We start from the raw sequence: 72,089 nt of genomic DNA, 5'->3' as shown, positions 1-72,089 counted from the left end.
CCCCCACCCCCGCTCATGCCCCGTGTATCCCTTCTTCCTCCCCACCCCCCATTCATGCCCCGTGTCTCCCTCCTGTACCCCCCCACCCCCCGCTCATGGCCCATGTCTCCCTTCTTCCCCCCACCCCCGCTCATGCCCCGTGTCTCCTTTCTCCCCCCCGCTCATGCCCCACGTCTTCCTTCTTCCCTCCACCCCCTGCTCATGCCCAGTGTCTCCCTTCTTCCCCCCAGCCCCTGTTCATGCCCCGTGTCTCCCTTCTTCCCCTGCACCCCCTGCTCATGCCCCATGTCTCCCTTCTTTCCCCCACCACTCGCTCATGCCCCGTGTCTCCCTTCTTCCCACCCCACTCCTCGCTCATCCCCCGTGTCTCCCTTCTTCCCCCCACCCCCTGCTCATGCCCCGTGTCTCCCTTCTTCCCCCCACCCCCTGCTCCTGCCCCCTGTCTCCCTTCTTCCCCCGCACCCTCTGCTCATGCCCCATGTCTCCCTTCTTTCCCCACCCCTCGCTCATGCCCCGTGTCTCCCTTCTTCCCACCCCACTCCTCGCTCATGCCCCATGTCTCCCTTCTTCCCCCCACCCCCTGCTCATGCCCCGTGTCTCCCTTCTTCCCCCGCACCCCCTGCTCATTTCCCATGTCTCCCTTCTTTCCCCCACCCCCGGCTCATGCCCCGTGTCTGCCCCGTTGGAACAGGGCAGACACGGGACATGAGCGGGGGTGGGGGCCCCAACTTGCCCTACCCCCTCTCATGCCCCGTGTCTCTCCAGTTCACCCCCACCCCTGCTCATGCTCCGTGTCTGTTTCCCTCCTTTTCCCCCGCTCATGGCCCATGTCTCCCCTGTTCATCCCCACCCCCCGCTCATGCCCGTGTCTCCCTTCTTCCCCCACCCCCGCTTATGCCCCGTGACTCCCTTCTTTTCCGTTCATGCCCCGTGTCTCCCTTCTTTCCCCCCACCCCCCGCTCATGCCCCGTTTCTCCCTTCTTCCCCCCCACCCTTTGCTCATGCCCCGTGTTTCACTTCTTACCCCCACCCCTCGCTCATGCCCCGTGTCTCCCTTCTTTCCCCCCCACCCGTCACTCATGCCCCGTGTCTCCCATCTTTACCACCCACCCCCCGCTCATGCCCCTTGTCTCCCTGCACCCCCCCGCTCATGCCCAGTGTCTCCCTACGTTCCCCCCACCCCTCACTCATGCATTGTGTCTGCCTTGTTCCCACCACCCCCGCTCATGCCCCGTGTCTCCCTTCTTCCTCCCCCACCCCCTGCTCATGCCCCGTATCTCCCTCCTGTACCCCCCCACCACCCGCTCATGCCCCGTGTCTCCCTTCTTCCTCCCCACCCCCCGCTCATGCCCCGTGTCTCCCTTCTCCCCCCGCTCATGCCCCATGTCTTCCTTCTTCCCCCCCACCCCCTGCTCATGCCCCGTGTCTCCCTTCTTCCCCCCCACCCCTGCTCATGCCCCGTGTCTCCCTTCTTCCCCCCCACCCCCTGCTCATGCCCCGTGTCTCCCTTCTTCCCCCCAACCCCCTGCTCATGCCCCGTGTCTCCCTTCTCCCCCCCACCCCCTGCTCATGCCCCGTGTCTCCCTTCTTCCCCCACCCCCTGCACATGCCCCATGTCTCCCCTCTTTCCCCCACCACCCGCTCATGCCCCGTGTCTCACTTCTTCCACCCCACCCCCCGCTCATGCCCCGTGTCTCCCTTCTCCCCCCGCTCATGCCCCATGTCTTCCTTCTTCCCCCCCACCCCCTGCTCATGCCCCGTGTCTCCCTTCTTCCCCCCCACCCCCTGCTCATGCCCCGTGTCTCCCTTCTTCCCCCCCACCCCTGCTCATGCCCCGTGTCTCCCTTCTCCCCCCCACCCCCTGCTCATGCCCCATGTCTCCCTTCCTTCCCCCACCCCTCGCTCATGCCCCGTGTCTCCCTTCTTCCCACCCCACTCCTCGCTCATGCCCCGTGTCTCCCTTCTTCCCCCCCACCCCCTGCTCATGCCCCGTGTCTCCCTTCTTCCCCCGCACCCCCTGCTCATTCCCCATGTCTCCCTTCTTTCCCCCACCCCCGGCTCATGCCCCGTGTCTGCCCCGTTGGAACAGGGTAGACACGGGACATGAGCGGGGGTGGGGGCCCCAACTTGCCCTACGCCCTCTCATGCCCCGTGTCTCTCCTGTTCACCCCCACCCCTGCTCATGCTCCGTGTCTGTTTCCCTCCTTTTCCCCCCGCTCATGGCCCATGTCTCCCCTTTTCATCCCCACCCCCCGCTCATGCCCGTGTCTCCCTTCTTCCCCCACCCCCGCTCATGCCCCGTGACTCCCTTCTTTCCCGTTCATGCCCCGTGTCTCCCTTCTTTCCCCCCACCCCTAGCTCATGCCCTGTTTCTCCCTTCTTCCCCCCTACCCTTTGCTCATGCCCCGTGTCTCACTTCTTCCCCCCACCCCTCGCTCATGCCACGTGTCTTCCTTCTTATCCCCCACCCACCCGTTCATGCCCGTGTCTCCCTTCTTTCCCCCCCACCCCTCACTCATGCCCCGTGTCTCCCATCTTTACCACCCACCCCCCGCTCATGCCCCGTGTCTCCCTTTTTCCCACCCACCCCCCGCTCATGCCCCGTGTCTCCCTTCTTTCCACCCCCTGCTCATGCCCCGTGTCTCCCTTCTTCCCACCCACCCCCTGCTCATGCCCCGTGTCTCCCTTCTTTCCCCCACCCCCGGCTCATGCCCCGTGTCTGCCCTGTTGGAACAGGGCAGACACGGGACATGAGCGGGGGTGGGGGCCCCACCTTGCCCTACCCCCGCTCATGCCCCGTGTCTCTCCTGTTCACCCCACCCCCGCTCATGCTCCGTGTCTGTTTCCCTCCTTTTCCTCCCGCTCATGGCCCGTGTCTCCCCTGTTCATCCCCACCCCATGCTCATGCCCTGTGTCTCCCTTCTTCCCCCACCCCCCGCTCATGCCCCGTGTCTCCCTTCTTTCCCGTTCATGCCCCGTGACTCCCTTCTTTACACCCCCTGCTCATGCCCCGTGTCTCCCTCCCTTCTTCCCCCCACCCCCTGCTCATGCCCCGTGACTCCCTTCTTTCCCGTTCATGCCCCGTGACTCCCTTCTTTACACCCCCTGCTCATGCCCCGTGTCTCCCTCCCTTCTTCCCCCCACCCCCTGCTCATGCCCCGTGTCTCACTTCTTTCCCCCTACCCCGCTCATGCCCTGTGTCTCCCTTCTCCCCCCACCCCTCCGCTGATGCCCTGTGTCTCCCTTTTTCCCCCCCACCCCCCGCTCATGCCCCGTGTCTCCCTTCTTTCCACCCCCTGCTCATGCCCCGTGTCTCCCTTCTTCCCACCCACCCCCTGCTCATGCCCCGTGTCTCCCTTCTTTCCCCCCAACCCCCGCTCATGCCCAGTGTCTCCCTACGTTCCACCCACCCCTCGCTCATGCCCTGTGTCTCCCTTGTTCCCCCCCACCCCCGCTCATGCCCCGTGTATCCCTTCTTCCTCCCCACCCCCCATTCATGCCCCGTGTCTCCCTCCTGTACCCCCCCACCCCCCGCTCATGGCCCATGTCTCCCTTCTTCCCCCCACCCCCGCTCATGCCCCGTGTCTCCTTTCTCCCCCCCGCTCATGCCCCACGTCTTCCTTCTTCCCTCCACCCCCTGCTCATGCCCAGTGTCTCCCTTCTTCCCCCCAGCCCCTGCTCATGCCCCGTGTCTCCCTTCTTCCCCTGCACCCCCTGCTCATGCCCCATGTCTCCCTTCTTTCCCCCACCACTCGCTCATGCCCCGTGTCTCCCTTCTTCCCACCCCACTCCTCGCTCATCCCCCGTGTCTCCCTTCTTCCCCCCACCCCCTGCTCATGCCCCGTGTCTCCCTTCTTCCCCCCACCCCCTGCTCCTGCCCCCTGTCTCCCTTCTTCCCCCGCACCCTCTGCTCATGCCCCATGTCTCCCTTCTTTCCCCACCCCTCGCTCATGCCCCGTGTCTCCCTTCTTCCCACCCCACTCCTCGCTCATGCCCCATGTCTCCCTTCTTCCCCCCACCCCCTGCTCATGCCCCGTGTCTCCCTTCTTCCCCCGCACCCCCTGCTCATTTCCCATGTCTCCCTTCTTTCCCCCACCCCCGGCTCATGCCCCGTGTCTGCCCCGTTGGAACAGGGCAGACACGGGACATGAGCGGGGGTGGGGGCCCCAACTTGCCCTACCCCCTCTCATGCCCCGTGTCTCTCCAGTTCACCCCCACCCCTGCGCTCATGCTCCGTGTCTGTTTCCCTCCTTTTCCCCCGCTCATGGCCCATGTCTCCCCTGTTCATCCCCACCCCCCGCTCATGCCCGTGTCTCCCTTCTTCCCCCACCCCCGCTTATGCCCCGTGACTCCCTTCTTTTCCGTTCATGCCCCGTGTCTCCCTTCTTTCCCCCCACCCCCCGCTCATGCCCCGTTTCTCCCTTCTTCCCCCCCACCCTTTGCTCATGCCCCGTGTTTCACTTCTTACCCCCACCCCTCGCTCATGCCCCGTGTCTCCCTTCTTTCCCCCCCACCCGTCACTCATGCCCCGTGTCTCCCATCTTTACCACCCACCCCCCGCTCATGCCCCTTGTCTCCCTGCACCCCCCCGCTCATGCCCAGTGTCTCCCTACGTTCCCCCCACCCCTCACTCATGCATTGTGTCTGCCTTGTTCCCACCACCCCCGCTCATGCCCCGTGTCTCCCTTCTTCCTCCCCCACCCCCTGCTCATGCCCCGTATCTCCCTCCTGTACCCCCCCACCACCCGCTCATGCCCCGTGTCTCCCTTCTTCCTCCCCACCCCCCGCTCATGCCCCGTGTCTCCCTTCTCCCCCCGCTCATGCCCCATGTCTTCCTTCTTCCCCCCCACCCCCTGCTCATGCCCCGTGTCTCCCTTCTTCCCCCCCACCCCTGCTCATGCCCCGTGTCTCCCTTCTTCCCCCCCACCCCCTGCTCATGCCCCGTGTCTCCCTTCTTCCCCCCAACCCCCTGCTCATGCCCCGTGTCTCCCTTCTCCCCCCCACCCCCTGCTCATGCCCCGTGTCTCCCTTCTTCCCCCACCCCCTGCACATGCCCCATGTCTCCCCTCTTTCCCCCACCACCCGCTCATGCCCCGTGTCTCACTTCTTCCACCCCACCCCCCGCTCATGCCCCGTGTCTCCCTTCTCCCCCCGCTCATGCCCCATGTCTTCCTTCTTCCCCCCCACCCCCTGCTCATGCCCCGTGTCTCCCTTCTTCCCCCCCACCCCCTGCTCATGCCCCGTGTCTCCCTTCTTCCCCCCCACCCCTGCTCATGCCCCGTGTCTCCCTTCTCCCCCCCACCCCCTGCTCATGCCCCATGTCTCCCTTCCTTCCCCCACCCCTCGCTCATGCCCCGTGTCTCCCTTCTTCCCACCCCACTCCTCGCTCATGCCCCGTGTCTCCCTTCTTCCCCCCCACCCCCTGCTCATGCCCCGTGTCTCCCTTCTTCCCCCGCACCCCCTGCTCATTCCCCATGTCTCCCTTCTTTCCCCCACCCCCGGCTCATGCCCCGTGTCTGCCCCGTTGGAACAGGGTAGACACGGGACATGAGCGGGGGTGGGGGCCCCAACTTGCCCTACGCCCTCTCATGCCCCGTGTCTCTCCTGTTCACCCCCACCCCTGCTCATGCTCCGTGTCTGTTTCCCTCCTTTTCCCCCCGCTCATGGCCCATGTCTCCCCTTTTCATCCCCACCCCCCGCTCATGCCCGTGTCTCCCTTCTTCCCCCACCCCCGCTCATGCCCCGTGACTCCCTTCTTTCCCGTTCATGCCCCGTGTCTCCCTTCTTTCCCCCCACCCCTAGCTCATGCCCTGTTTCTCCCTTCTTCCCCCCTACCCTTTGCTCATGCCCCGTGTCTCACTTCTTCCCCCCACCCCTCGCTCATGCCACGTGTCTTCCTTCTTATCCCCCACCCACCCGTTCATGCCCGTGTCTCCCTTCTTTCCCCCCCACCCCTCACTCATGCCCCGTGTCTCCCATCTTTACCACCCACCCCCCGCTCATGCCCCGTGTCTCCCTGCACCCCCCCACCCCCCTGCTCATGCCCAGTGTCTCCCTACGTTCCCCCCACCCCTCACTCATGCCCTGTGTCTCCCTTGTTCCCACCACCCCCGCTCATGCCCCGTGTCTCCCTTCTTCCTCCCCCACCCCTTGCTCATGCCCCGTGTCTCCCTCCTGTACCCCCCACCACCCGCTCATGCCCCGTGTCTCCCTTCTTCCTCCCCACACTCTGCTCATGCCCTGTGTCTCCCTTCTCCCCCCGCTCATGCCCCATGTCTTCCTTCTTCCCCCCACCCCCTGCTCATGCCCCGTGTCTCCCTTCTTCCCCCCCACCCCCTGCTCATGCCCCGTGTCTCCCTTCCTCCCCCCACCCCCTGCTCATGCCCCATGTCTCCCTTCTTTCCCCCACCCCTCGCTCATGCCCCGTGTCTCCCTTCTTCCCTCCCACTCCCCGCTCATGCCCCGTGTCTCCCTTCTTCCCACCCCACCCCCGCTCATGCCCCGTGTCTCCCTTTTATCCCCCCTGCTCATGGCCCTTGTCTCCCTTCTTTCCCGCCCACCGACTGCTCATGCCCCGTGTCTCCCTTCTTTCCCCCACCCCCTGCTCATGCCCCGTGTCTCCCTTCTTGCCCCTACCCCCTGCTCATGCCCCGTGTCTGCCCTTCTTCCCCTCCACCCCCTGCCCCATGTCTCCCTTGTTTCCCCCACCCCTCGCTCATGCCCCGTGTCTCCCTTCTTCCCACCCCACTCCCCGCTCATGCCCGTGTCTCCCTTCTTCCCACACCACCCCCCGCTCATGCCCCGTGTCTCCCTTCTATCCCCCCCGCTCATGCCCCGTGTCTCCCTTCTTTCCCCCCCCGCTCATGCCCTGTGTCTCCCTTCTTTCCCCCCCACACCTCGCTCATTCCCAGTGTCTCCGTTCTTTCCCCCTCCACCCCCGCTCTTGCCCCGTGTCTTCCTTCTTCCTACCACACCCCCCTGCTCATGGCCCTTGTCTCCCTTCTTTCCCGCCCACCGACTGCTCATGCCCCGTGTCTCCCTTCTTTCCCCCACCACCTGCTCATGCCCCGTGTCTCCCTTCTTGCCCCTACCCCCTGCTCATGCCCCGTGTCTGCCCTTCTTCCCCTCCACCCCCTGCCCCATGTCTCCCTTGTTTCCCCCACCCCTCGCTCATGCCCCGTGTCTCCCTTCTTCCCACCCCACTCCCCGCTCATGCCCGTGTCTCCCTTCTTCCCACACCACCCCCCGCTCATGCCCCGTGTCTCCCTTCTATCCCCCCCGCTCATGCCCCGTGTCTCCCTTCTTTCCCCCCCCGCTCATGCCCTGTGTCTCCCTTCTTTCCCCCCCACACCTCGCTCATTCCCAGTGTCTCCGTTCTTTCCCCCTCCACCCCCGCTCTTGCCCCGTGTCTTCCTTCTTCCTACCACACCCCCCGCTCATGCCCCGTGTCTCCCTTCTTCTCCCCCACCCCCCGCTCATGCCCCGTGTCTCTCTTCTTTCCCCCCAACCCCCGCTCATGCCCCGTGTCTGCCCTGTTGGAACAGGGCAGACACGGGACATGAGCGGGGGTGGGGGCCCCACCTTGCCCTACCCCAGCTCATGCCCCGTGTCTCTCCTGTTCACCCCCACTCCCGCTCATGCTCCGTGTCTGTTTCCCTCCTTTTCCTCCCGCTCATGGCCCGTGTCTCTCCTGTTCATCCCCACCCCCTGCTCATGCCCTGTGTCTCCCTTCTTCCCCAACCCCCCGCTCATGCCCCGTGTCTCCCTTCTTTCCCGTTCATGCCCCGTGTCTCCCGTCTTTACACCCCCTGCTCATGCCCCGTGTCTCCCTCCCTTCTTCCCCCCACCCCCTGCTCATGCCCCGTGTCTCCCTTCTTTCCTCTCCCCGCTCATGCCCCGTGTCTCCCTTCTTTCCCCCTACCCCCGCTCATGCCCCGTGTCTCCCTTCTCCCCCCACCCCTCCGCTGATGCCCTGTGTCTCCCTTCTTCCCTCCACCCCCCGCTCATGCCCCGTGTCTCCCTTCTTTCCACCCCCTGCTCATGCCCCGTGTCTCCCTTCTTCCCACCCACCCCCCGCTCATGCCCCGTGTCTCCCTTCTTTCCCCCCAACCCCCGCTCATGCCCCGTGTCTCCCTTGTTCCGCTCCACCCCCGCTCATGCCCCGTGTCTCCCTTCTTCCTCCCCCACCCCCCGCTCATGCCCCGTGTCTCCCTCCTGTACCCCCCACCCCCGCTCATGCCCCGTGTCTCCCTTATTCCCCCCACCCCCGCTCATGCCCCGTGTCTCCCTTCTCCCCCCGTTCATGCCCCACGACTTCCTTCTTCCCCCACCCCCTGCTCATGCCCCGTGTCTCCCCTCTTCCCCCCACCCCCTGCTCATGCCCCGTGTCTCCCTTCTTTCCCCGCACCCCCTGCTCATGCCCCATGTCTCCCTTCTTTCCCCCACCCCTCGCTCATGCCCCGTGTCTCCCTTCTTCCCACCCCACTCCTCGCTCATGCCCCGTGTCTCCCTTCTTCCCCCCCACCCCCTGCTCATGCCCCGTGTCTCCCTTCTTCCCCCGCACCCCCTGCTCATGCCCCATGTCTCCCTTCTTTCCCCCACCCCTGGCTCATGCCCTGTGTCTGCCCTGTTGGAACAGGGCAGACAGGGGACATGAGCGGGGGTCGGGGCCCCAACTTGCCCTACGCCCTCTCATGCCCCGTGTCTCTCCTGTTCAACCCCACCCCTGCTCATGCTCCGTGTCTGTTTCCCTCCTTTTCCCCCCGCTCATGGCCCGTGTCTCCCCTGTTCATCCCCACCCCCCGCTCATGCCCCGTGTCTCCCTTCTTCCCCCACCTCCCGCTCATGCCCTGTTAGGAAGAATTCTCTGTTTAGGCTGAATTTCCTAACCTAGTGAGTCCCCCAGCAGCTTTGCTGGATTTTTGGGGTTTATTTTTTTCTCCTGCCAAGAGTGAGACTCTTTTACCCTCACTCTTGGACATGACTTGAGAGTGTTTCTGTGACTTGCTATGTGCTTATGGGCTAGGAGGTAATTTTCCCCATAGGCCATCATTGGTTTTTGAATGTGTGTTACACAGCACCCTCAGTGCAGTAGCACAGGGGTGTCCTAGAGACCCCCAAACATAGACTCCACACCCTGGGACTGACTACTGTCTCCCTGGGTCTGTAAAGTTACCATTGACTTTACTAGTCTTAATTTAGGAACTTAACCAGTATAAACCATCTTACTGTGGAAGCACTGGTAGGGGCAATTAGATTGCCCCTGGGTCTGTTGTCGAGGGGGTACTGTCCCGTCCCCCCTCGCCGAGTTCTGGCTGGTGGCAGTGGATACCACGGAAATATTCCACCAGAATATTTCCCAATGGGATTTCCCATTGTTTTTAATGCACCACTTTTTGGTGCAATGTTAAAGATACCGCCGGGTTATTTATTTAATATAAATTCACCGGTTGGGATTTTTTGCCAGAACTCGCCGCCAAAATAGCGTCTAGGTTCACTTCAGTAACCCTGAACCCGAGTCGAGCCTTTGTTCCACTTTTGGCGGGCTTCTGCACAGAAGCCCTCCAAAGTGGTGCCATTCTGTCTGGGTACCACAGGGAGTGTGGGAGGGGGTTTAGGCACCCTGGACTGAGTTGCCTTGCCAACTCATGTCGCACTCTAGTGTGATTGGCCCAAGTGGTGAGCCACCCCGCTCACCACTTAGCATGTTTGAGTGACAGCTAGGCTGTATGAATGGGGGTTTGCTGCATAAAAGCAGGGTTTTTGGGACTGGTTCTTCAGAAGTCGCCACAGGACCTAAGAAGCCGAAGAGGGAGAAGCCGAGCCGACCTGCCAAGACGACACCACCGGTGAAGCCCTGCAGAACCGTCTCACCACTTTTCCCGACGACAGAGGAGATCTCCCGCCGGAGAGTCTTCTTCCCTTAACTGGTGGGGACAACCAGTTGCTGCCTTCTTTTCGCCGTCCCGAAGCATCTCGTGGCTGCCTTGCCTGTGCCAAGCACCCTGGCAACCGGGATACCACTTTTTACCTCAACCGCGAAAGAGGGGTAAAAATCCTTTGTGACCGGAAAACTCCACGGCTGGTCTCTTCCCTGGTAGTGCAACGATCTGCAGCTTTCCTCCACATCGGGATCACCTCTTCCCCTGGACGACGCCGCGACTTACACCCACTACCAGGAACAACTACCACCGCTGGAGGATCCTTTCCACTTTTAAAGGTACTGTGTTCCGCCCGGCCTCCCTTGCCACCGATTGTACGGGGTAGATTTAGCCCTCGGCTCTCGAACTTGGGTAGGTCTGGGACACCTTAACTAAACTTTTCAGAACCGTAGTAAAACCTTTTTCTCTCACCTGCAAAGACTGATGACATTGTGTGATCTTGGGCACATTTTTCGCCTGGCTCCCTCTAAAGCGGGCCCAAACTAATTCTCCTTGTTCCACCATTGACTGTCTTTGCTAACCTTATGTGAAAAGTGTTTTACCTTACTGCTCTCTTTATTTCTGCCTTTTCCCTCCCTTTTGGTAATACTTGTTGGAGTGTCATCTAACGTTAAGCGCTCACCTCTGTTTGGAAATAAGTGGGGTTAACTTAGAATTGTCCAACAAATGATTAGGGATGTACATATGAGTAATAGTAACTGTGTTTGACTTTCTTATCTTTTCTATCGTGCTAGTGTAATTTATGAGTGTACCTTTAATAAATAAGTCTATACTTTTACACCTAGCTCTGGTCAGTATTTGCTTCTGCTACTGTGCCTCTGTACCTATTATGTATCCTCTGTATACTGCCTAACTCTTCTTGAGGGAAGTCTGACTGCTCAGCCACAGCTACCACAGTGAATCTGTGTGGTACAGACTGCTACCAAGTGGGTTTACTGCCAACACCTGTAGACTTAAATCTTTTGCAGTGGTCCCAGAGGGAACTGCACAGGTTTCTGCCTAACATGCCCCGTGACTCCCTTCTTTCCCGTTCATGCCCTGTGTCTCCCTTCTTTCCACCCCCTGCTCATGCCCCGTGTCTCCCTACCTTCTTCCCCCCACCCCCTGCTCATGCTCCGTGTCTCCCTTCTTTCCACTCCCCACTCATGCCCCGTGTCTCCCTTCTTTCCCCCTAACCCCCGATCATGCCAAGTGTCTCCCTTCTCCCCCCCACCCCTCCGCTGATGCCCTGTGTCTCCCTTCTTCCCCCCACCCCCCGCTCATGCCCCGTGTCTCCCTTCTTTCCACCCCCTGCTCATGCCCCGTCTCTCCCTTCTTGCCACCCACCCCCCGCTCATGCCCCGTGTCTCCCTTCTTTCCCCCCAACACCCGCTCATGCCCAGTGTCTCCCTACGTTCCCCCCACCCCTCGCTCATTCCCTGTGTCTACCTTGTTCCCCCCCACCCCCGCTCATGCCCCGTGTCTCCCTTCTTCCTCCCCCAACCCCCGCTCATGCCCCGTGCCTCCCTCCTGTACCCCGCCACCCCCGCTCATGCCCCATGTCTCCCTTCTTCCCCCCCACCCCCCGCTTGTGCCCCGAGTCTCCCTTCTCCCCCCCGCTCATGCCCCACGTCTTCCTTCTTCCCCCCACCCCCTGCTCATGCCCCGTGTCTCCCTTCTTCCCCCCACCCCCTGCTCATGCCCTGTGTCTCCCTTCTTCCCCCCCACCCCCTTCTCATGCCCCATGTCTCCCTTCTTTCCCCCACCCCTCGCTCATGCCCCGTGTCTCCCTTCTTCCCACCCCACTCCCCGCTCATGCCCCGTGTCTCCCTTCTTCCCACCCCACCCCCCGCTCATGCCCCGTGTCTACCTTCTACCCCCCCGCTCATGCCCCTTGTCTCCCTTCTTTCCCCCCACCCCCTGTTCATGCCCCGTGTATCCCTTCTTCCCCCCACCCCCTGCTCATGCCCCGTGTCTCCCTTCTTCCCCCCACCCCCTGCTCATGCCCCGTGTCTCCCTTCTCCCCCCCCACCCCCTGCCCCTTGTCTCCCTTGTTTCCCCCACCCCTCGCTCATGCCCCGTGTCTCCCTTCTTCCTACCCCACTCCCTGCTCATGCCCAATGTCTCCCTTCTTCCCACACCACCCCCCGCTCATGCCCCGTGTCTCCCTTCTTTCCCTCGCGCTCATGCCTCGTGTCTCCCTTCTTTCCCCTCCACCCCCCGCTCATGCCCTGTGTCTCCCTTCTTTCCCCCCACGCCTCGCTCATTCCCCGTGTCTCCCTTCTTTCCCCCTCCACCCCCGCTCTTGCCCCGTGTCTTCCTTTTCCCCCCACCCCCCGCTCATGCCCCGTGTCTCCCTTCTTCCCCCTCACCCCCTGCTCATGCCCCGTGTCTCTCTTCTTCCCCCCACCCCCTGCTCATGCCCCGTGTCTCTCTTCTTCCCCCCCACCACCTGCTCATGCCCCGTGTCTCCCTTCTTCCCCCAAACCCCCTGCTCATGCCCCGTGTCTCCCTTCTTCCCCCCCACCCCCTGCTCATGCCCTGTGTCTCCCTTCTCCCCCCGCTCATGCCCCACGTCTTCCTTCTTCCCCCCACCCCCTGCTCATGCCCCGTGTCTCCCTTCTTCCCCCCACCCCCTGCTCATGCCCCGTGTCTCCCTTCTTCCCCCGCACCCCCTGCTCATGCCCCATGTCTCCCTTCTTCCCCCACCCCTCTCTCATGCCCCGTGTCTCCCTTCTTTCCCCCCACGCCTCGCTCATTCCCCGTGTCTCCCTTCTTTCCCCCTCCACCCCCGATCTTGCCCCGTGTCTTCCTTTTCCACCCCACCCCCTGCTCATGCCCCGTGTCCCCCTTCTTCCCCCCCACCCCCCGCTCATGCCCCGTGTCTCTCTTCTTCCCCCCCACCCCCCGCTCATGGCCCGTGTCTCCCTTCTTCCCCCCCACCACCGCTCATGCCCTGTGTCTCCCTTCTCCCCCCCGCTCATGCCCCACGTCTTCCTTCTTACTCCCACCTTCTACTTATGCCCCGTGTCTCCCTTCTTCCCCCCACCCCCTGCTCATGCCCCATGTCTCCCTTCTTCCCCCGCACCCCCTGCTCATGCCCCATGTCTCCCTTCTTCCCCCACCCCTCGCTCATGCCCCGTGTCTCCCTTCTTCCCACCCCACTCCTCGCTCATGCCCCGTGTCTCCCTTTTCCCCCCAACCCCTGCTCATGCCCTGTGTCTGCCTTCTTCCCCCGCACCCCCCGCTCATGCCCCATGTCTCCCTTCTTCCCCCCCCCGTTCATGCCCCGTGTCTCCCTTCTTCCCCCCACCCCCTGCTCATGCCCCGTGTCTCCCTTCTTCCCCCCACTCCCTGCTCATGCCCCGTGTCTCCCTTCTTCCCCCCCACCCCCTGCCCCATGTCTCCCTTGTTTCCCCCACCCCTCGCTCATGCCCCGTGTCTCCCTTCTTCCTACCCCACTCCCCGCTCATGCCCCGTGTCTCCCTTCTTCCCACACCACCCCCCGCTCATGCCCTGTGTCTCCCTTCTTTCCCCCCCACCCCCCGCTCATGCCCTGTGTCTCCCTTCTTTCCCCCCCACGCCTCGCTCATTCCCCGTGTCTCCCTTCTTTCCCCCTCCACCCCCGCTCTTGCCCCGTGTCTTCCTTTTCCCCCCCACCCCCCGCTCATGCCCCATGTCTCCCTTCTTACCCCCCACCCCCCGCTCATGCCCGTGTCTCTCTTCTTCCCCCCCACCTCCCGCTCATGCCCCGTGTCTCCCTTCTTCCCCCCACCCCCGCTCATGCCCTGTGTCTCCCTTCTCCCCTCCGCTCATGCCCCACGTCTTCCTTCTTCCCCCCACCCCCTGCTCATGCCCCGTGTCTCCCTTCTTCCCCCAACCCCCTGCTCATGCCCCGTGTCTCCCTTCTTCCCCCGCAACCCCTGCTCATGCCCCATGTCTCCCTTCTTCCCCCACCCCTCGCTCATGCCCCGTGTCTCCCTTCTTCCCCCCCACGCCTCGCTCATTCCCCGTGTCTCCCTTCTTTCCCCCTCCACCCCCGCTCTTGCCCCGTGTCTTCCTTTTCCCCCCCACCCCCCACTCATGCCCCGTGTCCCCCTTCTCCCCCCCCACCCCCCGCTCATGCCCGGTGTCTCTCTTCTTCCCCCCCACCCCCCGCTCATGCCCCGTGTCTCCCTTCTTCCCCCCCACCCCCGCTCATGCCCTGTGTCTCCCTTCTCCCCCCCGCTCATGCCCCACGTCTTCCTTCTTCCCCCCACCTTCTGCTCATGCCCCGTGTCTCCCTTCTTCCCCCCACCCCCTGCTCATGCCCCGTGTCTCCCTTCTTCCCCCGCACCCCCTGCTCATGCCCCATGTCTCCCTTCTTCCCCCACCCCTCGCTCATGCCCCGTGTCTCCCTTCTTCCCACCCCACTCCTCGCTCATGCCCCGTGTCTCCCTTTTCACCCCAACCCCTGCTCATGCCCCGTGTCTCCCTTCTTCCCCCGCACCCTCCGCTCATGCCCCATGTCTCCCTTCTTCCCCCCCACCCCCCGCTCATGCCCCGTGTCTCCCTTCTTCCCCCCACCCCCGCTCATGCCCCGTGTCGCCCTGTTGGAACATGTTGTATGTTTCCCTCCTTTCCCCCCGCTCATGGCCCGTGTCTCCCCTGTTGATCCCCACCCCCCGCTCATGCCCCGTGTCTCCCTTCTTCCCCCACCCCCTGCTCATGCCCTGTGTCTCCCTTCTTTCCCGTTCATGCCCCATGTCTCCCTTCTTTCCACCCCCTGCTCATGCCCCGTGACTCCCTAACTTCTTCCCCCCACCCCCTGCTCATGCCCCGTGTCTCCCTTCTTTCCACTCCCCGCTCATGCCCCGTGTCTCCCTTCTTTCCCCCTACCCCCGCTCATGCCCCATGTCTCCCTTCTCTCCCCCACCCCTCCGCTGATGCCCTGTGTCTCCCTTCTTCCCCCCCCACTCCCCGCTCATGCCCCGTGTCTCCCTTCTTTCCACCCTCTGCTCATGCCTCGTGTCTCCCTTCTTCCCACCCACCCCCCGTTCATGCCCCGTGTCTCCCTTCTTTCCCCCAACCCCCGCTCATGCCCAGTGTCTCCCTACGTTCCCCCCACCCCTCGCTCATGCCCCGTGTCTCCCTCCTGTACCTCCCACCCCCCGCTCATGCCCCGTGTCTCCCTTCTCCCCCCCACCCCCCACTCATGCCCCGTGTCTCCCTTCTCCCCCCCGCTCATGCCTCACATCTTCCTTCTTCCCCCACCCCCTGCTCATGCCCCGTGTCTCCCTTCTTTCCACTCCCCGCTCATGCCCCGTGTCTCCCTTCTTTCCCCCTACCCCCCGCTCATGCCCCGTGTCTCCCTTCTCCCCCCACCCCTCCGCTGATGCCCTGTGTCTCCCTTCTTCCCCCCCACCCCCCGCTCATGCCCCGTGTCTCCCTTCTTTCCACCCCCTGCTCATGACTCGTGTCTCCCTTATTCCCACCCACCCCCCGCTCATGCCCCGTGTTTCCCTTCTTTCCCCCAACCCCGCTCATGCCCAGTGTCTTCCTACGTTCCCCCCACCCCTCGCTCATGCCCCGTGTCTCCCTTGTTCCCCCCACCCCCACTCATGCCCCGTGTCTCCCTTCTTCCTCCCCCACCCCCGCTCATGCCCCGTGTCTCCCTCCTGTACCTCCCCACCCCCCGCTCATGCCCCGTGTCTCCCTTCTCCCCCCCACCCCCCACTCATGCCCCGTCTCCCTTCTCCCCCCGCTCATGCCCCACATCTTCCTTCTTCCGCCCACCCCCTGCTCATGCCCCGTGTCTTCCTTCTTCCCCCCCGCTCATGCCCCGTGTCTCCCTCGTGTTACCCCCACACCCGCTCTTGCCCTGTTTCTCCCTCGTGTTACCCCCCACTCATGCCCCGTGTCTCTCTCCTGGTCTTCCCGACCCCCCCGCCGATGCTCTGTTGTGTTCTCTTTATACACCCCGCCTTCCCTTTCCCTGGTGTCCATCTTGGTAAAAGATTTTCCTTCCTACACCGGGACGCCTGCCTGTGGCGTCCCGGTTTTGGAAGAAAAATCTTTTTTTAACCACCCCGGGTTCCCACTTTGAGAACCTAGGATGCTAGTGGTCTTCCTCCATTGAAAAGGACGTTATGGTTAAGTTGCACTAATAAAAACCTATGAAATGCAGTAATAAAAACTTTGTTAAAGGGACATTATGGTTAAGTTGCGCTACTACAAACCTATGAAATTCAGTAAAAAAACTTTGTTAAAGGGACATTATGGTTAAGTTGCGCTATTAAAAACCTATAAAATTCAGTGAAAAAAAGTTGTTAAAGGGATGTTATGTTTAAGTTGCGCTACTAAAAAGCTCCGAAATTCAGTGAAAAAATTGTTCAATTCACTAATTAGGGTATGATATGTATTGCAATGATCCTTGACACTTTTTTCGCAACATTATAATAAGAATCATACATACACATGTGATGTCATCAGTGATGTCATCAATGAAATTTGCGATGTCATCTTTGATGTCGTGGGTGTTAGTCTTAGCAGTGCACGGTGGTGGAGCGAGTTATGGTTGCTTAGCTTACCATAACTGGCGAATTTCAAGGGTTTTTCGGTTTTACTTGGAACCATAACGTTCCTTTAACAATGTTTTTTCACTGAATTTCATAGTTTTTAGTAGCACAACTTAACCATAACGTCCCTTTAACAAAGTTTTGCTCTCTTTCAAATCTGTGCCTTCTGCTATGTATATGTTTCATATGATGTGAGTTGACCCTAAGGGAATTACTGTAAGAACATACTTGAAGGATAAGTCTACAAATGTAGTACCTTTTCAATTTTTAGTTCTTGACTGTTACCGAACAAAACCATGCGGATAGATATTTTTTATTTTTTTTATTTTTTATTTTGATACAGCTGAATAAATAAACTTTTCAAAATTATCAAAGAAATATACATTTCCAATTTCATTCAAAACAATTAATGACGAACAAAAAATTAACAATGATAAAAGGTTACAATAGAGAGCATGGCAAATAAAACATAATTTGAGCGCTTAATATGGAGATTTAAAACTTAAAATCTAATGCATTTCAATTGTTTTCTCGAGTGCACAAAAATCACTTTGAGTATATACAAATGATATTCATAGTTTAAATTAAGTTTGTACAGAAATTTCACCAGGTAAAATGGCTTCCAAAAAGTGCACCAAGGCCTTCATGACCGAAAATCTTGTGCTATTAACTAAAATGCTCCATATCTCATTTTCATCCAGTTGCTCATGCAGATTCAACAGATTGGTGAAATGTTTAGCCCGCATGTCCTTCAACGTAGGGCAAGATATTATCACAGGGGGGTTTCCCTCACAATATGGGATTCACAAAACCGAAAAAAATTTCAATCAGCAGAAATCCTACACCTCACCAACACTTCCCTAGTCGTCCATAAGTTAATTCTCAAGCACAGAAATGTATTCCGCACATTCGCGGAGGGGCATTTCAAAAGATAACCTGCCACTTGACCCAGGCGCTTAATTCCAAAATGATTATTATTGAAATCTTTATATTTGGTACAGAGATCATAATTTTAAATCCAATCCCATAGATAATACTTTGTTTTAGCACGGGCTGGATTTTCAATTAGGAGCTGTAATGGGATATCGGCAGCTACCAAAGTATCCAGTACTAGATTTCGCCATTTTAAAGGAAAAGCGAGAGTAGAAGAGGACAAGTAGTGGGCAACCGTACTTAGTATATTATTGTTAGCCATGCCAAGCAAACATTTACGAAAGAAGGAGCACATTCTCCATTTGACCCTGCTAAATAGTGAATTCAGACCCAATTCAAAACGTAGTATAGGCATGGGTGAGCAATTTGGTAAATGTAAAACCCTTTTTCAAAACGCTGCCTCCAATTTATTCCATGTTTCATCATTTGAATACAACTTTGATTCAATACCATAAAGAAGAATAGGAATGACTTTTTGCTCATAGAACATTAAGAGATGCTTTAAAGTAAATTTCCCGTACTTATAGAGAAGTATTTTGGCTTGTGAAATCAAAGTCAGAAGTTTGGACTGTAAGGTAATCGAATATTTGCTATCGCCAACACTATTTTGTATGAAAAGGCCCAAGTATTTGTATTCCAGAACTATATCCATGGGTTCCTGTCGCATGCACCAAATTCCATTATAATTTTTGGATTTCCCTTGAGGTGTGCAAACCAGAATCTGAGATTTGTTCAAATTTACTATAAGTTGATTCCTCTCAACATAATCAGAGAGGGCTGATAGAATATTCTGGAGTCCAATGGGAGTTTGAGATATTAAAACTAAGTCGTCAGCATAGAGTAGCCAAGGTATGAGCTGATGACCCAATTCAGGAGCATCCAACATGATTATGAGAAAAGAGAGACCCACGTCAAAAATAAACAAATTAAACAGTATTGATGCTAGAATGCAACCCTGTTTAAGTCCCAAAAATGTGGGAAAAGAGGAAGACAGAAGACCTTCAAAAGATAGCCTGACTCGCATGGAGGTCTCCGTGTGTAGCTGAATAACTAAAGCCAAGAGAGATGATGGACAGCCGAGAGATTTTAACTTGTAAAATAAGAGATCACGATTTATGGAGTCAAATGCTGAGCGGAAATCAATAAATGCAAAGTATAAAGATTGTTTCCGACGCGCATATTGTGACTTATTTATATTAATAGTGATGATGTTAGGAAGAGTGCCAAGGCCACTAACGAATCCTGATTAAAGAGGATCTCTCTTAAAATAGTTTTTAGTGCAAGTATTCAGCTCTCTCAGAATTATGCAACAAAAGATCTTCCCAGGCACATCAAGCAATGAGATGGGCCTATAGCTAGCTGGGTTCGTCCGATCACCCTTCTTATAGATGGGGATTACGATGGATTGTTTCCAGGACATCGGGATTTTTCTGAGAAACATTAATGGACTCAAATATAACATATAATTTATCTGCCCAAATGTCCGGGAATTGCTTCATTTGTGCATTCGACAGGCCATCCGGGCCAGGTGCTCTAGAGTGGCTTGCTTGTTTGATGAAGTACATAATGTCGTCTTTATCAAAACATAAGTGGAAAGGAGGCTGAGATTCCGGCATAGATATGCTTGGATGTGCCGGGGGGCAGCAAATAATTCAGAATAGTAATGAATCCACATCTCCTCAGTCACATCATTAGTTTGGACAGCAACCTGGTGACCTGCTGTTGCTTGATTTATGATGTTCCATGACTGAGCAGAGTTTTTAGCTGCCAATAGTTTCAACATATTACTTCCATCAGTTTGATAAAGTTTGACCTTCATGCCTCTTACCCAATTCCTATACCTGGTGTTAATAAGGGTTAGGGCCACTAATTGTGTGTCTACGGGGAGCTTAAGGGCTTCCCTCTTTTCTGCCCGAACCATGGATTTCCTAATTCTGATTTTATGGTTGAAAATGTGCAGATGCGGTGTTTGTTTTTGTTTCTGTATGATTGAACCTGGTTGAAATAGCTGCATTAAATCATAATACACTACTTCTGAGGGAAATTTACACACAGCTTTGCTCTTCAACTGAGCGTCATAGCATGACCTGAAGGCTTCCAACGATGTCTCAGTCCACGTTAATCGATTTCTGGCTGAATTTACCTTGTAGGAGCCCATAAGATAAGTGGATTTCGCTTGTGCTATGATAGTCATCAGAAATACCCAAGGGATTCCGGTAAACAATAATTTCAGCGCATGAAACGTTTTTTCCAACAATTCTAGTCATTTGTAAAAAGAACCAAGGTTCGACTTTTAAGGTGGAAGACTGCTTGACAGCGGTTAACAAACCAGAGGTAGGACGCCCTCGGCAACCTTTGACTGCAGGAATCAAAAGGACATCATAATTATTCCATGATGGAACGCTAATGAACCAAGATTCTTGTAACAAAATTACATCATGGTCTAACAACTGCAAAGTCCGATTATTCAATAAATGCTTATGCCCTCTGGAATTCCAACTGATCAAAGACAAGGCAGGTTCTAAAGATTTAGAATGCTAACATTGGTTACTTTTAGGGTCACAATTACATTTATGGGAGGAAAAACCTTGAGTTTTGTTTGTATTTTGCTTTGAATGTGTATCCTGTTGTCGTGTTAATAAGCGATCTGGGGAATCAGAAGTTGGCAAAAGGATAAAGCCAAGATCAAGGAGTTGAGACTTCACAGCCCAGATTGCATTAACTACGAGCCTCAAATTGATCCAGAGATTTACAGAGGACCATTTGGAATGATCAATGAACTCCACTAGCTCAACGTCGATGGTGCCAATGTCATCAAGCTCAGGAATTTCACTAAATATTGACAAAACAGAGGCACAATTAATATTATATTGTTTAGCTGGCAAGGGCTTGCAACTGAGTGTCAATGAATGAACCGCTGGACGCTTAAGACACGCAGTCACAGGTTTTTGATTAGCTGGAATGGGAGGAGCATTGGAGATTGGCTGGTTTACACTACGAACTTTAGTTTGGGAAGAGAAAGAAGCCTCAAAATATTTGGTCAGTGCAGATTGAATCAATCTTTCCATGTCACTAGAAGCAACAAAATCAGAGGCAGGAACATTTGTCTTATTCTGAAATGGCACCTGGAACACGATTTGTGCTGAGTTGGCCTTGTCAGACACTCGTGAACATGTTATTTGCGCTTTCTGTGCAACAGGAGCAGAAGGCTCATGTGTATTAACCATTTCACACGGCGCAAAAGTCAAGTTCTTGGAAACAGATTTGGAGGACATGTATTCATCGACTGCTTGCCTTATTTCTTTACAACGCTTTTCATTGTTTGAAACTACCATGGCCAAAAGAGGTTTAAAACAAAAGCCATTGGATGTTTGTCTTTTAGAAGTGTTTTGAGACATGTCAGCAGCAGCACTTAGGAGATCATTTAAAGGACTATGAGCCATTGCAGAGGCAGCTGGGACTGGCAACAACTTTGCCTTCTTTGCCTGCGATTGTTGAAAATATTTTTTTGCTGTAGCTTTAGAAGCGGTTGCAGTAGTTGTAACTGGAGTTGAAAGGTTCTTGACAAAGGATTTAGTTTGAGTTGTACGTTTGGCCACAGATTTGATGCTTTTAGATTTTTTTTTATTTTTTGAAAAGACCCCCCTTTTGACCCCAACTTCACTACATCAAAAGGGTTTGTATTAACACCAAAAAGTGAGTAATTTGTTTTGAGCTTATTGGAGATCGTAAGTTGCTCAGATAGTAACTGATTAAGCTGATTAGAATGGACATCAGCCTTTTTAGCTAAAACTTCAAACAGTTTGGCCAAAGCAAGAATAGCAGTGTTCATGGAAGTCAGAGCAATACCAATGTTTACACTTTGAGTTTCAACCAATCCAACATCAGGAGTACTTTTGTCACCCATTTTTCGTGGTGTTGGAGCAATAAATGACAAATTGGCCACAGAGTTGGCAGCACTGATCTTAGTGAATAAAATTGGAGACCTAGATACATTTTCAGAAAAGGTATGCAGAAGCAGAAGCATTTGTATCAAGATCAATTACAGCCATATCTCCGGTGTTCGATGTGGTTGACAGTTTGGAACTAGAAGTGTCATTTACAGACAAAGCAAAGCTGTTAGATGCTTTGGCAGATGGCACAACAGCACCAGTTAACACATTTTTTAGCATAACACTGTCTGTAAGAGACACATTTTCCTTTGCAAAAGTGACCATGGAGACGGTCGACGGCACATACTTTGATGTCTCACCAGTTATTCCATCATCCGCTACATCGATCCTGGTGGATTGTCCGTGAGATACGTCCTATTTTGAAACAGCAGATTTTTTGACCACACGACCAGGTGCTGCTGCTGAAGTGATTCTTTATTGAAATCAAAAGAGTCCATATGACTTGGTTCACGACAAAAAGGGCGAATATCCATCCCTAATAATAGCTCGGCTTTACTTTTTGTTTTAGATTTCATGATGCTCATGCGAGGGGTAGAGCTTAGTCGAGATTTTTTAGTTGGAGAGGATGGTGAATTAGAAGGAAGGCTCACACCATTAGTGCAATGTAAGCAGGTTACAGTGGGCATCCCCGATTTTAAAGAGGTAATGCCTCGTTTCAGATTGAAAAGAGAGTTAATGAGCTCAGAGGCAAAACGCTATGCAGAATATGGATTAAGAATAATTTTAACTGATAAGCCCACAGACTAGGACCCACACCACTCACCGCGACGAGCGCAGCAAAGCGGCAAAGCAGGACTTAACGGGGCTTCACGGGTGCACGTGCGCGGTGCGCGCACAGTCACGTATATATAGCCCCTACCAGAGCAGGATTCCTGAGTATAAAGAAAAAAGAATATTTCAGCATATACATGCAAGTAGATGATTAACTATGGGTTTCTTGGACAAATCGTCACCTGCTGGTAGTTGAAGTGCGGATATAAGTCCATTAAAAAAGCTGAATCCACAAAGAAGCACAGGAACTCCAGAGTAACCCGTGGCAAAGCGGGACTTAACCGGGCTTCACGGGTGCGAGCGCGCGGTGCACACGCAGTCACGTATATATAGCCCCTCCCAGAGCAGGATGCCTGCTGGTAGTTGAAGTGTGGATATAAGTCCGTTAAAAACGCTGAATCCACAAAGAAGCACAGGAACTCCAGAGTAACCCGCGGCAAAGCGGGACTTAACGGGGCTTCACGGGTGAGCGCGCTTCATGTGATCTAGATATGCCAGTAAAGGAAAAAAGAGGGAGTCAAACATGTGATGTCATCAGTGATGTCATCAATGACATTTGTGATGTCATCTTTGATGTCCTGGGTGTTAGTCTTAGCAGTACACGGTGGCGCGAGTTATGGTTGCTTAGCTTACCCTAACTGGCGAATTTCAAGGGTTTTTCGGTTTTACTTTGAACCATAACGTCCCTTTAACAAAGTTTTTTTACTGAATTTGATAGGTTTTTAGTAGCGCAACTTAACCATAACGTCCCTTTAACCAAGTTTTTTTATATATATATATATACATATATTTTTGTAACAATCTCATCAAGGATCAAGAAATTCACTAGAGGAAAGGGGAAGCAGTATTACAGAATAAAACTGGGTCAACCTCCAAGATATGGACCCTTACTTCCTTGACAAGTGGTAGTCGTGATAAACTGCTGATGATTGTAACAGGCCAATGGTGTATAGCCCACAGTTGTGCCAACATTACTATCCAGGGTCATAGAATTTTGTCATCTAAATGTGTGCATTGCTGCTGAGCTTTACCAACATGCCCTGTGTGCATAAGCTATTTTCACTCTTGAAGTCAAGTCCATGAATGCTCACACCAGAGAGAATACAACCCGTTAGGGAAGAAAGTCTCAAGTCGATCTTGTAAGGATAACAAGTTTTAATCTCATACATAGATGAGCGCACAGCAAAGGATTTTTCTGCCAAGAACTTAAGTAGTACAAGCAGAATCTTATAAAGAAAAACATTGTTCCCTATGATGCAATATATACAGGAGAAACCTGCGTGGCTGGTTGGTGTGTGCCCATTCATGATCCACCTGCTCCATAAGAGATGCCAGTTCATTGGTTCCAGACGAGTCTGGCCGTCTTCCATCATGTGTGCGCTGCAGTGATCCTCTTCTTCTCACATCGAAAGTCAAGGAACAGGAACAAATAAACTATACTCCTATCATATTGCTACTTTGTTATTATATTGTGCACCTGACTGACTTTAGGGCTGGCTCAAAGGAGGTTCTGGGGTACTCTGACCTTCACACACATCTCACTCACTCCCTTCCGCGCCATCCAGCTCCAAAATCTCCACCCTAGTTTTGAACTACAATTTTCCCTCCCAGCAACTTGCAATAAAAACCACATGGTTGTATTAAGACATACAATGTCCATGCTCTTTGAACTTTCAGGACATTTTACTTTTGGGGTTGATTGTCAGAAGGCACCTGGTGCTATGGAATTCAGCGGTCTCAGGGCTCAGTCTGTAATTAGGGCTATTTACGCCTGGGATGCCTGGGGATGGACCAGGCATGCTTTGGCCAGTGTGAGATAACATGCACACCAGGCACTGGTCTCTGATCGCGGCCTTGTAGGGAACATTCCTCTTGGGTTTAAAACACATAGTTGCAACACTGTTAGAACAATGAATAGGCATTGTGGTGGTTGGGGGCGGGGACTGTCCTCATGGGAGCCCGGGCATTGCTGGAGATTTCCATTGTCTTGTAATTTGGGCATAATGCTTAACTATAATGACTACCATCTATGCAAAAGTAGCAATGTTGCTCGTGCCCTACGCTGCACTATGTGTGTTGATTATATTTTATTGTATTGAGGTAGGGTCTTCTATATCAGGGGGTGGTCTTTTCATTGTATCGCCTGCCCCTGACCCATCATAGTGTTTTGAATGCATCTCACCTCACTATAAAGTGCTTAGGGGGTGGGACGGGCTGTCCCATTCCCAGCACTTTCACATACCCACTGTGGAAGGCCATATGTGGGGACCACACATGCACATTGGTAACACTCTAGAAATTAAGACAATATAAACAGGTGCTGAGCAGGCCTAAAAGTATTCAGTTCCCTCAATGCAGGCTAGATTCTGAAGGATTTTGCCATTTTCAGTTGTTATCATTTTATTTTTGATTTTGAGGCTCTGGCCAAGGCAGCAGCAGGCCAGCCAACCTGAGGGGGCAATTGCCACCTTGGCCCTTCCGAGTTCATCACTGCCCATATCCAAAGAAGCAGACAAAGGAATGTATTTCACCATTGTAGCGTTATGGCAGCAGGGTATAACAGAGCCATCAGATTCCCCAGGCAACACAGCTGTGTACCCATTGAAAAAAGCAAAATGGTTGTTGTGGAGGAAGGGTCAGTACTTGCACCCATTGAACAATAGTATAGACGTAGAATTCCCAGTGGACCCCAATCCTGCCACCATCCTTTGCAATAGCCCCACTGCAGTGACTCAGTTCACAGTAATAGATGTTAAGAATGCATTCTTTTTTTTTTTATTTTTTTTTATTGTATTTGGTTAAAAACCTTTACAAAAAAATTTTTTTCATACAAAACAGAATTCTCACCAGTTCATTTTCCCATTTTGACCATAAATCACATACATTATATATGCTACCTAAGCAAAAAGAATTTGTGCATAGCTAAACAACATTCCTACATGCATCACATACCATATAAATATTTACAGCTCATCTTATATCATTTATATCCTTTAGCTCAGATTCAATAATTATTAAAACAGATAGCAATCTTAAAATGAATTTAGTACTATCACCAAGCATGCATCGCTGCCATAGTACTTCACGCGATAGGTTTGAGTTAGAGATCATGTAGTTCCCAAACTTCGATAGTCTCAAAACTTCAAAATGTTCACAGTAGATAACTAGATGTTTAAGAGACTCGAGAGAAAACATATCCTTACAGAAACGGCAAAAACCATTGTTAGATTCTTTATCAGAGGTGCCCCATTTGCACAATCGTTCATTAGTGTGGAATACATTCAGTTTGAACCGTAAATAAATATTACGACCCATAGCAGAAGGGAACTGTGAAATATAGCCAGCTCTATCTCCCAATTTTCTTCTGAATTGGGCAAACTCGTAATACGAACGGTAGGACCCAATTCTATCAGCCTGACAGCTCCAGTAATAGCGATACAACTTTTGTTTACAACTAGGTAAACCTAGTATTAAGTCATCTTTCAGGATGCCCAAGAGAGCCATTAGATCGTTCATTTTTTCCGCATATCGGGTCAGAGATTTCATACGACCCATATGAAGAAATTCATTAAGGTCTTCATACAGTGAATTACCAGGGGGATCCAGGATTTTTGTATAGTTATTCAGGAGTCTCCAGTTCCGTTTGGCAGATATAGGGAGGATACCTAGTTCATGACGAACAATATCATTTGGGACTGATGCCGGAAGCCCCAAAACGCTTTTCCAAATCCCACCTTGAAGTGTGTCTAGGATGTCGTCTATCTCATATATACACATGTCTAATATATAAAGTAGCGATGGTTCGACTTTAAGGAGGTAGAATTGGATGACAGGTAAAAGAGAAAGGCCACAGTATTTACCCATGATTATTTTCATCTGTGAAATTAGAGGTTTAGATTTCTCACATATTTTCTTTTTCCACCAGATTTTTGAGTAGACATTCGATAAAGGATACCCTAGATATTTAATTTCATGTGTAATGGTGACCCGAGTATTTTCCATGAGCCAAGTGTATGGGCAACTCTTTTTATAACCATCCCTAAAGATGATAATTCGGGATTTGTGGTGATTGATTCTCAAGTTATGAATATTTGCATAAAAGATGAAAGCATTTAGTTTATGCTGGAGACCAAATGGTGTTCTATCTAAAATAAGAATGTCATCAGCAAAACCAATATAGTTCAGTCTTGTGCTACCAATTAGGATTGGATAGATGACTTCTTTTGTCCAACATTCCTCTATATCACAAGTATACAGATTAAACAGTACGGCAGCCAGAGTACAACCTTGTTTCAATCCAATTTTCGATGGAATTTTGTCAGTTAACATACCTTCTTTATTAAGGCGCACTCTGTAGGTTGTGTCTGTATGGAGAAGCCGTATTAATGCAATCAGATAAGCCGGGAAACCCAACACCTCCATCTTCCGCCACAGGTGCTCCCTTAGCACGGTATCGAATGCTGAACTCAGATCGAGAGCTGCCATATAGACAGCACCTGTGTTGTTATGTTTGGAGTTCCACTCGATGTGAGATATCAGTAAAGCATTAAGAGAGCATCCCATGTTCTGACGAAAACCAGTTTGAAATTTTGACAGGATGGCATTGGTTCTCATATAGACTTGCATTTCTTCAAGGATCAGTTGGGAGAATACCTTAGAGGATGCGTCAGTTAACGCAATCGGGCGAAAGTTACCAGGGTCATTAATAGGGCCTTTTTTATATATGGGGATGACAATAGCTGAACACCATGAACTCGGAATTGCTTGGGAAGAAAATATCACATCAAATTTGTTTTTCAAAATGATAGCCCACAAGTGGATATCCGATCGAAATAAACAAGCAGGGATGCCATCAGGTCCCATAGCCCTGGAAGGATTTAGTTTCTTAATTGCACGTGTTACATCTTCAATGCTCCAAGGGGAGCGAGTAGGTATTGTATTTTGAATTACAGTTTTAGAGTTGTTGTGGAATACTAAAGGTAACTCGTACTTCAGCCTAATGTAGTTTGCCCACTGATCCGCTGAGATGGCATTTTCTTTCAACCCCACATTATCGCCGTTAATCAGTCTCAATAAGGACCATATTTTGCGTGTATCGTTTTTCAAAATATGATAAATCATGTTCTGGTTATCTTTCACATAAAGTTGTGTTTTTAGATTTTTGACAGCAGTTTTATGTGTAGCAAGGATTGCCCTTTTATGAGAGTAGTATTGTGTTGATTCCAGAGATAACCTAGATAGATGTCGTAGTTTAGAATTCCTGAGCTTCTTTAATTTAAAGATCTCAATATCAAATTTATGTGCATGATGTTTTACATCCAGAGCCGATTTTCTTTGTTTTACTATTTGTGATAAATGGAATTCAATCCTCTTTGAGATAAATTGATCTATACATAAAGAGTCACTCTCAATCACTAATGGATTCAGATCAAGGTCATCTCTGAGTCGCTCTGATAGCTGATGACATACAAGAGGGTTCCACCTCACAGATATGCCCGCTCTGTCATTCTCAACCATTTGTAGAGAACGATTTGAGGTCAATCCCCAACCTTCGATTTTTAGATTTACCGATATCGCATTATGGTCACTAAAGCCCAAGTTTAAAACATTTACAGTGTCAATTTCCAGACAAAGATTAGATGATTTAAAAAAGTGATCAATATGTGAGTGATGTCCTCCCCTAGACCATGTATATGTGAGATCCATCATTCCAGTGGGAATTATCTGAATATCCCAATTAAGAAAGAACTCCACCCATTTTCTCCCATTCATAGCCGATGTAGTATCTGTATGGGATTGCTGGCCCGGGCCTATATTGTGGATTAAACAGGAGGAATTAAAATCACCCCCCACCACCACACCAACCTCCTCATGATGTATGAAGATACCTTCTAAGATGGAATCAAGAATATCGATGATATTATTAAGCATTATTAGCTTTCTGTTCCAGTAGATGCACATAAAAATGATATGTTGATCCTGTGGAGATACAGGGAATAGTTCTATAACTAATACATTAGAATCTTTATAAACCAGTCTGGTTGGGGATTTACAGGCGTTATTTACTAAAATGGCTAGGCCCCCTGAGGGCCGACCCTTATTCCCTCGAGTAGCAGGTTGTGAGTAACAGACAAAACCTTCGACAGATAATTGAGATACATACATGGTTTCCTGTAATAAAACTATAGCAGGGATCTTATCGCTCTCGCATGAACCCCACCATCTATTAAAGTTAGCAAGCCCACAACAATTCCAAGACAAACATACAAATGATTGTTGATGATATGCCGGGCTAGGGAGATGGATTCGTCGCTGTTAATTGCGAGGCTGAATGTATGCCCGACAATGCAGCAGCCATTGCTATTATCTGTCGGACCAGATCACCACTAATTTGTTGTGGCAATGATTGCATCATTTTCTGGTCATTTGTGGATGTTAGTACCAGTGGCTTATCCAAAAAGGCCCTCGCATCTTCATCAGATTGGATCAAAAAAGGGGTTAAGCCAATGGAAACAAAGTTTTCCTTCTGTTCCCAGATAAGTTTCATAATCAATCTTGAATATAGGCCACAGGTCATCCTGTTGTTATTTTTATCTGCAGGTCTTACCCAGTCTATATCATCAGATCTCAGAGTTCGCAGGCAAGGTATTGTGTGAAAAGCTTTTAGCAGGGAAGAGCGGTTCAAGTTTTGTTTAACATTAAAATTCGGATCACTCTCCCAGCCAAGTATGTATGGAGGTTCACGTATGGACTCAAATTCATTATGAACCGTCTTATGATTGATAATAGGAGAACCTACCATTTTAGGGTTTATCATTTCCGTCAATGTCAGATTAGTATTTTCATTAGATGACTTGACTATGAGAGGTGGAATATTGGACCCCGGATCAACTATGGGATCCTCCTTAGGTTCCTGGGATCGCAACAAGTCCCCACCCAATACACCCAACATCCAGGGTTCGTCGGAAGAACAATGGTGTGAAGTTTCCAATTTAGCCGATTGTATCTTAGAGTCCCTAGATGCGGTGACATTAGTTTTCACTTTGCTAGAGGAAGTTTGTTTCTTACTTATAGGATAGAATTGAGAAAGGGACATTTGTGATCCCCCACTTATGGATTCCGGGGGATTAGAACAAGATGAATTAGATTGGCAATCAATCGGCTCCTCATTCATATGTACATTAACCTTTTTTTTTTTTTTATTATTATTTATTGTCCCCTCCTTATTTTTCTCATTGTTCTTATCAGGGGGATTGATATCTAATAATACCCTTGATTCATCATTCAGCTGAGAAAGATTTATCATCTCCTCATTCTCAAAGGTGACTGGTATTACATTAGATTTCTCAACTTGTACAATCCTTGCCTGTTTTTTTATTAAGGCTAACGCTTTGGCTTTCCTTTTTTGGGCCCTTCCCGCCAGTCGCTTTTCCCTCCGGGTTAGGACTGTTATAGGCTTAGGTATCAGATCACCCACAATAGGGTCAGACATTTTCACCATTCCTATCCGGGAACAATCTCCCGCAAGATCAATTAAGTCCGTCAAATGAGAGGGACTATCAGAACCATATGATTTGTTTGTATCATCTATCAATTGATCAACGGGAGTATCTGTAATCTCTATAGACTCTTTGTTCATTTTGTCTAGGTGCTGCTCAATTTTTTGAACTGTCGTAAAAACTTTGTGCAGATCATCCACAATTACATCGGTCTGTGTACAGATCGAATTATGTGATTGAGTCTTTAGTGTAGCCGCATATGAACGCTTTATCTGTGAAGGATTGTTGAAAATACCATCAAATTGTGTGGCACTATCTACCATATCCTTTTTCTTATAGTGTCTATCCGAAAGAGCTGCTACAGCATCACATGTAAACAGGAGGCCTTCAATTCTATTAGTTTTGTTGGATAGTTCAGTAATTGCTTCTCTCATAATTCCCATTTCATAATGAGAGCGCTCATGTCCCTTGTCCAGTAAATTTAAAATTCTCGCAAGAACTGGGAAGTCTGAACTCAGTGATGGTGCATCAAGGATGATGCTCGCAGATTGAGCATCATTATTGGAAGCATCTTTATCTTTTCCATTAAGGCTCGACTGGAATTCTTGAATATCCAAATTCATTCGATCATTGATTGCTAATTGGGCACTAATGGCCTTTGGGGAGCTCACCATAGGTTTGTTGGGAGATGCATGGGACTCAAAGTCCATTTCCCAGGGCAATTTTACATTCTCGTCACATATAGGATCAAGATTTCTTTCAGAAGGTATCATGCCTTTAGTACTCAACATAAAAACATCTTCTCTCCCCACTAGTTTCTGGTTAGCGGGCGTAGAAGGACCTAAAGATAGGCAGATGCGCTTACTTAACTCTGCTTCAATAATGGGGCCCATCATAGAACAATCCACAACATTCTCTTTGTAAGAATTATCGTAGACTCTATCGGATCCCATATCATTTCTCTGTATTGATTCAGTTAAGATAATATCGTTGGGAGCACTATTATTCAAATCCTTTAGCTTGAATTTGGTGTTTCTAACAGAGATATCAGTAGAGATCTCAGCATCACTACCTACACAGTGAATCATAGCTACAGCATCAAATTTGGAAGCAATACCTATTTCTTTAACGACCATCGCTTTCTTGTCAGCTGACATATTATCACTGTCCACTCCCACAGATGTCATATTATCGGGGTGGACCAGTGTGGCTGCACTCTCAACCAGAATATCTTGGCTCACCGGTTGAGAAGATGATTGGGACAGAGGCTCAGTGAGTTTCCGTCCGCTTCGCAAACCCTTCACCATGCTGCTGTATACAAGAAAAGAGATGGTCTACGCTAAAATATGGCCAAAACTCCTATCGTGAGCGCAACCAATTCACAACCCAATAGGGAATTAATACTTACTAAATTAGATGCAGAAGGGACATATACAAAGGCTACAGATCATTAATATATTACCACCCTTACCACCCAGCCAAACAGCTCAACAGCACTTGCAGTGCACTTCCGGGGTGCGCGCGCGGGTGCGCGTGCACCCGGGTTATGAGCACGGCAGGGAGGGGCGGGCGGATGAGTGGGAGGGGGCGTGTCTCGCTCACAAAGGATCTACGTAGAAGGAGAAAAAAAAAAAAAGAAAAAAGAATACGTAAGTACCTAAAAGGCACTCGTTTTAACATCAAAGCTAGACACAGTAGCACAGTAGCACAGTAACACCTAAGAGGAAGTCCAAACACAAAGCCCAATATCCAAGGCAGCAAGTCCAAAGTTAGGTTGTATTATGAGTATTTACTCTGGTATTTGGAGTCCGACAGCCTGTTTCGCCGCGCTACGGCAGTGTTGTTTCCTCTTGAGCATGGGCACCTTCCCAGCATAAGGAGAGACAGGAACACACCAGCAGGTCCCACAGCTCAACAGCACTTGCAGTGCACTTCCGGGGTGCGCGCGGGTGCGCGTGCACCCGGGTTATGAGCACGGCAGGGAGGGGCGGGCGGATGAGTGGGAGGGGGCGTGTCTCGCTCACAAAGGATTCTGGTATTTGGAGTCCGACAGCCTGTTTCGCCGCGCTACGGCAGTGTTGTTTCCTCTTGAGCATGGGCACCTTCCCAGCATAAGGAGAGACAGGAACACACCAGCAGGTCCCACAGCTCAACAGCACTTGCAGTGCACTTCCGGGGTGCGCGCGCGGGTGCGCGTGCACCCGGGTTATGAGCACGGCAGGGAGGGGCGGGCGGATGAATGGGAGGGGGCGTGTCTCGCTCACAAAGGATTCTGGTATTTGGAGTCCGACAGCCTGTTTCGCCGCGCTACGGCAGTGTTGTTTCCTCTTGAGCATGGGCACCTTCCCAGCATAAGGAGAGACAGGAACACACCAGCAGGTCCCACAGCTCAACAGCACTTGCAGTGCACTTCCGGGGTGCATTCTTCTCCATCCCATTGCATCCTGTCTCCCAGTATCTCACTTCATTCACCTAGAGAGGACAGAGGTCCAAACACACTTGGTTGCCACGGGGGTACTTTGACCACAAACATTTTCAATAGGGTACTGCATAATGACTTAGGAAAACTACAAACACAGGCCACATTAATTCACTATGTGGACGACCTCCAAGTGTGTAGTTCGACAGGAGAGCAGTATAGAAATGACTTAGTTGCAGTGTTGATTTTATTGGCGGAAAAGGAGTACAAGATTGAGAAATAAAAATTGCAATACTGCCAGAAGTAAGTTGTATACCTAGAGCAGTTAATATCAGAAGCTGGGTGGAGAGTAACACCTGCAATTCCTAGTATGATGTAACTATTTTTTGGCCTGGATATTTGATTACTCTGCCTATACCAAACCTCTATTGCAGGGGTTAAAGGAAGTGCAGAAAGTTAAGCAACCCCTTGTCTGGACAGATGAGATAGTCTGATCTTGTCAGGAACTCAAAAAATGCAATCAGTAATGCACTTGTTTTAGCAACACCAGATAAAAAAAAAAGAAATTCTTCCTGTTCTCGCATTCTAATGGTCAAGTGATGACGACTGTCCTCACTCAACAGATATCAATTGGAGACAAGTCTGTTGCTTATTACAGTGTTCGCTTAAACCCAGTAATGCAAGAACCTTTTTCCATGCGAACAGGCTTTAGCAGCAGCTACTTTTGCAAAACACATATCCTCTGCAATCACAATGGGATGCCCTGTCACTTTACAAATGGAAACATGCAATTTTCGCTAGAATAGAGGAATCAAAATCCACCCTCACCACACAAAGAGCATCAGGATACAAGGTCATTTTATCAACCATTCGATCCACATAGTGAGGTGTCACACTGTCAACCCAGCAACATTCATTGCAGAACCAGTACCGCCAGATGAGGAAATGCATTATTGTGCTACATACAAAGACACTTCAGATGACATTAACCATGTCAGGGAAGACCCACTTGAAGAAGATGAAATGTTCTTTGTGGATGGGCTGTCAGCGATAGATCAGATCCTGGGGGTCAGACACATGAGAACATAGTGAGGATCAAAGAAGGTGAGTACAAAGGGATATCTAAGGTCTGACTGCTCTCACACTAGTCAGAACAAGCAGCAGAGCTCACAGCACTATTAACAGCATTAGAAATGTCAAAAGGGTGCTTTGCTACCATTTACTCAAATTAAGCTTATGTCACATTGACAGCACATTCTGTCCACTCCAGACGGCTGAGGTGAGGGTTCAAAAAACCAGATGACACACCTGTGTAACACACAGCTTTGCTTTCCAGGTTAATTGATGCATTAACACTCCCCTTAGCAAGAATAGGATGTATGGATCAAAACAGGGTGTTCCTTATCCCCCACAGATTTCATTTGGAGACAGAAGTTTTCAGTAACAGCAGTCGTGCCCCAGGAACTACTCACAGTTACCCTTTAGCAGTTGCATTGCCATGCACATGTGTCCAAGCAGTGTGTTTCATCTGATTTACAGGAAGATTGGTAAGTTCCCAACCTCCAAGAACATCTTGATGATTTCATGTCTAATTGTACCACATGTAAAATATACACCACAGGTTGCACCCTTAAGACATTGAAAGCAATATTATCCCACCGGTCATCGGTTTGAAGCTGGTCCCTGTGCCCACCAAGATGCTAAATCGGAAGTTAAATTTCTAATACGTGAAGTGTTTCCCAGGTGGGTAATATCTTATGTTCTCAGATCTGACAATGTGACTCACTTCTTTAAGGAGCTATCCAAGAAATGTCCTCTTTATTGGGCATAAAACACAAATTGTTTTAAATTTAACACCCATAATCCAACAGGAATGGTCTCTTGAAACAATGTCTTGCGAAAATGTGTAACAGATTGAAAGAGATGATTTTATGTTCTGCCATCAGCATTGTTTGCTCTTAGTAAACAGCCAGGGTCAGATCATCATCTTACTCCCTGAGGCCTTTTGGCAAGTGGCGCTATATAAAAAAAACATATAGATAGATAGATAGATAGATAGATAGATAGATAGATAGATAGATAGATAGATAGATAGATAGATAGATAGATAGATAGATAGATTTATTGATTGATTGATATTCTACTCACACCCACACGCACAGCCTCTGATACACATCATTCTGCACAAAATCCAGGTGAAGAATGTTAGGGATTTTCTTAGGGAGTTATTTCCCACCAGATTGGTCCCCACCGGAGAGAGCCAGCTGCACCAGCGACAGACACACCAACAGCACAACAGGATTCTTTGCTTCCACCAACATGAGAGCCCTTCCCCGGTGACAAGATATTTATCTGGAACTTCATATGGAAGGAGAATCAACCAGGATTTAAAGGTCGTTGCGACATTGTCTACACCATGCCCACAGCAGTGAAAGTTGCCAGTCGCAAGACGTGGATTCACATAATTGACACTTAGAAGGACAACAAATCCAGCACAACCCTCCAGGAGCATAAGAAGGAAAAGGGGAGAATAAGATGAGCGACTTTGATATTTCCTTTTTTAACTCAATGCACCCCTTCGGGCATTTGGATGCTAACACTTTTTTACAGCCTTCTCAAAAAATGGACAATATGAAAAGAATGATGCCTTGCGTTGTTTTTATTTTCTTCTCTTTCCCTCTCTCTTTTTTGATCACTGAATTTGTATGTTTGTCTTCTACCCTGTACACGGGTAGTATAGCTTAGTGGCAACATGCTTGTCTTGGAAGCAAGACAATGCAGAGCAGCACAGGTTTGAATCCCGGGTCTCTGCTTAGAAACCTCTTCCGAATTAAGCACAGTATAAATAACCAATTATAATAATAAGAGATGGTCCAAGAACATTACTAACACTATACATGTATAACAATGAAAAGTAGTGCATTTGTGACCCAAATTAGGAGCGATATTACAAACAAAGGTGTTTATTTAGGCAGTTCAGTGATTTCCATAACCCCTGGACTGACAATATATTGCACAACCATATGACGGTAGTGGGAAGTCAAACAATTCTTGATATGTGTCTTCTTTAATCCCCCATTCAACAGGCACACCCATACCGTTTACACCACTAGAATAGCAACGAAAAGTAGTCCAATGTTTAGTGCATCTTGCTTTATGTCAAAGTTGACTCCACTGAGTAGATACACAAATACATAAAGATAAAGAAAATGGCAGAAATGGACAGTTTGAAAATCATATACTGGACTATCAAACAGTAAGGCAGAGGAAAGGTGAAGCTGTGTTTATGGTATCACCCTTGATCAGGTGACATGAAGAAGTAAGACAGGAACAGATTCAGTGCAAAACAAGACCTCAATTACAGATGGAATGTGCTATGTATTATAAAGATGAGTGGAATGAAGGGTTGCAAAGCAGGAGGGATGGCAGGACTATCAAAGAGTGCAGTATCACAAATAAATGTGAGTTGTAAAGGTGTTTGGAAGAACTATGTTATGAAAGTGATCTGCATAGACCGGCATGAGAAGCCTACCCAAGGACAGAAACTCACACAATTCTCTTTGTGATTCAGAGGCAACATCAGCATGCATGTGGGACTAACACATGGTACATTGTAGCCATTAATCTCCAAGACATCACATCGGGAACATCAGCACTCATGGACGTTTACTGGATTTGTGGGGTGTCTTGTGTACACCCAATTGCAGCCAGTGTGGAAGTGTGTGTGTGTTCCTTGGCAACCCTGCATACATTGTCCCAGAGGTTAATCTCACCACAATAAGTGAGCACCCCATGTCCAAACCAGTGCATCTCATGCATTAGTGGGCCTGTCTCTCTTTGAGCTTGCCACGTAATTGATGCAATAATTATATTTCTCAGGACTCAAGTGACAGACTGAATGCTATTCCCGAAGAGTTTAGGTTGTTTAATTAAACTGAGACAATCTTTTCCTTTCTTCTTGCTCCCGGGGTACAGGCATTGGGACATTCTTAAACTTGTGAATGAATCAGAGAATGAACTAAATGTCGCTAAATAAGAAATGAGAGCAATTAAGTTGACCACACTCCAAAATAGGTATGTCCCCGATTTACTCACTGGCATGGAGTGTGGTGTCTTTGCACAGATAGTTAGTTCCTGTTGTACATACACACCATCTAAATATTAAGATAACGGCTCATTATACCAAGCTATTTACTAACTAAACACTTTGCACACTAGTATGGTAAAGGTAAGCGGGGTCACAGAACAAGAACAGTTCATGTGTATGTTTTTATGGGTACCATCATGGTTGGATCATATATTCAAAGTGCTGACTTTTGTCCTTGTTCTGTTGCTTGTTCTTCTTTACAAATGCCAGGTCGTAATGGGTCGCTACAGAAAGACTGTGGCCAGTGGAATGCCTATGATGTCATTTATTGTATAGTATTGTTTATTTGTTTATAGAGCGCGCCTTGCCGTTAAGCAACTGGGCGCTTTTATATTTATACTTAAAATTGTGTGTCCATTCCCCTTTTAAACATGTACACAAATACACAGAAGAATGAAATGGCAGGATTGAGCATCACCTGGTTAGAATAGGGCGTCTGATTGTTTCACCAGGAGCATGTTGTGATCCCTGTACCGGCCCAGACAACTATTATGAAGAATATGTTCACTACAAAGGGGATGGAGATTGTTGTTTTCTGATGTGTACCCCAGAGGAATATGCAGAACAAGAAGATGAACCTGCAATGTTAATATGTTATGGGTTCCAAAAACTGATTTTGACAGAATGAAAGAAGCAAGCTAGGTAGTTAATGAATTATTTAAAGGGGGAATGTTGGGATGTAGATGCAATACCCCAAATATGTTGAGAAGTGCAAACTGTGGATATTCTATTAGCATGAAGATTTTATCATGTTTAATATTAGTGTTTCTGTTATTTGTCACAGCATATCAGGACATTTTTTAATTGGATTTAGTTTTGACACATTCTAGAGTGCACAACTCTAATGAGTAGGTTGTAGATTGATGGGCAGCAAAAGATATTATTACTGGTTTCCATTAGTGTAAGGGCCTCATGCCATTTTAGCCAGAGTCCTGCCTATTCCACCTGTCTCAGCTCTTCCAGCACATCATATTTCGGACCATTGCTTTGAATACAATGACTAAACACAGGGCCTATAATACAGCCCTTTCTATAACCTCTGCAACTCCCACAGTAATGCATGTGTTACTCTTTTTGTATTGCTATACTTAAGTATATGTTATGTGTCAAACCTAAATAAAAAGAATATATGTTCTTTCTACTGTGCAAACCTCTGTTCGCTCTCATGAAGGTTTGTGCTAATAGGTTTTTCTCAACCTGTACCTTTTTGCCTGGCTGGGTTGCTGTACGTGCATCCCAATACAAGTACATATGCACAACTGGCCCATCTTATCATAGAGATAAAATCCACTGAATATTTGCAAAAGGAAAATGAGGAGGCTTGTGAGTTCCTTCTGTAGTTTTCACAGGTTTCCCAGGGTTAAATTCAAACCATGCACTACACGACACACAATATTTATGAGTAACAGTGGGCAACCTGTAAGCATACCAATATATCTGAATATTTGCAGCCATTTTATCTTTGCTGGAATGAGATATAGTATGTGCAACACCAGCTAGGTAAGGTAGCAAAGACATTGGGGCCACACAACGTCCAGATTCAATCACACGAAAGGTGGTCTGAACACAAAAATCAACCTTTATTTTTGCAGCTTCATTTCTCTAAATAACAAGGAGGGTTTTGGGAGACTCTCTGCCAGACATGGGTCCTGGTTACAAGATGCTTGCCCAGAGTCTTTAGCTCACTATCCTTCCCAGAGGAGAAATATCCTAAACAAATCTGTCTTTGTCCTGCCCTGGGGCAGTCCAGCACCGAAATGCTAGGCAATTCTCCTCTGAACAAGAGTACCACCTGCAACCCCAGACACATGTTTCGGTCTGCTTGAACCTCATCAGTAGGGTGTAGCTGTGCCTCTCTAAGAATAGTGAGCAAGAGGTCCACATTGATGTTGCTGTTCCACATGAGATCTTATCACTTCTCCTCAGAGGTAAGACATAACGTTGTTCTGTCACAAAGTATGAGAAATTGCTATGCTCTTCTAGTAACATTAGACAAGAGTCTTTTGACTTGGAAGGCAGAGTCGACCACTGGATGAACAAACTGAAGAGGAGCTTGAAGAGGATGCCTGTGGCAACTCCTGGACCGTTGGTTTGCCTGGTGAAGCCCTGCTGCAGCGCTAACTTGCAAAGTTCATATTGACAGAGAAGCCCCTGCAAGGATGACTTCTCTCTTTTAGTTGGTGTCACCAATCAATTCCTAAGTAAGCCACGTGGACATCCATCTCAGAGCTGGCTGAATTTCCACGGAGTTGCTGCAGGAAACCAAATAGCCAGGGAGAGGAACACCAGATTGTATTCATTGCTCTTAAGATGGCCTAAAGATTTTGGAAGCTCCTCTGGACTCCCACAAAGAAGGACTGAACAAGCTTGAGCCCCCTCAACAGAGTGTGGAATCTCAGAAGCAAGGAAAGTCACCTTGACAGCCAGGAACCACATTGTTGCTATTTGCGGTAGCCACAAGGAGCTGAAATACGAAACAGCCACTGAAAGTGAAGTTTGCCGGTTGCAAGTTTTAACAGTCCCAGTGCATTGCAGGTGTCCCCCGACGTCCTCCCTCTTGTCCTCACGACTGAGGCCCAGGAACAGTGAGATCTGCAGAGCTGCACAGGAACAGACGTCATCAGCTGCATCTTTTCTTCTTTACCAATGTACTGTAAAACAAGTCTAAGAGAACTTACCTCTTACTGTGGAAGTTCTTGTATTATATGATATAATTGGTTATTTATAACGCGCTTAATACCCAGAAGTTTCTAAGCATGGACCCGGGGATCGAACCTGTGGTGCTCTGTGTCGTCTTGCTTCCAAGGCAAGCATATTGCCCCTGAGCTATCCTCCCAAGACTTCTGCAACTCACAGGTCTAATGAGGCCCTACATTTGATTATTCCTTTTATCAAAAACTCCTAAGAGCTTGTGCAAAGACTTTTCCAAGAGCTGCATCCTATACAAAGACTTTTGCCTATTCACTTTGGCTTATCCTATTGAATTGTATGACTCTTCTAAGAGGATCTGAAAGCATTTGCCCTCCTTAAGATTATTGTTGATCTCTTGTGTTCTAAAGATCTTTGCATTTTACCAACTTTTAAGAGTGTTCTGAATGCCAACAATAAGATAGTAATGTCCCCAGCACCCTTGTTATTGAAGTCACCTGTGGGTGTAGGTTGTGTCTGTGGGCCATCCCAAAAGGGTCTTTTCTGATTCAGAAAGTCAGAGTGTACAGTATTGACGTGTATTTGTGTGTTACTAGTATATTGCTCCCTTCTAAAGAAGGCTTTACAACTGAATGATAAATAAATTAATAATTGTATATACAAGAAACCTTGAGTGTAAGAGATGCTTTGAATACCTGTAACTGTGAATCTTTTGTAACTCCACTACAGCTCACATGTCCCCTCTTGAGATAAGCGTGGCTGCTCAACACGCTACCAAAACTAAGTACTAAGTAGTACAAGCTTACAGCAAAGGTTGGGTTGCCTATACCTATAGACATAGTTGCTTGTAGTGTACCCAGAGTGTACTGCATTCAAACTTTGCCTAACAAAGTTTGCCTAAAACGAACCTCATCAGGGGCATTCTTCATTTCCTCAACGTTTCCAGATCACTGGCTCTCTCAAGGCTGAACTACTGCAACCGCCTCTTCCTCAACTTGCCTTTGTCCTCCTGTCGCCCCCTTCAACTAATCCAGAATAGGATTGCAAGACATTTCTCCACTGGATCCCGGTGACCGCAAGGATCAAATTCAAGGCTTGTTGCATCATCCACAAGGTTGCCAGGGGCCTGGGACCTCTCTGCATCCAGCTTTCCCTCCCTCAGTACCTCTCTGCCAGAGACCTTTGGTTCTCTGGCTCCAACTCTCTTCGGGTCAATAACTTTTCCAAACAGAGAGTGGGAGGTATATCCCTTTCCTCGGCAGGGTCTGTCTTCTGGAACAACCTCCCTGACCCCCTCAGACTTGAGCCGGATCTTCTTAAGTTCTGGAAACTTCTCAACACTTTCCTTTTCTCCTCTTCCTTCCCTCTCCCACATCCATGATAACATTCCCTCTGCCACTAGGACTGGGTCCTGGCACCTCCAGATTTTTTTTAGGGGCCAGACCGCCCCCTACCAGTCCCGTCAGGATCCCTTGCCAGCACAGCCTTTTGGGCTCCGTTCCCCAGCCTAGCCCTAACCTGATCCACCCGGTGCTCTGCACTACTCCTCCATTTGCCTCACTTTTTCCACCTTGCACTTGCCTTCTTGGATCCCCCAGCACTTGATTGTCTTGGGCCCAAGCACCTACCCTCAAACCCCCCACCTTGGGCACTTCATTCCTGCACATCTCCATCTACCAGCTACTCCTGCACCAATCACCTCTTTCTTGCACTTGCACAGTAGGATTGCCGCATGGCCAATATAACTGTTGTTCTTCCTCTGTTCCCCTCCCTTAATTTCTCTTGTGGCAGCTGGAAAAACGTGCATACAGGTGCCATGCTAATGTCCAGTAAATAAATAATTTAATCTGTGAGCTTCACCCCCTGAGTGGGTGCAAGAGAAACTGAAAATCAACATGGAGTCTGTTTGGCACGTCTAAATATATGCCACAACAAAAAATGGTACAATTCATTTTCTTTGTTTATTTTATTTATATAGCGTGCCTGACCCAGGGGTATCTGGGTGCTTAGGTGAAGATAATGGTCACAGGAAACATTATATATATACATATTACAGATAGAGGGTACAAGTAAAATACAGTTTATAGATACATGTTGCAAGTTTATAGATTCAACATAAAAAAAGGGTGCAGGGTAGGTGGGGAGACTATACAATTATGGGATAGAAAAGCGGGGAGAGAGAGTTGTACATAAATTATGGAAGCATAGGGGGAGTGTTAGGTATTCAGTAAGTGTGTTCATTTTTATTCAGTACCCATGTGATGACATGACTTCTGAATTTTTCGAAGGTTGGCCTGGTTTTGACGTCCTGTGGAAGTGTATTCCATAAATGGGTGGCAAGAACCGGGAAACTAGTTCCGCCAGCACTTTCTAGGTTGTACCTGGGCACCACCAGGCAGGAAGTGTTGGTAGATCTTGTGATTCTGGCTGATTATTTCAAAGTGAATTTGTCTGTGCGATTAGGTGGGGCTTGGTGGTTCAGAGCTTTGTAGGTGAGGCAGATTGTTTTTAGGTCATTTTTTTCTTCTATGGAGAGCCATTTGCAAAGCCTTCTAGTCGCCGAAATGTGCTCTCTTCGTGGTATATTTAGTGTAGCTCTGAGCACATTATTTTGTATAACCTGTAGTTTGTGAATTATGGATTTGTTGGTCTTAAATATAGGCTGTCGCAGTAGTCCAGTTTGGGCTGGATAAGTGCTCGGGCCAGTATGAGGCAGCTATTGGAAGACAGAAGAGGTCTGCAAGCCTGATCAGCTTGCCAGTGTAGGCAGTGGCTGAGGCAGCCATATTAATCTGTTTGGTTAGATTAGTATTGGCATTGAGGTAGAAACAGTGTTTTTACTTTTTTTTTATTGAAAGTTGTTTTAATCAAGTAAAACTTGATTTTTCAACATAAAATATACATAACATATTTAGATTTAAAAGAAAAATTAACACAAATCAAAACCATATACAAAATTACCTAATTAATTTGCAAAGTAGATATATACATATACTTATTCATGCTTTAAAACAGGACAGATACATACCCATCCAAATACAATCGATAGGATGGACCCTGAGTCTAAAATTTATATAGTGAACACCTTAGATACAACTTAAAATACTGACTTTACCTTTTAGTCCCAAACTATACAGAAAATTCAATATGGCATACCTGATAACTTTCAAATGACTATGAAATAACAGATTCCAGCAGTATGTTTTAGACATGGTCATATACCCAGAAAACAGATGTTCAAAATAAACAATTATTTTCGCTTGCAAGCTTTGACATTCAACACATAAATGCTGCATTGTTTCAACGGCAAGGTTGCAAAACCGACATTGAACATAATTTTTTAAAATGATTCTACGGTCAAATATTGAGTCGAAACCTTAGGTAATCATCCCGCTGTCGGGAATGAGGAAACAGAATTAAATAACTTTCTGTTTCCCCATACCGTTTTAAGGCAAATGGATTAATCTTAAACTTTTTGTATTGGAGACATGCTGACCATGTTTTTATCCAGTCATCCTTCCATATACGTTTTTTCGCCTTATTGGGATTTCTTAGCAATAATGCTAATGAAAAACCGATATTAATGATGATTTTTTCGGCGTGACTTCTCCAAGAAATCGCAAATGCATCGTCAGATCTTAAAAGGTACACTGCAATCATACCTAATAACCCTGGTTGGTTAACACTTAGTATACACTTACGATACAATGAGCATAACCTCCATTTGTAGATGGCATAAAGAGACAGAAGTCCTAGCTCGTGTCGCAAGATACAAATGGGTTCTGACAAGGGGAGATTTAAAGCACGCTTCTAATAACAACCCTCTAATATGGCCCAGTATCGGTAGGATTTTCTCAAGACAGCCTCCGAACCGTAGAGAATTACCGGGGTAAATTTCTGTCTATAATAGACCAATAATGGTGTTATAGAGAATTTGCAGTATTTGCTTCTTATCATTCTACTTTGTGATATTGCAGTCGTTAAGCGCTGCTTTAGATGTTGATGGTTAGCAGGCTTATCTGGAGAATTACTTATATAGACCCCAAATAGATATAAAAGGAATGGAGCTGAGGGACTCTATGTCTCCGTGTTGACCTACATCCTTGCGACACAAGAATAAAATAATAAAATAAGAAAACCACTGCCAACCTTAATAGCACTAACATACGGGTCGCGAGAGTACACCTTATGAGATCCCCACTCAAGAAGTTCCTCACTCAGTAGATAGATATAAAAGGAGACTGATGAGAGGTTAACATTTTGTAAAGGCCATCTATATGTGGCTTTCCTTTGCTTGCTTTTACGAAACTGCATAACCTTTGTTTTACTTAAATTGAAGGTAATGCAGTTCTTTTTGGTGTATATATCCAACGCACACAGAAGTGCACGTAACCCTTTGGGGGTCTTTGAGAATAACACCATATCATCAGCATAGAGTAGATAATTTACATTAACGCCATTGATTTTGGGTGGATCAGCCACAATTTTGCTAAAATCTACACCAATATCTGAAATGAAGAAGCTAAATAAAGCTGAGGCTAATAAGCAGCCTTGTTTCAACCCACATGCAGTCTTAATTGGATCGGACAGGAGACCATCACTGGATAGTTTGATTTGTATTGAGGTATCTGTATGCAAGTCAATAAGCCACTTGACAATTGACCACGGACATTTTTTATCCATCAGTTTTTTAAAAAGGAGTTCACGAGGTACAGCGTCAAACGCCATTTTAAAATCTATAAAGGCTGTATAGAGTGGTTGTTGTTGTTGGGATGCCTTTTGAATGATACTTGTAAGAGTAATGATGTTTACAGTCGTCCCATTTTCAGGCAAAAAACCTGTTTGAAACATGTCTCGATACTTATTTGCATCCAGCCAAATGTTAAATCTATTGAAGACTAATCGTGCAAAAAATGTTCCCGGGCAGTCCAGGAGCTGCATCATCACGATTTCCTTTCTTAAATATGGGTAGGATGATGGACGTCTTCCATGATTTGGGAATAACCCCAGTCAAGAGAATTTTACTAAATATCTGATGGAGGATCCTTGCCCATTCTTTTGGATGATCTTTGAGAGTACCATTATGAAGACCATCTGGGCCCACCGCCCTTGAGTTTTTGATACATATCTGTATATCCTCAATAGAGATGGTAAAGTAATGAGACCAGCCTTGGGAAAATGTGTTCAGGATCAAGTTTGGAAAAGGCGATAAATAGAGCTTGCCACAATAGGTTTTCCAGATCTCATTAGGAATAGCATTTATTTCTACAGCATTCTGTGTTTTATGCTAGCCTCATTCAGGCAAGCCCATATGCCACTAGTGGACTTCTTAATAATTTGAGACAGCATAACCTCCCCATTTTGTTGATAACATACAGCTCTCTGACCCTTTAACCATGTTCTATAGGATGCTTTTAGTTGTTTTTTAACTAATGAACGATGGGTTATTGGTACAAATTTAAGATTACGTAGATCTTTTCGTAATTCAGCTTTTCTACACTGAACTGATGGATCAAAGGGATGACAATGTTTATGTTGAATACTCAAGTCTGGCATTCTTACCTGCTTAAACAATTGCATCACTGTCACATAACAGTTTGTTGACCCAATAAGCGCCTCATGAAACTGATTTAATCGATTTATGTTCCATCTCACTAGGGTACCACTATTGTTTACAAGAATAGAGTGTACATAGGTCCCAACCATTGATGGATTTACTGGTGGTGTTCTTTAATAATACATAGCGAGCTTATTATGATCACTACATTTAGTTGCAACCACTTGCATGGATTGTACACAATTTAGAAAAGTCTTGTGGACAAAAACATAATCAAGGATTGCTTGCTGTGACCCCCTACTCCATGTACTCTTAGCGGGAATATCCCACACAATAGCACCATTCAGCATCACAAAACCTCTCTCCTCCATTGTATTTAACCAAGTTAATTCATCAACAGTATGTTCTTGAAGAGTTTGCGATATCAAATGGAGATTTAAATCCCCTACTATGATAGTTTGACATATATTGCTTTCAAGGGTCAGGCGATCGAGAATCGAATTTAATGACCAAAAAAATGATACAGAGGTCATATTACCTCTACTCCAATAAATGTTGACAATAACCATGAGTTCACTGTTTCTCTGTAGTCTGACAATCTGGAAATACAAGGATGGAGAAACTAGTTTTTCACTTACAAAACCTGCAGCTTTATTAATTGCCAACAAAAGACCACCACTGGGTCGGCCTCTATAATTTTGAATGGCCGGTGTTATTATAATATTGTGGGACGCCCAGATTGGGCAATCAACGAGCCAGGTTTCCTGTAGGGCTATTAGGTCATAGAGCGCCAAAACTTCACTTTCAAGGTCAAATAAATGCTTGTGCCCTCTCGTATTCCACGAGAGTAGGCTACCTATATCAGCATTATGTTATGATCTTGAAATGAACTCATGTGATGTCAACATCTTTGGAGCAAAGTTTACAATCTGATTCGATTTCACTGCATATATTCAAGATACTAGCCCGATTTAGCACATATGTAGGATAGGGATCTTCGCGACATCCGATCACTAAGCAATGGGACCTAAGCTTGGTTTGCTGTTTATTACAATCCTTAGAATTACTATTAGCAACTTGAGCATTTGTCGAACATTTTGGCCTTGATGAAACATTATTTTCCGGCCCTGCTCGATTGCCCAACTGGGCCGGTCCCTTTAATAACTGGCTCACTTCAGGATAATGCAGCATTGGATTCCCACCAGTCCCTTGGATACATTGGCTGGTTTCGCCAATATATGCTGCAATCGAAGTTTTTATGATGTCTCGGATATCCTGGGTCTGAGCAATAGTTTTGGGCCAGAGCGACTGACCATATGCTTGAGTGATGCCATATTGTTGGGACAAAGGAACACCCGATAAATTGACTGATTGTCGGGGCATAGCTATGAGCCAAGATTGGGCAAAAGATTCAGCTTGCATTGGAGGCATCGGACCTGATTTGGTATTCACATCAGTTTGTAGGTGAGTTTCACTGGAAATTACTGTATTTAGGTCTCCCAGTATAGTAGACTCATTTCCCACATCAGAACCCTGGATCATCATAGAACCTACACTATTTAAGGGACAGGAGGGTGCCCCGGGTATGTGTGACATATATGACTTAATAGATGTTCTAATTTCCTCTCTAAGTTCCGCTAGGGCCGTTTGGCTCAAATGCCCATCATTCGTCCCCATGCGCAACCTAGTCTGTGTGTCTACATGTCCCTCATTGCACGGTCTTGTACCATCATTCTTAGTTACACCAGAATCAGGATTATTTATCATTGTTTGGGATTTGATAAATCGTTCTGAGTCTTGGGCACCCATACCAACTGAAATAGAAACCAATTCATCCAGGGGCCCATACGGCATAAAGGTTTGAGTGGCTTGTTTGGGGCCTGATTTTGCCAGATCGGCTTTCGCAGCTTTAACAATTTCATCACGTCTAGACAGGGTTTTGATAAACCTGCGGCCTGAGACCTCAGATCTGGCACCTCGCCCCTTCGTGAACAATTTCCTGGGAGCAAGGGGCGCAGGATCAGTGCTCACCGCCACCATCTTGACTGCCTGTACCTTAACAGGTTTAGACGAAAAGAACATATGGCCTGAAGGTACGGTGGTGACTAAAGGCCCCCTCTCCTTGCTTTGGTCGTCAGGCTCATGAGTAGCTTTATCATCGTTACTTTGATTGGAATTAGTTTGTTCACTACCTATAAGGTTAGTTTCAGATGGGGCAAGTTCCTCTGTTGTTTTCAATGTCTGCTGGATACGACCATTAAGATCTACATCACACATTCTTTCATTGCCTCCTAGTTCATTCAAGGCACCAACTTGTATACAATCATCATGTATTAGATTTTGCAATTCAGGCCAAACGTTTTGGACAGTCTCTACATTAGGCTGCATGCTCACTTTCTCAACCTATGGTTATTGTGTTAACACCGCTATGCCACTGCAACATTGTTCTAATAAGGTAGATTGATGATTAAGCTTGCCATCTAGAACTTCATAAAGTTTTGCTAATGCTAGTAAAGCAGTATTCATGGCGCCAAGAGTATTATTAAGCGCAGGGGCTTCTGGAAAGGAAAACGGTTTGGAACAATTCTTATTAATAAAAAAATCGGACTCCCGATGGGGTTCCTCAAACCTTGTTCTTCGAGTCGGAGCAATGAAAGAGGGTGATTCTTCAAAACAATTAGAGTTAATCATCTGTTCATTCGCTGGAGGCGTTTGATGACAATTTTGGATTGTAGTCCCACCTCCCCCAGAGTTAGCTATCTGATTTGTAGTCTCTATGATATTGTCTTGCTGTAACTGGATTAAATCCCCTGTGTTAGAACATATGTACATAACATCAGTTGAGGGGGAGACAGACTCTCCCGATGTATTCAGAAACTCCATAGCCTCCTCATCAGTTTCTCCTGTCAGAGTAAGTACCTCATAGGCAGCACGCAGACGACGCTGGGCTGCCACTGAAACGCAAATGGGCTCCAACATGGGCTGCGTGCCCATGTCAGCATGGGGCATGGACTCATCACCGGGCTTAGTCCATCATAGGTACAGGCTGTCACCAAGGTCATATCAGTGACTTCGCCTGAAAGTTTAGGAATCACATTCTCATCAGTGACCATATCTTTACTAGAGAACTCATTCATATTTGCCATATTTGTCACTACTGCAGACCCAGAAGGCTCCGCAATTGTACCAGAAGCTAGTAAAGGGGTAACATTGCTACTTACCATAGCCTCTCCCGACACGTTCTCTATCGGCACTTGCCCAGTCTCTGAACACACTGGTTGAATTGGGGCCATTAGTGTCGGAGGCTCAGATAACAAACACGTTCCACAATTAGACCCGCTCTCTTTACTGCACATCATATCTTGGGTATAATACAGACGAATGTCAGATGAAAGTGACATTGAGCGCTGTAAATTTTGCTTTTTGCGGCTAAGCTTATGACCAATTTTGATCGCCGCCATCTCTAAATTAAATAGTTGGCCAGGATTATTTGCAGGCATGCCTGAGGTTAATTTAAAATTTTTACTAACCGTCGTAGTCATTTTAAATCACCAGCCACCTGATTTGGCAATACTAAAATACAGCCGCAGCCCGCTCGCACGCGAGACAGCAAGACAGCCCACTCAGCAACCACTCTTGGTAAACGTGTGCGCTAAACGTGCAGCGTTGGTGGTTATGAGGAGGTTGCTGGGAAAGGGGCAGGCAGGAAGTCAAGAAATGACCCAAAAAACGTCAATGACATGAACTGGTTACACAATGTACTATGGAAAAACAAAGAAAATAAGGAAAATGAGCCACTATTCGCTGAATAAAGCCAATCAGTTCCTTAGTAGACCCTTTCAGAAATAATTTGTACCAAAGTTCCAGTTCCACAGAAGCAAACAAAGTCCAATCCAAAATCGATCTTCACACTGGACACAGGACACAGGAACAGCGTGGGAGACAGCAAGACAGCCCACTCAGCAACCACTCTTGCTAAGCGGGCATTTGTGGCTATGGGAATATTATACCCATCAATGAGGATACTGTTGTAGTTAGGACTCAGTTTCGACAGATTGTTGAGTGAGCCAACTAGGAGCAGCTCAGTCTTATCATTATTCAGGCAGAGGCCATATGTGGCCATCCATGCCTGAATGATGGTGAAGACTTTGTTAATGCGACGAACATCTGTGTCATATGCGCCTGATAATGTTAGGAGTATCTGGGTGTCATCTGCATGATTTGTGTCGGTGACACCCAGATTATCCAGTTTATCAAATTGGGGCTTTGTAAAGATATTGTACAAAGTGGGCGATATGCAGGAACCTTGTGGGACACCGCAGGTGATGGGGATAGGATCGGCCGCAACTGTGTGTGAAAAAACACACATGGTTCTGTTAGCGAGGAATGATCGAATCTATGTGACAGCAGAGTTGGAAAAGTGTGCTGCCGATGATAGGTGGTCACATAAGATTTTATGGTCGACCAAATCAAAGGCTGGCTATAAGTCGAGAAGAAGTAGGATGGCAATTCTGCCTTTGTCTTTTATTTCGTCAATCTGGCTCTTAAGATCAACAAGGGCAGTTTCCGTTCCATGTTGAGGCCTAAAGCCAGATTGTCGAGTTCCTAGTAGTTGGTTGATCTCAAGATAGTCTTGAATTTGCAAATATGCAACTCTATCTAAGATTTTCAGTAGGAAAGGGACTGTGGTGATCGGTCTATAATAGTTGGAATAGACCGGTCTAGTGTTTGTTTCTTGAGTAGGGGGAGGACCTACAATTGTTTCAGGTTACTTGTGACTGAGTTGCTAGTGAATGAAGAGTGTATTAGTTTGGTAATAAAAGGAGATAAGTCTCTAGCTGCATCTTTTATGATCTAAGCTGGGCAGCTGTCACCTTTACAGTTAGAGAGTTTCAGTGATGCTATAATTTTTTATACCTTGGGAATGGTTACATTGTTGAATTTGAAGACTGAGTTAAGGTGTGTGGTTGATGGCAGGATAGGGATGGAGGGATTGCCAGAGGTAAGTTGGAGCCATTTGTCAGCTATTTTAGTCCAGAGCCCGTTGATTTTGTTTGAGAGAGCATTTTGAATGCTATTGCACCAAGGTTTATCTTTGGTGCAGGTATCTGGAGGTGGATTAGGGTTTTCTAATTCCTTTAAAATGTTAAATAATTCTTTGGTGCTGGAGCCAGCCTGGTTTATTCTGAGGTTGAATGTTTCTTTTTTGGTAGGGATTATCTCGTTTTTATAGGAGGCATTCTGAGTGTAGAGTTTTAAGTTCAGGGGTGAACCATGAGTTCAGATGTGCTCTAGGTTTACCTTTGCACAATTTTAACTGGGCAATGTTGTCTATGGCTTTGGTCATGGTGTCGTTGTAGGTGTCACCCAATAGATTTAGGTCATTAGTGGCAGGTAGTGCATTGAGTATTGGGACTAGCAGGGGTATTATAGCCTTAGCTGTGATATTGTGTTTGTTCCTAGTGGGCCAAGGTGGCACAATGGCAGGGTTTTTAGGCTCTGGGTTATTGAGATTGATTTCTAGGGACAGGAGATAGTGATCCCTCCACACATGAGGTGAGGATTCCTTAAGGATATATCAGGTGTATGGTGATAGTGTTTTTGGGGGACGTTTGGAGCTTTACAGAGAGGAGTTCACAGGATGGATGTCAGAGTAGAGGATGTGGCTAATCTCATGTCAAGGGTAGATTTAAAGATGATGGCTATTACTCCCCCTCGAGCATTGGGTCTGTCAGCTCTAGGGAAGGAGTAGTTGTCAAGGACAGCTAAAGTTAGAGATGGTCCAGCTGCATCATGTAGCCATGTTTCTGTCACAGCAAGAAAGTCAAGATTGTTAGTCAAAATAATATCAGCAATTTCAGTTGCATGGGCAACAAGGGACCTATCAGTTTTTAGTGCTCCTTGTAAGGGTTGTTTTCGAGTAGCCTTCTTGGTGTGGCAGGGGCTGTCGTCAAATGGTTTATTTGTTGGAGTGTGGGAGTTTTTATGTATGTGTTTGGGTTTGTTGGAGACTATATGCAGTTTGCTTGCGTTCTTGGTGTTGAATTTGGCACGTGTGTTGTTATTCCTGGGGAGTCTAGTACCTATTCTGTTATTCTGCTCTGTCATGTCAGGGTAGGTGGGAGGTATAGCTACTAGTAGCTTAGTTGTATTGGGTACGAGTATAGGTGTGTCATGTTTAGGATTAGGTGTAATTTCATTAACATGACATATTGTGCAAGATCTTCGGCGGTGGCACCTAGTCTTGTCCTGGATGGGATAAGAGAGGTGGTTTTCATGTTTGTAATGGATCCGGACATGCTCTGAAATGTGTGGCTTGGGGCATATTTTATTATCATAAGTGTTGTCATTAGGGCTGGTGATGTGAGAGTGGTAGGTGTCTAGTGGAAATGGTGGCAAGAAGGGCAGAAATGGTGTAGGGCAAGTGATAGGGTGATGACGGAGGCATGCAAGTTTAGACAGAGCATTTTGTAAGATATGTAATGGTTACCAAGGCATGGTATACTGTCTTGTAAAATGCAGTACGGGAAGATGATTAAAGAGAGCCAAATTAGCATGGTGGGTGGGTGTAGCAATGCTGGTAAGGTGGCTTGCATAGTTCTCAGACACAATAGTAAATTGAGGTGTTAGGAGTGTGGTGTGAGGCTAGGAGAGGCTAGTAGTTGCTGAAGTATCTACTTGCAACGGGGAGGTGTCTAGCAGTGTAGGAAGTTAAGCACTTGCTAGGCAAGTGGTTGCACAAATGGGCATAGTGCCTACATAAAGAGAAAACAATATGGGCGTACTGTCACACAAAAGTTAGGAGGCATGTTAAAGAGATGAATATTACATATGTGGAATTTATAATAGATTATTCAGAGCACTACCATTTTTCAAGGTGCAGCAGTGGGAGGGTAGGTGCTAGCGATTGATAAAAGCAGGGTGAACACTTGGTGTGCAGCATCTCGTGCAGCGTGGGTCACTATTCTGAGCAGATTAGTTATGGTGGCTGCTGAAGAAATACTAGGGGCGGTATGATGATATAGTACCGGCCAAATGTGGTAACTACATGGGGTTACTAAAAATTGCAAACATGTGCAGGTAGAGGTGGCTGATTATCGTAGCAAAAGGTTCTCCAGTCATAAAATATTGCAAAACATGCCTAGCCTTAAGAGATGGGCAATTTCAATATATGCTTGACTGATACCAATTGCAGTAAACTTTGCTAATGGAGAGGTAGGCTACTTCATGCAAATCAAGTGACAAATAGGCTATTGCAATACACTCTTAACTAATGCCAATCGGGCTGTTTTAGTAAACTTTGCGAATAAAAAAGTATGCTATTTTAGGACAAATCTAGCAGATGACAGGTGGCAAAATCAAAACATATTTAGGTGAGTAAGGCTGTTTCAGATAATCTAGCTGATAGCGCTAGGCTAATTCAGTACACTTTTGACAGATGACAAATAAGCTGTTCAGGCACATTTCGGTAATGATAATAGGAAGCGCTAAGTTACGTCTGGGCTAATGTGGAGACACTGCGAAAAGGCTATGGTTAAAGCTAGTGCTGGTAGATACGTGGTGCCTTGCGCAACGTCTCAGCTACGTTTGGAACCGTACTTTTTGAAGGTGACACAGCTTACTAGTTAATCTAGCTGCTTTGTAGCAACTTCATTATGACCGTATAGCATATACGGCATTTGCGCCATGACTGCCTCCAATAACGGTACCGGCACCGGTCTCGTTCAATGGGGACTTACCGGTGTAGTCCGACCTTTGCGGGACCGGTAAGTCCCCATTGAAAAAAACATAGGGCTCAATGGGAATGGGGAAGGAGCTAATAACGGTACCGCAATTTGTTATTAGCTCTGAAGTCCCTTAGAGGGTCCCGTCCATAACGCCTGGTAAAACCAGGCGTTGAAGGTGGGACCCGCTAAGGGAACTTGTAGTAGGGCTGTAAAGGATTACTGGCACCGTTCTCCTTAGCGGTGCCCAGTATCCCTTAGCACCCTATTCGTAATGAGGCCCACTGTACTTCAAGCCTGTGTATGAGCGTGAGCACACGTTATGACCTGTGAAATGGCCGCGTGCTTTTGGCCTAAGTTTAAAATTTTGACCTGACTGCATCTGGGAATGTCTTAGAAACAATCGTGCGGCAATAGGAAATGCAGTTAGAAACAATCTTAACGTTTAAGTAAACAAGCAAGCTCTACATTCCAGTACAGAAAGAGGAAGTCGCTCTGCAAGCTGAAGCAATGATACCCCCGAGTTAGCAGAACATCGTGGGGACGTCGAAAGTGACTGCTGGCGTGTCTGCGTGCATTGAGAGAGCTGAGCTACAACCATTTTAACAATAATGACATGCTGTATACTGCAAATAGTAGGTTCTTTAACCATCGTGCAGTTATGCAGCTTGGTTCATATCAGCAGGCAGCAGGAACCCCCAGATCCGCATCACAAACAGAGTGAAATTTGGAAATTTCTGTGAAAAAGGTACGACAAGCTTTTAATAGCTCTTTCCTTTGAGTGAAGAAGTTAGTAGCTTCCTGTTGGGCCTCACTGCGATGAGTTGATGGATGCTGAGGCTGTCAACGAGCAGGTGTGATACAAAGAGATAGCAGCAGCATCTGTGGAGAATACATGTTTGGAATAAAGGGCAAGAAAATATAAAGACACGCTGAGCCAGGCCTAATAGATAAACATGTGTATTCTTATTAAACACAAATGACAGCTGAGATTTCGAGAGAGTATTCACAAGTCACATGGGGCTCATTCTAAGTTTGCCAGTCCAGAAACACGGGTGCCAGTAATCTCTCCAGCACCCTTGTTTCTGGATCAGCAAACTATGTGTTTGCCTGCCGTGGCCGCTATGCCTGACAGGTCTGACCCTGCCGGGCACAGTCGTCATGGTAGGCAAACCCTTCACTGAAGCACTGGCACTGTTAGCAACGGTGCCAGTGCTTCTGTGTCCCGACTCCCATCAGAGGTCGAAGGGAGAGGGGGTGGTTGGGAGCGGTGCTCCTCTACTTTTTGAAATTCAGTTTTACTGTTCCTATACTTTTATTTTGAAAAGAAACCGTTCCAGAATGGTTTCATTTTAAGATAATACTGTAGGAAGAAGTTGAAACTTACACTGTCAGCGCACTGCGTTTGGGGGTTTGTATTATGTGTGGGAGGGGACGTGGCGATGGGGTTTGTGGGGAGTGGGTGCAGGCCAACAGGGAACATAGTTCCACTACTTCTTTTCGTATGCCTCAACCACTGACTCCTATAGAGCCCTATAATACTCGATGGGAATAGGACTCAATGGGAATGGAGACTTACAATTTACCGGCGCCTGACTTCCTGGGCTGCCAGACTCGTAATGAGCCAGTGGCACCAAGAAGTCAGGCACTGGTAAATATATTACAGGTCCGTAGGCAACCTGCTGGTAGCACCAGCAGGGTTACCGCTGGACATGTAATGAGGCCCAATGTGTTATTTGTGTTCTAACATAATGCTTGACTCCTAACACTTCTAAGTGCTGTAACAAAATGTGCTATCGTTACACAATTCATTATAGTTCAAATCAGGAGGGATTTTGTTTCTCCTGGGATGATTTGTTACTTTGTGTGGTATTCATTCTGTGACATGATTTTTCGGATGGATATAATTTCTGCTGGGTGCTGTGTGTCACCTACAAAAAAAGGAATACACTAAACCTTGTGTTTAAACTGATCAGAGGCAACTGTCCTCTACTACATTGGAATAATACTGTGAATGATGCAGTGACAGATGTTAAAGTACTGGATTCGTTTTCAAGCGTTACATCAAAATCAAGGAGGGATCTTTTTTTTCCCTGGGCAAATTAGTTAACATGGGTGACATTTGTTCTGCGACATGATTCTGCGGATGCAGATTATTTCTGCTTTGTGGTGTGCTTCACTCTACAACAGAAGAATAAACTAAACATTTTGTTTATACTGAGCAAAGGCAACTTTTATCTGCTGCAGTGAAATCATACTGTGGATGATGTAGTGACAGATGTTAATGGGCCTCATTCCGAGTATGGCGGTAAGGGATAGCGGCCACCGCTAACGAGAGCGGTGGCGGTAATCCCTTACCGCCATACTCCGAGTTCCCTTAGCGCCATGGTGCTTTTAACACCTGCTTTTAGCAGGCGTTAAATACCATGGCGCTAAGGGACCTTGATGTTAATTACGCCACCGTAATTTACGGTGGCGTAATTGACGCCTTCCCCACTCCCATTATGCCCTATGGGGCAAGAATGGGAATGGGGAAGGGTAAATGGGGATTGGGGAATTACCGCCCCGCCAACCTTGGAATGGGGCGGTAATTCCGCCAACCACCAAGGCGCTGCCGGTCCGGGTACGGCGTCAACCAAGGCGTTAATAGCGCCATTGGTTAGCGCCGTACTCGGAATGAGGCCCAATGTATTGGATTGTTTTACGGGCGTAACATCAAACCTCTCTCTCATATTATGGCGTTTCAGCAAATCCATTTAGAAAAACATGCCTTAAAAATGTAAGAGTATTTTAAAGTAAGTTCTCGATGAGGGAAAATATTCCAATTCCCACGGACCACCTCTTAGGTTATTTTTGTGACTGGGGCCAAATACCCTTCCCCCACATATATACTGCTGGCTAAGGGCCTGGGCCCGATTACTCAACTTTCCCCATGCTGTGTTTGCTATCTGATACCTCGCTTAACAGAGCTTTTGCCAATACTGAAACCCATATAAGGTTTGGTTCTATAGTCATCTGATTATCAACGTACCCACGTACCCAGTCAGTTATCATAATGTGAATATGAGCTGATTTTGGAAAGACTAAAATCTTTCTAAAAAAAAATAACACTCCACCTTTCATATCTTTTTGGACTCTTCAAATCTACAAATGGTTGAACCATCAAATGCTGAAGACTGATGCTTAGCTGATTAAGTTTGGCACATGGTGTCTGCTGTTTGGCACTTCACTTGTTTCATAAGCCTCATCAGTCTCCTCACCACTTGCCTCATCCTTGCTTCTTGTTTTGCCACATTCGGTTTTTCCTTAAGGATGTCCAAAAGGGAGACCCTCGGGTAAACAGACCCTTTCTGGTTAACTACATTTGCTCCGTTAACAACAATTCTCTTAAGATCAGTTGTTCTTTCCACTTTGAGCACAGAATAAAAGCATAGTTTCCTAAATTAAATATATACATTAATCCGTATCTGGAATGAATTGCGAGTATGACCGAAGTGTACTACATTGTCCACATGGAAAAGAAGTTGTATTATAGAAGGACGTGATACATTAGCTGATATTCTTGAAATTCATGTTCCCTTTAACGACTGCAACTAGATTTCAAGCAAGCAGTTCAGATGATTCTGTCATATGTTTTCAATGTCTGTCGAAAGCTGTAACAATATGTAAACTCTAGGCACTGTTCCATAGCTGTATATTGAGTAGTTACTGGCAATGGACTTGGTTTGTAGGGTAAATCAATTCCCAGAGATCTGTGTGTGCCCTGACCTCTAATCCCTCACTCTGATGCTTCATTGTGTACTCCTATTCCCGAAATCCCATACATTTCTGTGTATTCCACCATGGCAGTTGAGACTACAATTCTTTTGTGACCTCACTGATTGTAGCTACTTAATCTTCACAACATTCCTATATAGTGTGCTGTCCGACTATTTGGGAAGGATAATTGAGTGGACTCCGGGTTCTATAACTAAGAAATTTTGTAAAGTTCAGCTTATCATTGGTGTAGTTTATGGAACCTATAATCCAGAGTTATCTGATGAAAACCAAAAATGATTTCCATCTCCTACATTTCATATTGAAAACTAGAGCACCAACATTGATGTACTACTTTTTGGTAGATGTTTTTTTTTCTTGTTGTTGACTTTTTGCCCAGGAAGCATAGTGTTCTATTGTGATTATAACAAAAACATTCATGATTATTTTCCACTTAAGCAGAGAAATCAGGAATATTCTGTGCAGGAATATTTACGAAGCAAACCACAATGTTCTTACTAAGTGTGCTTGTTTATTCTGAGAACAGCAGTGAACAAGTTATTTCAGTCTTTGATTTAACTATCTGTCAGTGGATGGGACTCTAAGGGAAAGGTACATTAACACCTACAAGTTCAAAATGATGACCAGAAGATGGAGATAAAATGAGCGTGACAATCAGAGACTGTTTTGGTTTTAATAGAATGAAGACACCTTCTTTTAGAAATGTGTTATTTTGAAATCATTAAGGCCCTGATTCGCGGAAATATTTGTGTGGAAAATTGGAGATTTGCCTGCCAATCTGCGCGCAAATCCCTGTTGGTTGATTTATGGAACCGCCTGCGCAGGACTTTCCTGAGACTTGCATTGAGTTTGCACTGGCCACGGCACATCTCTGTGAGTCGACATGCACCTTGCACAAGACTCCACGCAGAATGTGAACTGGACCTACACATCAACCAAAATAGGTGGCGGAACATGTAGAATGAGAACAACAAGCAGAAATGTCGACGTGTTGAGGGACAATACACGGCCAAGCAATCGCACACCCATAGCCGTGCAAATATAATTGTATTCATGGATTTCTACTCGGAATGTTGGTTCGCGAAAAAGCATGCGTAAATCCCAGAACCCATACGCCGCATGATAGCAGTCATAAACGTCAATGCGTGTAGTAACAAATGCCTATAAAGCACACAATACACACCAACTGAACGGCTACAGCTATGATGGATCCAGTACTTGGAGCTATCATGCATGGACACCGGAGGAGGAGAAGAATGCCCAGGGCCTGGATCTTCACAACTTACACTATGCTTTTTGGTATGCCAGATGATCAGGTCTATGACAGGTACAGGTTCACCCTCCCATATAATCCTAGACATTGTCCGGCAGTGGGAAGATGGCCTAACATCACCCACCATCTGCTCCCTGGTCCTTACTCCACTAGAAAAAGTGCTGACGGCACTCCATTTCCTTGGCACTGGGCCCTTCCAGTGGACCACTGCAGAAGTAGGTGGGATATTGCTAGCCAACCAATCACCCTGTCTACACAAGGTGCTGTCCCTCATAACAGCATGTACATTTGTGCACAGGCAAATATATATGCCGCAAACACCTGCGGAAAGGCAGACAGTCATGCAGGATTTCTATGCAGTGGCACGCTTCCCCTTGTATTAGGTGCTATAGACTGCACACATGTTGCGCTATGGCCACCCGATTGACAGAGCACATCTATCATAACATAAAGCACTGGCACTCCATCAATGTGCAGTTAGTGTGTGATGTCAAGGGAGTCACCCTGGAAGTCTATGCTAATTTCCCGGGCAGCACACATGACAGCTATCTTCCACATGTCATCACTGCTTCGGGTCCTGGTATCTTGAAAACATGGCAACACATGGCTATTTGGTGAGTATGAACGCTCATGTACATGCATGCACAACACAGACTGAACAATAGACCATACAAAAAAAATACGATGACAACCATGTACACATTTACAGGGGACAGCACCTACCTGCTAACTACCTTTATGATGACACCCATCAGGAACCCCACAATACCATCTGAGATGAGCTGCAATACTGCACATGTAGCCACTCTGGGCATAGTGGAGCACATATTTGGAGTGCTGAAGTCATGGTTCCGCTCCCTTGACCACTATGGTGGGGTGTTGCTATATACACCACCAGTAGTCTGTAGAATCATTGTGGCTTCATATTATTTGCACTATGTTGCCAAATGGTGTGGTGTACCAGTGGACATGCAGGTGGGACACCAGCCACACCCACAGGAACCACCCTTGGCCATGGCTGGCCAAAGGGCATGAGGAGAGGCTGCATGCACACAGCTGGTGCAATCATACTTCACATAAATACCAACCCCTGTGGAGTACACACAGTGAAGCCACCTCCCAGGTGCCATTCAGTGATGAATCTTGGCCTATCCTCCGTGCGCACAATAACACCCTGAGAATGTGCTACTGGGAGGGAAGAATTGTGTGTGTCAATTCAACATAAAACAACATGCACAAGCAGAGGCCCCAGAAAAGACTTGCAAGTGGGGATATACCACTACCACTTTGCAAAGTATGTAATAATATTATTCTGGAGGCTCCACAACTGTACACAAGGCTAAAATATATGAACCATTAAAAATACGTTGTGTCAGAAGAATGCAGCAACTCAACAACAATCAAATCTTAGCAGCTAACCATTCATGGGCACCAAAATTAACAATTCAACCAATTCCATAAGCAACCCAAAATAGGATTTAAGAACGGTGGGACGATGTGCACTACAGGCACAAACCTATCCATGGTGCTGTGAGTGTAAAAGTAGGGGTGCACGATTTGGCATGTGACATACATACTGTAAATTGAGATACATTTCACCCCATATCAAAACAAGGACTGAATAAGAGCCAATTTGGAAGTGAGCAAAAGTGTTTGACACACCCCAAGGGCCACATTCAAAGGAGCATCAAATAATGGTGCCATCACACATGAAAACAGCTTGTGCCTTATGCCCATAATCTGCGTGGCAGTGCACAAATGAACCACACAGGCATAGAAACTGTACACAAGAGTGTCCATGTAGTACACCCAAAAGCACACAGCACAAGCAACAACGTTGCAGACCACCATCACATGGCCAAGCACAACTTGAATGGATGTAGACACCAAACCACACACATGAGACCACAAGTAGGAAGTCATACTACAAGACTGATGCTAACAAACTCAACCGAGGACAGCCCTGGACCCACAATGCATGTTACACAACAATAAATAGGTTCAATGCCCAAAGCATTCCCTGACAACCACTATGCTCACAATACAAAGTCACATGAGAGCAGCCATGTTGAAAGTGAAATAAAACCAGTGCACTGCAAGGGAAATGCACATCTTACCTCATGCCATGTGAGCCTGCATTATCTGGACCTTGCAGTCCACCAAACCTGTCCTCTGTCGGCCTGGAAACCACCAAACACTCATGCTTTTACCTGTGCACGTATAGAGCTGCTACTTCCTCCACAATTCATGCATCCATTATACCATGCCAAATTAGTTTGTAGAGAAATACAAATCAATGTGAGAGCCAGCAACACATCCATGCACCCAAACATACAGCAACATGGCCACCCTGAGTGACATTCAACAAATGCATACACAAACTCATCAGCCACCCATCGCCATGTATCCTGGCACAGATGCAGCGACATCCGCCCACCTCATGCCAATGTAACATGAATAACCCATACAGAGACACATTACCCACCCACAACCCCTACACTGCCCCTCCGCCTGAGTACCATGCAGTGAATGATCATGTTACACTTACTCATCATAATGCTCATGGTACCTTCTGAACACGTGCATCTGGCCACAGTCAGCATGACACTAAGAGTAGCCCGAAAAAGAGAGCACTGAGAGGATGGAAAACCAGGAGCACCTTCATAGTATTCTCAATGGAATGATATGCCATCCCCTCATCAATGTGGCAGTGGGACAATGCAGTACACACTGTCTGGGGAGTAGATTATGCTAAGCCGAAGAAGATGGGAACCAACAATCTCACCAATTGCACAGTAAACTGGACCTTGCAGAAGGCAGCACTTCACAGAGGCAGCTGTCAGACTAGAAGGCAGCTCACTGAGGCAACTTGCATGAAACACACAAGCAGACAGAATAAAGCAATGAGAAACAACCACCAAGGACAAATACACACAAAATGGAGCATACAACAGGAAAGTCTAGGCGAAGGGAGACTTTACTGGGATTATATTGAATTTGGTCAGATGTGCATTGAACTGAAGGGAACATTGAGATGTACCCAGCAACTGTCAACAGGCCTCATAATAAGTGATGGTGCACCGTGCACAGTACATGATCACCAGGGCAACCGACAAAGAATAGATAACCATGTGTGCCTGGTGTCTGTTGAGTACATTGCATGCCACCAATGATCAGCAAGGCTGTCATGTGTGTGGATTTGTCATGGAGCAGCACCGCCAGAAGGGGAAGAAGTACCAAGATTGGAATGCCTTTGTGTGCAGGAATTACTATTAAAATATGGGATGCCATGTGGCAGCCAAGACACGTGTGAAAAGTTCAAGGGAACGCCCACCACCACCACCTGAAACACGTGTAACAGCACACAAACAGCTGGCCCAGCCACCCTCATAACAACACTGCCACTTAGGGTACAGTGATACCACCAACAAGGATCCCGCAAACAGGGCATAGACACAGCAGCCTAACAACACCATGTGTCACATACACCTACAAAGCTGGACCTGTACGCCCCAAAACAAGTAAAAGAAAAGTGATCCCCCACAGTGCCAGACTCCCTGAAACAAACAACAACACAAGTTGCACCCTGAGTGCCCTTCACTTACCTGCACATTGTACCCTCCTGCCGTGCATCCACTACATCACACTTGCAAATACATTTTAAAATTGCAAAGACATGCATTGCAACAACTTAAAGATACTGGCCATCCATGACAACCCATGTAGGGAACAAGAAATAGGCATGCACCACCCAGGTTACAAGGATCACAGAGTGCAAGAGGGAGACAGAACACAGAGTGACGATTGATGAGCAGTGGAGTGGAGTCGGACAGAGAGACAGCAGGACATGAAAAAGCATTGCAAGTAGTAAACCATCTGGCACGTAGATGAGGACGCACATATATGACATCACAGTGGGTGAGGACCTAGACAATCCACCCTAGTGAGGAAGATGGAGACATGAAAAACTCTTTAAGTTGTATCCTGGTTGAAGAGCAGGGAAGGAACAGAGATGGACAAGATCCACATGTAGGTGCCCATGAATGACAAAAGTGGGTGATGGGGAAGGGCAGACTAGCAAAGAATGGTCACATGTGAAAGGCCAACCATGAGCTCTACATCAGAAGAAACACCTGCAACACCCACCATGGCATTCAAATCCCCAAAAGAGCCATGTACGCTGCATCCCTGCAAAGAAGGCACTCCAACAATATGCCCAGACCCTACATCAACCAACATGCACCCCTGTACTACAACACTGCAAATGCACCTCCGAACAACATGCAGCTGTTCCCTCACCTCCCAACACACCACACACCCTGATTGAGAATGTACAAGGAAGTGTTCATGGATTCCAAGATGCACTTGCAACTCACAGGGGAAGAACTGATGAAGACAAGCTGTGGGGAGTGGACAATGTCACACATGCATGGAACCAAAATGTGGGCATGCACTATATACTCACTGACAGTGGCAGATGACATGAAGAAGGCATCAAAACCAAAAAACATGTAAGCCACCCATGTGCAGATAACCAACAGAATCAAACACTGTACACAAAGTTACCTCATTCGGTAACCCAGAAGCAGTCAGTCATGTGATCACGTGTGCATATCCATCCAACCAGATATGCATCAAGTGTGACAAACATATCCTGAGTAGTCAATGCAATCCAAGGGTAGAATTGAGTCATCATAGGCTATACCATGAAGCGCTGCAGCGGAGGATGAGGATACATGTCAATGAATGTGGGTGGTACATGCTGAAGGTGTCATGGCTGGCCAGGTTAGGTAACTGGATAATGGAGTGGATTGGGAAGTGGCACAGGTCAAAGAGTAGTGTGCAGAAAGAGTGCACCTGCACCATATGGTAGGAAACATGTGGGCAGCGGGAGTCGAAGGGTTGTAGTAAGGAGACATTATCACAGTTATTCAGGTAAGTGTTGTAGTACAAACAGCATGCACAGTGAATGAATGCTGTTAATCATTATGTAGATTCTGAATGAATGAAACACTGCCAATGTCTAATGTTTGAATAGTGCTGCACAATCCCTTCCAATGACAAGATTACCTATCTAAGTGCATCCACCACAACAATGCACATTCATAGACGTGTAATTGCACATACACACAAATGCATGTATACAGGCACACATCTGCACAGCCATTGACTGTGACACAAGGTTAACCCCCCAGTTCCTTAAGATGGGAAATACATGCTAATACTAAGGTGACCAAGAACACTGACAAACCACGCGAGACAAAGCACATGCTTACCTGCTGACTGAGCTGGGATGATGTGATTCCCTCATCCCCTCCACCAGGAACTGGGCCTCCAAATGCGTGAGAGGAGGGCCAGTGCATGGCAGAGGGCTTGCGGACTAGGGATGTGAAAGGATGCATGTCAGACCTCCCATGGCGGGCATTCACAGCATGAATCTGTAGCACTGTAACAACATGGGGCAATGCATTACAACAGCCATAGTTCACAATCATGCATACAGCATACACGTGTCAATATACCCTCCACCAATGTTACCTGCACATGACATACTGGTGACCACGATGCAACCATGCCAGTTGACGTCACTATGCATGGCTGCTTGTCCACAACTGCATTCATTATGCCCTTGCGAGATCACCTGCACATCTCAAGGGTATGAAAAACTAAAATAAAAAAATCCACCTTAGAAAGGGCAAAACAAAAACACATCTGGGCCTGAGGAATACATATTTTTTGTAAAAGTGCCCATGCCGAATGAAGGCGAGAAAACAGCTCAAAGAAACTCTGGCCAATGACAACAAATAAAAAGAAATGTCATCATGGACTGGGGGGAGCGAGTCCACCCTGGAGGGGGAGGGGTAGGGTGCATGTCAATGTACACATAACTCAGCCAAAAGTCAGAAAGCAAAAGAAAACCAACTCTCCTATGGCCTCATGGACCTCACCGCAACAGTGGACCAGGAGGCTTGTATGTGCTGGAACCCCCATCCTGCGGTTGATCTGCAGATGGATGTAGTGTTTGAGCCTCACCACACAGTACCAAGGCCTGGTCTTCACCGGCCACAGCCAGCCGTGACACGGTGGAATACACCAGCACAGTGAGGTTGTGAGGTCTTCTTGCATTTCCTCACCAAGGGCTGCAGAGTCTGAATGCATATTCACTATTGATGCATTGAGGTGCTTTGACAGTGTCTGCCTGATAGCATCCATCTCATCATGGATCAGTGTCCTAGTGGCTGAGAGTTCTTCATGGAAAGCGGTCCTCAGGGCAAACATCTCATGCGTCATTACTTCACTGTGTGCCTGAAGATCAGCCTGTCAACCCTTGATGTTGTCCTCCATGCACAGTGTGTGGGAGCGGCATGAGGACTGCATGACCTGCAGCTGTTACTATACCTGGGCCTCTGGTGGGCTCAGGGAATTGCCCATCTTATCCGTCCACTTAGATATTTTGTCCAACACATAAGCATGTCGGAGGGCGGCATGCAACATCTGCTGCACCCACTATATCTCCTCAACCTGCACTCGTACCCCATGCTTGCAAGGCCCATGGTGGCCAGATGCAAGGGGCCATGCTCGTTGCTGTGGTGCCCCTGTCACTGGCTGCAGGTCTGCAACCATCCCTTGGACATCAACCCCAGGACCTGAAGTCAAATCATGGGAGGGTGGCCTTGCAGCTATAACCACTGCAGATAGGTGGACAACCACTGAATAGCCATGTAAAGCTAGCTGCCCTGCTGTAGAAACAAGGTACACTGAGGGGAGTGGCCCCATGAGTGGGTCCAGAGTGCAGGAGGGTAAGAGGAAGCAGGCATCACAATGAGTAGGCCCTCAGTTTCACTGGAATTGAGGCACTGAGCATGTGGTCTGTGGGGACTTATGCAACTTCACTCTGGCAATGCAACAAGGTGCGTGTACTGACAGCTCAAATTTGCATTGTGATAAGGCAACCCATAGGAGCAGGTAACAAATGGAACATGCTACTCTGCATGCCATGCTGTGAAAGTTAAACTTTGTTTGCATGCACATGTCTAGCAGTGCAGAGTGACACGTAACAAAAATGTAGACTGAACAGTACATGTAGGTGTCTCATGGTGCCCATGAACCAGGGGAGTACCCTGCGGGGGATGTGTACTGTCACACAGACATGTCCTACTAACAGTCTGCCACAAGGGCTACTCCCAGTATGATGGCAATTTGATATCAGTTTGTACGTCACATGACAGGCTTTACCCATGCCTGTCATCCAAATGAAGGCAGATGTACCAATACACAAATGATGTGGGTGATACATGACTGGCAAAACACAGGATGCACAATGATGTCCACTCACCTAATGTGTCCCATTAATTCTCCAGTCCTCCCACGCCTTGCACCTGCTCAAGGAGGATGAATTGGCTCATGGCCTCTTTGTGTGGTGTCAGCTGCTCCTCCTCTGCTGGACCCCCTCCAGTTGCCATTCCAGAGGCCAGGTTAATACTCAGCTTGTGCTTGGTGCGACGGATGAGATCATTCCAGCGCCTCACAACCTATTCCGCTGTGCCCATCTCCACCCCTAAGGCATTAATCTGGTCCGTGACACGCTGCCAATGCACCATACATTGTGTGTATGTGTGCTCCCGCATAAAGGCACGTCACGATACTGATCAGTCATGTAGTCATTGAGAATCTGGAGCTCCTCATCATTGAAGTACTTCTTCCTCTGTGGGCCAGTTTCCTGTGCTGTGTCTTGGTGCTGAATCTCTTCCTGCTGTGCAGGGCGTCCCTTCCTGCCACGAGTGCCACCAGGCGTTGGTGCAGCCCCTGTCTGGCTGGAACCATGTTGGCATCCAGGTGCCGGGCCACCTGTGGACTGGGGCCTGCCATGTCCTCCTGGGACTGGGGCAGATGTCTCCACACCATGTCCTGACCCCCTGGGGCATGTGTCTCCACACCATGTCCCCGACCCCCAAGGGATGGGGCAGATGTACAATCACTACGTCCCGACCCCAACCCCATCTGCCCCATTTCCCTCTTGGGGCCTTTCCACTCATGTCACAGATGTGAGGGATAAATAAAAGGCACATAAAGTTATTGTCCTTGGCAAAGTGAGTAAGGAAACAGTCTATGTGATGTGCGACATAGATATGTGGTCACGCAATGCTCAAATGTACCCCAAACTGAGCAGAAACACAGAACGGGATACATAGTGGCACAGAGAAATAGAAAATTGTGTACACGATACCCAGAAAGCTTACAGAAAATGGAAAAGTGATACATAAGACTCATTGGCACCCCCAAACACAAAAATGTCATATGCGATACTGGAAAGCTTCCGCTAAGTCAAAAAAGTGGTACGCGATACACAGAGGTACCCAGAGACATACATATAGCGTACCTGGCACATTATATGCCTCAACAAGTTCACAAACACATGTACGTATGCGCAGAGGCAATCCCCACCCCCAAAATAAAATGGGTACGCCGTACCTGAAGGAAAGGATTTCATAGCACTACAAAATACATATCAGTAACTCATCAGGATCGTAAACCTTCACGCGCACAAGTAGTGATTGCACATTGCACGTCTTTGCCATGAGCCACGTAGGCGGGCCACATAGATGCACAGCATCACTGCACGCAGGACAAATTGTACACATTAAGAGACTTTACTCTGCTATCGTCTGCTGCAGCTGCAAGACACACACCACTGTTCCTCCTGCCTTCCTGCTGCTGCATTTGCCTCCTCTGGCCCTACTTTGCCTGAGTCGCTCTTATAGTGCTGCTGCCTGCTCGAGAGTGAGTGCCTGCCTGTAACCAGGACTGTCTTGGTGTGCCAGCTGGACCAATTTTGCCTGGACTCCTGTGTTGGGCCTGCGACCACCTCTTCTGTACTTGCCAAGACTTATACCTCTGGCAACACCACCAAAGCACCACAACACCTACCGAGGACCAAGGAAGCCCATACCTACTCGGGAGTGCCATGTCTGTCCCAACCAAATCATGTGCGGAGGACAGCACCTCCACATTGAGGCAGAGGGCTGCCAACTTCCCCCAAAATGATTTTGGCATCCTTGCGGATCGGGTCCTGGGGGCTTGTGATGCCCTCTTCAACCCAGCTATGCAACTGGGCACCAACGGAAGGCAAACTATCTGGGACGACATATCGGCTGCCATCAATACAGAGGGGGTGGCAGTCGGGCCCAGGGACACGATCAGGAAACATTGGGAAGACCTCAAGACCCGTAGCCATACCAAGGTGGTGTTCACCCAGATACAGCTGTGGGTACTTGAGAGGTTCTATCCTGACCTCTACTCCTAGATCTTGCATGGAAAAGTCACCGGGATGTCACTGGTTAGTACCTATGTCAGACAATGTTCTAGGGCGTATGTGTGGCATGCATGTTTGAAGATGCCACATCCAGTATGTGGCTTATGTGTGTTGTGAGACACAACTAATTGCTGACTCATGCCAATGCAAGTCATTTGCGGCATCAGACATCGGATGCTGGCATTTACGTGAGGAATGGTGGATTGTGCATTCATTCCTTGTTGTTATTTTGCACATGCAGTGTGTGAGCTGGTACAAGTGCTTGGACATGACAGATGTGGAAAAGCTATGTTGTGGGCATGTGAGTGATGTGCATGATGTCTGGGTCTATGTGTGGCACAACCGACAGTGCATCCATGCCAGCACATCTGATGATAGTGACAAATGTGCTTTGATGCCTGCGTCTGTGGGGTTCATGCAATGACGACTATGGGTCTGGGATGTGAGCTATCATTCCACTAGATTTTTAGAACACCTGTATGTGTGTATGTAAAACATGTGCATGAGTTGCCAACTGACATGTGCAATTGTTTCACGGATATGTGTGGTGGTACATGTTGCTAGCTTGCAGGTCATACTGTTGCATGTGGACATTGGTGACTGTGTCTTTGTGGGTAGGTGCCCAGGTACTGTCCCCAGGACCATGACTATATGTCGTTCTTGTGTTGTTTGGTCATTGCTATGGTGGCATTGCCTGTTTTAGATGATGTGTTGATGGGCACTGTACAATACCTTTTGTCCACACGTTCATGGGCATGACTGTGATTGAGCATTCACACTACACGCATGCAACGTTTGCAATGCACTTTGCAAGGTAATATGTATGTGTGTGTGTACATTGTGTGAGTGTGTAAATTCATAGATGAAACATGATGCATGATTTCTCATGTGTACTTTGTGTATGCCAGACATCCATTGATGACCATTACTGCTGTCAATATTTTTTCTCCTAATTTTCCACATTGCATTGGCATTGTTGTGGAGCGAAAGGGCAGGGAAACATCCATCAGGCAAAAATATACACATCAGCCATCCCAACCTGAGACAACATCATCCAGGGGTGAGTTGGCTAGGGGAGTACACCTTCCATCAGGTGGTGCTGTTGGGGGTATGTCTCAAGAGAGTGTTGTGGAGGGGGGCTCCTCAGTGGCTGTGGGCCAGGGTGCAGAGACGGAGGGGGCATCCAGGGAGGAAGGCTCTCTGGAGTCATCCAAGGAGATGGAGGTGGTTGTGGAGGAGGAGGAAGATGTAGGCCAGTGCACAGGCTCAGGTGGAGGCATCCAGGAGGGTGTTCAGGCTGCAACCCTGGGACAGGGACAGGAGGATGTGCAGTGCACAGTGGCGCTTGCTGACCAACCTCCTGTCCCTGATCCATCCGATTAAGCTGTGACCACCATTGTGGATGCCTCCACCTAGTCTGGGCCCCCCTTTGGGGCCACGGAGAAAACTCCTGAGCTTTCCCACACCTTGCTGGCTGGAATTACAAGGCAGACTGGCTTGATTCATGATGATGTGGGAGAGGTTTGTCAACTGGTCTCAGATAATCACAGATCAATGTCCGTCTCCATAGCCCAGTTGGCATGTGCACTGCTCTCGAGTGGTCTCTGTGCATTGGCGCATTCACCTGCCCCCTCCTCTACTGCTTCCTCTGTGCCCCAGTCGTCTTCCAGGGGTCTTCACTCATCAGTACCCTGGACTGACTATGCTGTTGTGCTGCTGTGGGAACTGCAAGCACCATACTCATGAGCCGAAGAGTACAAGAGTTGTGTGCACAAATGTCGGCAACCAAGGATAACATCTCTAGGGCTATCACCCTCACCCTTCAGCATGTCTGGGGAAGTGAACAGGGCAGTTCCGTTTCACCCGCCCCTAAAGAGGGATTTGTTGTGAGCACGTCACCAAAGTGGTCTCAGCGCTGCATCTCTCGTGCTGCTACTCCCATAACAAAGGTGCCAAGATGAGGTGGTAATGGACACATATGTCACAAAGACTGCAAGGGTATCATTTTGGGGATGTGAGTGTGGGGAGGGTGTCATGTTAGGGATGATGGTGTGGGGATGGATTCATGTTCGGGATTAGGGTGTGGGGATTGTATTTTGTTGGGGATTTTTTACACTTGATCGTTAAATACAACTTGAAGCTATGCTGGGACATCCCTTCTTGTGTGAATGTAATTCCTAATTTATTTGCCAATGCACAAAGGTGAGAAGCATGCGTATATCTATGTGATCAAAATTGCATATCAGTTATTGTCGCACCAGACATTAATTCCTTCTCTCCTCCCACTCACTGTCTGTCAGCACTGCAGCTGGTGGCAGTGGGTCTTTGCCTTATGGTGATGGCATATCCTCATCAGGGGCAGGGGGACATTTCTCCTGAGCAAGATGTGGTGCAGCATGGCACAGTTGAGAAATATTTGTCCAACCTTCTCTGACCTGTGCATCAGGGATCCTCCGGTCCGGTGTAGACACCAAAAACAATACTTTATCAGGACAAAGGTCTCCTCTATGAGCAGCCTGGTCCTGACATATGCCTCATTGTAGGCCACCACATGTGGCATACTTGAATTGCACATAGCTGTCATTAGCCATGGTAGCTGGCTGAATCCAGAGTCAACTGCAAGGGCAACAGTCACAGTGCATTGTGTATGTGTTGGCTATTCCAACAGCATGTTGTTGGACACTCTGTGAATGCATTTTTCAAGATTTTCCATATGACATTATTGTCCATCAGAGTACTTGTCTGTGGGGTCATTTACTATGGAAGAACATGTGAATTGTCATGTCACACCGTGCCAATGGCTCATGGGCAACATCCGTTGCTTTCTTGGTGCAGTGTTGAAATGTGACATTCGATGTGTAGGGATGTGTTCATGCATTGTGGTTCCTGCAGTCCTGTGTATGTAGTGCTTGCCTGTTGGGGCAACATGCATCACAGACATACTACTGCATTGACCTGTGTGTACTAGTCTGGAGGGTTGGTGGCTGTCATGTTTAGGGCAAGAGGGCAGGTCCTGCATGCACAGGGCCTTGACGGGGTATGCATTGTTCAGTTGTGTTGATGTCATCACCTTCACATTGCATTTCACTGGTGCTGTGAGATCAGTTTGTGTGATGGTACTTGTACTCACCCAGCAGCCATTTCTGTTGCCCTCTGTGCCTCTCTACTTGTCCAGCCAGTACAGGGGTTTTCGGCTGGTGTCAGTTGAGGTCCAGGGTAGGGCCTAATCCGGGGTATGGGTGCTTGCCTTGCATGGTGTCTCTTTCTCTTCCTCTTCCTCCTCCTGCTCCTTTTCCTCCTCCTCCTTCTCCCCCTCTCTGCCCTGTGCTGCTTTTCCAGCATGTGTAGCTCTGTGTAGAGCAGGAACAGCTGCATGTGCCTGTTCACAACTGCTAGTGGCAGCATTGTGTTGGGAAGTGTGTTGGGGGATGGTGTAGGCCTTGTGTACTCCTCCTGAGTGGATCTGGTGCACATTTGCCTTGATTTCACTAACCTGGATTTATTTACCTCCACCATTTTTCTGGAGGTAAATGCACTGTGGTTTTGGCTGAATTAACGCACATTTTCCATCTCGTAATACGGCAGAAATAACTTTTTTGTTTCTTGCTGTAGTTCTGCCGACAGAATTAGCACCAGTTTTCTGGAAGTCAGGTTGAGCATAGTGGTACAGTTGGCAGTAACAGATTTACCGCCAAATTTACTGCTTACCTCCATACTTGTAATGAGGCCCATTGTTTAATTTTTTTACTTGTTGCCATATACTTATTATCTTTGACATAGATTACATTTTTTATAAGGTGTAGAGCCTGAAGATCATTGTAAGAAACAGAATGAAACATGTTTTGGCTCAACACATTAATAAAAAAATAATATGAATCTCACATAAAACAAAAACTAGATTTGTTCACTATTTTCAAGTACCAAAAGGCTAGTTCATGGCGACTACAATATTATTAAAATCCACTACAAAGTCACCTAGTGCTGTCCTCCACAATTCAGTATAGCAGGATAGATGATCTAAACATGTTCCCCTTGTTTTAGACCACAGTAGAGGATGCATTTTAGAGTACAGAAAAGGCAAGAGGGAAGTTGTATGTTGAATGTCTAAGGCCTGTGGGTTGCAGGGGGATCACAAACAGATGAGGGGTCATGAGAGGGGTAAGCCAGAGTGGTCAAGGGAACATAGAGGGGGTTCTGAGAGAGACACTCGGAAAGGGTGAAGGATAATGTGAAGGAAGAATGGGATATATAGTTGGCCAGGCAAAAGGATGTGAGAAAGGAGAGATGCAGAGGGATAAGAAAGTGGAAAGCAAAGGGGGCAGAGGATTTGAGAAATGAGCAAGGTGCACATCAAGGTGTATGGGGAAGGGGAAACAAGTACAGCAGGATTCAGATAAAGGTTGGAACGAGATGTACAACAACAAGTAGACCAGGGAGAAAGGATGGTGCATGGATGTGGCTGTGCTGGTTAGGAGGGTGCACCACAGACAAGGTGGAAATGTGGAAGTCAAGGGGGTAAGGATGTTTTCATGGTACATCAAGGACACTGAATGGCAAAGGAAAATGCCTAGAGTGCAATGGGACACAGACCATAGACCGGAGCACACAGCAGGAGAAAACAGAGGCCCATGGGTGCACAAAGAGTGAGGCAGATGGGTGACCAGAGCTCACATAGGTTGAGAAAATTGTGGGGGCAGAGAAGAGTGAACATTTGTGGGTTAGCAATAAGCGATGGATGTTTGGATGAAGACCTTGGTAAATGGGATACACATCAGAGAGGCTTTGAGGGATATCTGTGTCCTAATATAGAAAGTGGGAGAACAGGAGATGAAATATATATATTCACTGAAAAAACGTTGTTAAAGGGACGTTATGGTTAAGTTGGACTAATAAAAACCTATGAAACGCAATGAAAAAACCTTGTTAAAGGGACGTTATGGTTAAGTTACACAAATAAAAACCTGTGAAATTCAGAAAGAAACGTTGTTAAATGGACGTTATGGTTACAAGTAAAATCGAAAAACTCCTGAAATTCACGAGTTATGGTAAACTAAGCAACCATAACTTGCACCACCACAGTGTACTGCTAAGACTAACACCCAGGACATCAAAGATGACATCACAAATATCATTGATGACATCACTTTTTTCAAGTTTTTTCAGTGAATTTCATAGGTTTTAATTAGTGCAACTTAACCATAACGTCCCCTTAACAAAGTTATTTTATTGAATTTCATTAGGTTTTCATTAGTGCAACTTAACCATAACATCCTTTTAACAAAGTTTTTTCATTGACTTTCATAGGTTTTTATTAGTCCAACTTAACCAACTTAACCATAACGTCCCTTTAACAACGTTTTTTCAGTGAATTTCATGTGTTTTACCAGAGTATGCAATTTTCCTATAACTTACTAATATCATACTTACAAAATATAACAATATTTGTGTCCAATTTACAAAATGTCACCTTAAAACTCTGCCATTCCCCACCTTCTAGAATCATTTTTAACACTTCTATACACTTTTTGCAACAATTTCAACTAGTTTTGCATCCGTAGAGATCTACGAACATCTGACTTCATTGCGGAGCTTCAGGA

The sequence above is a fragment of the Ambystoma mexicanum genome, chromosome 5q (genome assembly GCF_040938575.1).
Source record: "Ambystoma mexicanum isolate Mex_15411 chromosome 5q, UKY_AmexF1_1, whole genome shotgun sequence".
In the NCBI taxonomy this organism is placed as follows: domain Eukaryota; kingdom Metazoa; phylum Chordata; class Amphibia; order Caudata; family Ambystomatidae; genus Ambystoma; species Ambystoma mexicanum.
The sequence above is the reverse complement of the archived record's forward strand: the minus strand, read 5'-3'. Positions refer to the sequence as shown.